The 72,089-nt window shown below is 23.3% G+C and overlaps 7 protein-coding genes across 9 annotated transcripts; 3 read left to right on the top strand and 4 right to left on the bottom strand.

The window, feature by feature from the left end:
- Positions 1–12,319: 12,319 nt before the first annotated feature.
- LOC105367888 (Phosphatidic Acid Phospholipase A1) lies at positions 12,320–20,391 on the bottom strand. Of its 3 annotated transcripts, none has more exons than XM_011506728.1 (10): positions 20,031–20,391; positions 18,437–19,608; positions 17,310–17,609; positions 16,687–16,892; positions 16,254–16,533; positions 15,356–15,536; positions 14,431–14,864; positions 13,629–13,992; positions 13,066–13,396; positions 12,320–12,585 (listed from the first exon to the last, which is right to left on the bottom strand). In XM_011506728.1, the coding sequence occupies exons 3-10, from the start codon at positions 17,373–17,375 to the stop codon at positions 12,360–12,362; spliced, it is 2,088 nt and encodes a 695-aa protein (XP_011505030.1). In that variant the 5' UTR covers positions 17,376–17,609; positions 18,437–19,608; positions 20,031–20,391; the 3' UTR covers positions 12,320–12,359. The 3 variants fall into 3 exon arrangements, with proteins under 3 accessions (XP_011505030.1, XP_011505031.1, XP_011505032.1); XM_011506729.1 differs by having other exon boundaries at positions 14,431–14,861; XM_011506730.1 differs by having other exon boundaries at positions 15,356–15,506.
- LOC105368377 (transcription factor SPT20 homolog) lies at positions 17,741–21,601 on the bottom strand. Its single transcript, XM_011507384.1, has 4 exons — positions 21,589–21,601; positions 20,031–20,558; positions 18,437–19,608; positions 17,741–17,752 (listed from the first exon to the last, which is right to left on the bottom strand). The coding sequence occupies exons 1-4, from the start codon at positions 21,599–21,601 to the stop codon at positions 17,741–17,743; spliced, it is 1,725 nt and encodes a 574-aa protein (XP_011505686.1).
- A 1,011-nt stretch (positions 21,602–22,612) lies between these two features.
- On the top strand, positions 22,613–33,087 carry LOC105368376 (uncharacterized). Its single transcript, XM_011507383.1, has 12 exons — positions 22,613–22,856; positions 22,928–23,013; positions 24,226–24,326; positions 24,990–25,139; positions 25,278–25,407; positions 27,671–27,903; positions 29,844–29,984; positions 30,796–31,136; positions 31,485–31,644; positions 31,731–31,857; positions 31,941–32,114; positions 32,892–33,087. Exons 1-12 carry the CDS (start codon positions 22,627–22,629, stop codon positions 33,065–33,067), a joined length of 2,049 nt encoding a protein of 682 aa, XP_011505685.1. The 5' UTR covers positions 22,613–22,626; the 3' UTR covers positions 33,068–33,087.
- A 4,028-nt stretch (positions 33,088–37,115) lies between these two features.
- Pglym78 (phosphoglyceromutase 78) lies at positions 37,116–38,750 on the bottom strand. The gene is made up of 3 exons (XM_011506727.1): positions 38,416–38,750; positions 37,558–38,055; positions 37,116–37,471 (listed from the first exon to the last, which is right to left on the bottom strand). The coding sequence occupies exons 1-3, from the start codon at positions 38,513–38,515 to the stop codon at positions 37,305–37,307; spliced, it is 765 nt and encodes a 254-aa protein (XP_011505029.1). The 5' UTR covers positions 38,516–38,750; the 3' UTR covers positions 37,116–37,304.
- A 2,825-nt stretch (positions 38,751–41,575) lies between these two features.
- Positions 41,576–43,107, top strand: LOC105367885 (uncharacterized). The gene is made up of 3 exons (XM_011506725.1): positions 41,576–41,787; positions 42,111–42,384; positions 42,550–43,107. Exons 1-3 carry the CDS (start codon positions 41,636–41,638, stop codon positions 43,060–43,062), a joined length of 939 nt encoding a protein of 312 aa, XP_011505027.1. The 5' UTR covers positions 41,576–41,635; the 3' UTR covers positions 43,063–43,107.
- Positions 43,108–43,354: 247 nt separating this feature from the next.
- Slbp (Stem-loop binding protein) lies at positions 43,355–45,414 on the bottom strand (the record flags this gene model as incomplete). Its single annotated transcript, XM_011507382.1, has 2 exons — positions 44,352–45,414; positions 43,355–43,490 (listed from the first exon to the last, which is right to left on the bottom strand). Coding segments are annotated over exons 1-2 (801 nt in total), but the record flags the coding sequence as incomplete, so codon positions are not given.
- A 135-nt stretch (positions 45,415–45,549) lies between these two features.
- Positions 45,550–47,945, top strand: Tfb4 (transcription factor B4). The gene is made up of 7 exons (XM_011506726.1): positions 45,550–45,618; positions 45,707–45,809; positions 46,548–47,035; positions 47,202–47,342; positions 47,414–47,549; positions 47,651–47,687; positions 47,786–47,945. Exons 2-7 carry the CDS (start codon positions 45,800–45,802, stop codon positions 47,859–47,861), a joined length of 888 nt encoding a protein of 295 aa, XP_011505028.1. The 5' UTR covers positions 45,550–45,618; positions 45,707–45,799; the 3' UTR covers positions 47,862–47,945.
- The last annotated feature ends 24,144 nt before the right edge of the window (positions 47,946–72,089 follow it).

Below are 72,089 nucleotides of genomic sequence, written 5' to 3'. Positions count from 1 at the left end.
TAGAATCCATTTAAAAAGTAGAAAAGCAAAATTGTTTTGGATGTTTAGTTAAAAATTTAATTAAAAAACATAGTTTCTCTAAAATATTTAATTATTTTTATATTACAAAAATCAAATGAAAACTTTTTGCTTCGTTACTCTTAATTATACCCGAATTATCTTCTAAACCATATATCAAACTGGATTAATAGTAAAAATTGAAAGTAGAAAAGATTGAAAAAATTAATTTTATTAATGGTCCATTTCTAGTTTACAACTGTCCAGGAATTATAGAATACCACCATCTTCCCGATTCCATTTTCTCTTAGACTTTTTATAACGATTCTACCACAAAATAGATATTCAGTTCTCTATAACTGAGGAAGTTTGAAAGCTCTCGTTGATTTCCTAATATACTTCTTGGTATTTAGTAACATGATAACATTTTTTTATTGTAATTGATGTATTTCTACAACTGTAATTTCAGATTGACTTTTTAACTACTAGAAATCACTCGAATACACTAAAAAGAACTTATCCCCAAAAACACATGAACCTATAATATTTTATTATACATTTATTTTAAACAAAGTATGCTATATATGAACTTACTAACGAATTAAATTCAAATTGACATCAAATTAACTCACCGAATTAAATTTATTAATTATTAATTATGAAATATTGTTTTAGTTAATTAATTTGTATTAACTAAATACGTATAAAAACAAACTATATAATATATATTAAAGCTACTATGAATTTATTATCATACTACTAAATCATAATCTGTGACTATAAGAATAATTTCTTAATACATTTTAAAAAATATTTAATCGATATAAAGTCGTTGAATATTTTTGTGACTTATTCTATAAGTGTATGCATTATTAATAAAATCGAAAATACGATCATATTAAACTGCAAATTGAATATTTACAATATTTCGAGGTCTTAAACTTAAAAATTCTCTAGTACTTAAAATTATTATATATTTACCCTTTACATTTCCATGATTACCTGAATAATGTAATATATAAACATTTATTAAATAGTATAAATTCACATGTAACCCAATAATTTCTTAAAGTATTCTCATCATTAAAATAATGTTCCTAAATAATCAATTATATCCATTAAGCACTTGTATAAAGTTTTCATTCCCTATCAAGAATTAATAAAATATAACTAAATAAATTCACTTTTTTCACAGTACTTTCATAGCTAACCTAATACTTGAATAAATAAAAATAATTACACTGAATTCGGAAAAAATCTACACTTTCGTACTATTGTTGATTCATCAGCTTAGAATTTTAAAAAGATAATGTCAAAATTATATTATAAATAATTCAATGTTTTTTCACTTCTTATTATTCATTTAATTGAAAACCTCATGTATGTTACTTCTATAACTGAATTTTTACTATCTTGCATCTTATCATCTTAAAAATTATTAAATACAAGTAAAACGGAAATAGTTTTACAAAATCCCGTATTAAAATATAAACAATAGATTATCGACTGTATATACTTATCACATACTTAAATTATAAATTATATAATTAATTACTACAATGCGTCTACGTTTAAATGCATATAATATATATAAAATTAGAATTAATGAATATTACTCATTAATTTTGTTATTGATTTATTAAATTAATTTTGTAATTTTAATTTTTTAATTACATCTTTCATAGAATTTCATATTTTCATAGAATGGAATGAAAAATAAATTATTTAAATAAGATTTTGTATTATTTTTCGACTATGTTAGAATTTAAGAAAGTCATTTTAATTGTAGACATTAATATATAAATGTAAAGTGTAACACTTTGCTTTATGATAATAAAAATAATATAATAGAAAAATTTGTTTAAAGTAATTTTAATTTCCATAAACTTTTATAGCAGATTTTACTATAAAATAAACTTAATGAGACCGCTATTTTTATTAAATTTTATTTAAATTATACTTACAGATTGCAAGTATTATAATTATAATCTAATAAAGTTAAGTTATTATAACAGAGTATAATTGCTTAAAAATTTTTTCATGTGCTATAAAATATGAAAATAATTATGAATATAATTATATGCAAGTAAAACATTTAATGCAACTTTAATTAGATGACTTGTTAGTAATTACCTATATATATTATATCTATCTATCTATATATATATATATATATATATATATATATATACCTACACAAACACAAAATTTGTACAAATGTATTTTCACATTCTAGAAACTATAATAACTTAAATAATTATATTTCAATCGATAAATGAACACTTTATCAACTAAAATAATATTATATAAAATTAAATTTATATTATTATTATTAATTTATATAATTTATAATTATCATTATATATATTATCGATTTTCTGATTATTTGTATTTCCTTCTGCTCATTTATAATAATTTTTCATATATTAAATTCATAAATAAATTAATTTCTATACTAATTATTTTATTTATTTTATATAAATATTAAATTTATAATAAATTTATGTATTAAAGCCATTCAAAGACTTCCTGAGCCGGATAATTTAATATATACATGAATACTTTTTTTAATAAGTTATTGGACTAATTTATAAAAATACACCCTAACTGCAAAATTTGCGAAAACTTTCCATACGCTAAAAGTCGATTCGTGTAAGCATACGCGCACTTTCTCGAAAGTTTAATGTAAAACATTGGCAGCGTTGTTTTGGCATCGGACGTCATTCAAGGTCAAAAACACCTGACACGCATTTTTTTTCTCTTTCTCTTTCTCTCGTACTTTCGAAGAGCAAAATTCCACTTGGGGTCAATTGAGCTCATCTTTCTTGTGAAAGTTGCTGATACTTAGTGCACCTCCAAAAAAACCGGTATTTTCATACTTTCGAGGAGAGATTTGAAGACGTTTCGACATTCATTCCAAACGACTGTCCTCTTTTTTTAATCCATTTGAGTTAAACTTCCTGGATTGCTTGATTAATGTTGAAGTTTTGTCATTATTTAATACTATGAGGAATTTTTTTGCATTTCTGAAAACAAGTTTTGTTAGAATGAAATGTTTTCTTAGAATGAAATTAGAATATTTTACTATAAATCATTTTAAAAAATATTTTAAACTAATATAACAAAGAAATTGTAATAATTTTTTAAGATTATACAAATTATAAACAGATTTACCAAAATTTAAATATTTTACAACTTTTATTTAACTAACGGAAACAGAAAATAAAAAGCAAAACAAATATACGGATGAACTTTAACTAAAACTAAAAATAATCTTTGAAGTTTATTGAACATTCATACCTTTCTTTATGATAAATTTGTCACATAAAAAATATTTGATTATACTAAAAAAAAATGTATTGTAGTTAAGAGATTAAATTTGAATTAAGTTTTATCCAAGCATTGAAATACATATTTAAGCGTAAATCTCAGTTCTTTGAAATTTACAAAACAAATAAAAATAAAAATAAAGTTTCTAATTATATTATAGGCTAAATTTTCTACCGAATATATTGATTAATTATTGAGCAACGAATACCTAAAACTACTTTAAAAATTTATCGTCATATATGAAATTTTTCGAAAGAAATCTATCTATAATATTAAATACTACTTACCATATTATAAGATTCATATTACAATATTTTACACATACATGAATATATATTACAATAGACTCACACCTGCGTACATCCATAATATTTTTGTATGTTGATTTTATAATAATTATTTTCATGCAAGTTTACAGTTACAACAAGTAAGATATTTTTTAACTACGGTTTCTAAATTTATTATTTTTATTTAAAAAATTTATTTTTTTTAATATGTGTTCTAAAATCCCAAATGGCACTAAAATACTTTATTCGTTGACAAAATTATAATGAATTGATATAAATTTAAGAAATTACATTTACATAAACATATAATTTACACGAAAAGTAATACATACATTTTACTGATATAATATAAAATCAAATTATATATTTCAAAAAGAGACAATAGCGAAACAAAAAATAGAAGTTTTAGGGGCGAATACGCCAATCCAAAAGGGTCTTTTGCGACGTTTATTTATGAAATATGTCTGAAGGTTCGATTTTGGAGGCGAATGTGAAACTGTAAGTACTGGAACAAAGACTAGCAACAGTTGGTTAAAAAAACAAGGGAGAAAAAATAAAATTTTCTGAGGCGAATAATACAATAGTAATAAACTAACATTGTATCGACGAAACAAAAAAAAAAACGAACCTTAAAAAAAATTTTACTGTCTATTCTTAACGTTGACTATCCATTTTCGACCTTCTGTGATACCTTATGATGTATGTTCCTTAACATTATTTTGAAAAACTTTAAATAGCAAATTGAAATTAAAATATTGAAAATCACTTTATTTGTTTAATTCTTGATTAAATATTAATTTATAACATATATAGAAAATATTATAGATTACGTTTATAATTTTTTTTAATTAAATTAAAAATAATGATCATATTGCAATAAAAGGATTATCATCAGAATTATTATTTATATTATTATTTATATATTTATATATATTATATATATATATATATATATATATATATATTTATATGTAATAGTATATATAAATATACTATTACAGTTACATATGTATAAACATTACTATAATTATATTGTTTTCATTTTTTTTTAATAATTCCCACAGACAGTCTTTATGTATTAAATTGAAAATCATAGATCTTTTTATTAACAAGCATGAATAATTTAAACAGTAAATATTAAATAGTTGTTATTAGTGTAAAATTCAATTCTATTAATTTAGTCAAACTAATAAGCTGAGCCAAGAAGATCTATTGAATATATTGAAAACAATTTTAATATTACACGTATTTACTATACCATCATCGCAATATTTGTATTCTTCATTCTACTCTTTAACGTATAATATATATTTATTGGATGAAACTTATTTGTCATTATATAATGACATTCGTTTAAACGAATTAATTTATAGTTATAACAAATATTACAATACATATATAAAATTGCAAAAATTGCATCATAATTCATATAATCAGTATATAAAATTGTTTATAATTATCACAAATATTGATCTGTCGACTCAAAATCACATGCAATTTATCTCGTGATTTTTATCAATAGCAATAGCCAGCTCTAAATTAGTAGTTTCAGTAATCTTCAAATAGTTCAGTAGCATCTATCATTCGTGAAAATAGTTGAAATACCCATGAGGCACTTCTTAATGGAGATTCTAACACAGTAACGAGTTAACCATCGGAGTCTGGCTACATAACTATGACACTGTTCTCGTGTCACAATTACATGGGCACTTCTGCCGGTCCGCTCATATATCTTTGTAATAAACTCCGTCGGGATTACGTTCGCTTTAACCCCTTCGGAAGTGGAAGGGAAATCATGCCAACATTAATTACCGAACAATTGCCGTGAAAGCGAAAATTTCGAAGATCATCGAGATGTTTAATATACTCATTGTACAATAGTTGATTGATATGGTAAAAAATAAATATATGTAAATATGGGAGGCCGTTCATAAATTTTTATAAAATATATTTGTTTTAATCTAATTTTACATAAAAATTTTTCCTTACATTGCTTGAGAATTTTTAAATGCATAATATAATCTTAAACAATCCAATAGTAATTAAGTTTATAATAATTTATTCAACGTAATTGATGTAATGATAAAAGAAATATTAAATCACTAATATGTAATAAAAGTATGCAATGAAATATTTAAGCAGTAGAATAAATGAATGCAATATTTCATTTTTTTTTTATAGATATTTTATTATAATACTTTAAACATTAAATCGTGTATTTTAGTCCTATTCTAGTGTTTAGAAGGTAATATTTTTGGTTATATTAATTTATATTATTTGTGTTCTATATATAAAAATCTTTAAAAAAATCATTTCCTTCTATTGTTTATTGGAATTCTTAACATAATTCGGAGGTATATTCATTGGTAGGTTTCTCGTTAAAGTATTAAGAGACACTTTTGTATTCACAAAATAAATACAAAAAACATAATTATATTGAATTGACTATAAACATACTCTTATAATGAAAATGCATCTAAGTTCAATGAGTTTTATAAATTTTCATTTTAATGAATGAGACCACAGAATAGTGCTATTAATTTCCATTTACTTATCAGCTTAATAATACACGTGAAAAAAGTGTCAATACATATATGCAAATATATATAATATATAAAAACTTGCAAAAACATTTTATGCTAAAAAATTATATTTTTATGATTAAAAATTAATTTTATTCGGGTTAATGTTAAACTTAGTAATAAATTTAATAAATTAAAATATATTAAATTTATTTTTCGGATTTATCCATTAATTATATTATGTTTTATTATAAAATATTGCGTATTAATAAAAAGTATAAATTTAAACGTTTTCGAAACTAAGAACGTATAAGTATGCCTATAATGTATAAATTATTTTTCAGATTCAAATGTATAGTATATTCTTATTTTAAATTTACGTTGAAATATTGATGACTCAAATTGTTGCAAATATACATTTAAATGATAATGCTAAAATATCGGGACCTAGTAAATACGTATAGACATAATTATTAAAAAAGACAATGTACGAAAAAAATTATTTTTCAAATTTTTAATTTTTAAAATAATTGCATAAAAAATACGGATTTATTAAGTAATTTGTAATAAAAATGAAAAGTTTTATAATCAAAATTGCCACAATACTTGGACATTAATATTTTTATCTCTCAGTACAGAAAATTATTTAAGTATATATTAACTGTGACACAAAAACAAAATAAAAAAAAAAGGTTGAAATAAGGATTAATGTTAATGGTTGTAAATTTCAAAATTATAGTATACATGGAATTTGAAATCAATAAATGAATAATATTTATATATAATTTTAAATTCTTGTTCATTGTTTTAGTAAACGATGGATATATATATGTATATCAAAATTTTTTTACTTATTAACGAAATATATAAATTAAAATTATAAATTATCTACTTCTTCGCATTGTTTTCGTTAAACTATCACTAACATAAATAAACACAAGAATAATTTAATTTAAAAATTCTTCTTACTATAATTAAATGCTACTTGTAGCTCTTTTTGTTAGCTTTCAGTAGATTGTTGAATTCTTTACGGCACTATATTTCACAAGAATTACATTTTATTACATTGTTGCTTGTTAATTTCAAACATTGTAACAAATTTTAGTTATAATTTAATAATATCATTAATAAATCAGATATAACTGTACAAATAAATGTTGAATATTCAACAGTTTTTTAAAAGTTGTTTATTGCAATACATTGCGTATATAAAGCTTCTATAAGTCCAGTGATAATAAATGAATTATATATTCCGTAATTTTTTTTTAGTAATAATAATATAGTAATAGTAATTCGGTAATAGTCTTCTAACTAATATAATTTAATGAACAGTATTTAATCGAAATATTCATCATGTTCTGTTTCAAAATTAAGATTATTTAATTTAAAAACTTTATACAAATGAAGCTAATTTAAAGAAATAAGTCATAAAAAGAAATCCATGTTCAAAATTTTAGAAAAGATTTTAGATAAGAAGAGTGACATAAATCAACAAGAACATAAATAGTAAACGTACTTGATGATTTTCGCTGATAATTTTCGTGCAATAGTCTCTTCTAAATGGGTTGGATGATTTTCGTATTACTTGCATAATTTTCAATTGCAATCACACATAGACAATTACTAAAAAAATTAATTTACAAATCCAATTACACAAAAAATAAAAACAATCAGAATTCTAGTATGTAATATTAATTTTTACTACTATAAGTTTTTTTTACTATTATGCCAACGTTTATTTGTTGTATATTTATAATTTCTCATACTTTAACATTTTCTCGAATACCAAACGATATTATTGAAATTCATTTTTAATTTACATTAAAACAATAGATATGAACATTTGCAATATTGCATTTAAATGCATTATTTGTCTCTAAAATTGATTTAATAATCTTTGTATTTTCTCCCATTTAATCAATATATTTTCTCATAACATATAATTTATTATGTATTATCTTTTAATTTTCGCCTCTCTATGTGTATATATAATATAAAAGTATTATAAATAGAAACGTGCGAATGCGAGGCGCGTAATAAGAAAATATAATATACGCTGAACGAACGCGGACAGTAATTAGTGTCAAGAGTACGCTAATTACGAGGGAGGGGCAGACAGCCCCAAACTATCAAGTTCTTCGACACGAGAAGGAATGGATTCCAGGTCCACTGACACTAGAGGAAGGGAAGTCTTGAATCCCCACCTGCACGACCATTGTGTGTGCCACGAAGTGCGAACAATTTGTTTAATTTCATTGCCTTATATGTTTACTTAATTTTATATTGTCTGTAATTCGAATTTATTATAAAAGAAATATTTAATTATCTATTGGATTCTAATACTTTATGACTAATGTTTATAATAGAAGAGAAACATTCCAGCTACAAAAAGATAATATACTTAAATTAGATTAAATAATTTTAAAATGAGCGAGAAATTTAGAAGATCAACGACAAATGGAAAAATACACACAAATTGTAAAGTGTTTATAAACAAATATATTAAAAATATACGTACGTAGTGTTTCAATTCATTTTAAGAATTGAATTGCGACTTTAATTTTCATTGAATGACACGTGCAAGGCAAGAATTAATTAAATACGAGAAATTGTGTGAAATATTAATGAAAATAATATTGTCAAAGAATTAAAAGTAACGAAGACTAACGAAAGTAGAAAAAATTTTAAAAAATTTAAAAAAAAATATTAATGTATATTTTTGCAGAATTTTACATTAAAAAAATTAAATTAAAAATTATAATAAAACAAATTTTTTAAGCATAAAATGCATAGAAAAATGTTTCAAGTGAGCATTCGGATCGTTTTGATTTATGCTCATAATTGAATTTCGAAATGTATTAAATTAATAATTGGTAACGTATCAACGTAACTTGAAGTCATAGGAGTAAAAATAAAATCATTGAACACTCTTATAAAACTGGAATGTTGCCAATTACAGATGGATGCAATGCGCTTTTACAGTCTAGCTATTGTATCTAGCAGGTACTTAAATTCTATTACAGGTACTCGTATGACTAGAAGCGCATACTTAACACGTACACAAACGGAGAAATTCGCTGAAACAATGAAATACATATATATTGCCATCAAGTATGCCTACTATAATTTCCTAGTTATTCTTCTCTGCATAACCTAATGATAGAAACCTTTCTAAAATTTTCAATGTGTATCCGTTTTTACCTATTTTTCTCTTCCTTTATATAACTTTTAAAAGGGAGCGTGGCTTCGAACAACATAAAAATAATACCCGAGCAATAATCACAACTTCAGTTGCTAGTCATAAAATGTATAGGAAATGTTGATCGTCAACATTTGTATAAATGCACGGATAAAAAGATTCGTATTGATATACTCGATTTACCATAAAAAAAGGGTATTGGAAACAAACATATTCTCAACAGAATCGATTATTTATAATAAACTTCTTTTATAATTCTTGCCAAGATTTGCATAAAATTACTGTGTATATTTGTGTTAATTATATTATTACCCTTGAAAATAAACACAACTTAACTTACTATATTTATTAATTAATGAAAAAATCAATTAATAAAAAGATTTTTTTTTTGGGGAAGCGAACATGATCGAAACATTATAAAATAAAGTAATGAATCGCGAAAATAAAATATATTTTATTATTTAAATAAAGCTAAAATTAAAAGTATGCATACAAACTTTAATAATCATCAGGCATATTATATTATTGTAAGGAATAAATATTGACATAGCTAAACTGTCATGGTATCGTCCCATTTTGTTAATATGCGGCTTTAACATGCGTAGTAACTAAAATATAGAAAAATTCACGCTGAAACACTAATAATGTGTCGAGAATTCATTTGAATATATGTAATTAAAACTGCGCACAAATTTGAAGAATAATTCGAGCAGAAAGAAATCGTGTATTTAAAAAAATACTATATTTGTTATCAATTTCATTAAATTAATAAATAGTCGAAAAGTCTAAGATGAAATAACTAATATATATTATATATTACTGATCCATACTAAAGATCGCTGTACATTTCCGTAAAAGTGCTGACTTTACATTTCTTTTGAATTAAACAGTTAGAAGCTGATTATTGCAGTAATTCATAACACTTAAAATTTTTTTATAATATTTATTTCCATTATGCACATGTAAAAATAAAGAAAAAATTTCTAAACCACAACCATTAAAATATTTGCCAACAATTACAATTATTACTTGATCAATAAATAATACGTATAACATTATGGTTAAAATAATATTTAAAATTTGCTATAGTATATTTAAAAATCAGATTACTAATAGAAAATATTTTCTAAATAGGACGTACTATTCCTAGCACCATATTATTATTGAATCTGGGTAAAGTTCTTTACAGGTTAATATCGTTACACATTAATAATCCATTGTAACACATATTGATTAATTTATATATGTAAATTATTTAAAATGGTTGTATTTAAATTCAACTAGTATTATCTTGTATAAGAATATATATTTTATTGAATATCTATTTATAGTATTAAATTAAATAGACAAGAAGGTTTTTTTTATTAAATATGACTATACATTAATAAAAAATGTAATCGCTCATTTAATAGTTTCTCGCAAATTTTTACAAATGTTCAATTTTTATTTAATTGATGTAGCCATATCATTTACAATATTTACGCATACAATCTCAAGTAACAAAACTTTCTGCTCTATTTAAAATGATCTAATAGTTAAATTGACTAATAACAACATAATAATAAAAAATTACATACAATAATTAAAAATGCATTAAACAAAATTAATATATTCATTTGCACAATTATTAATATTCAATAATTTATTTTACTAATTTTATTAATTAACAATTGTAAAAAATGAATGTACAATTATAACAATCTGATGAAATTTGGACTTCATCAGTAACAATGTTAACAAATTCTGATGCCAGCATCAATTTAATCAATTAAAACACTGATGAACGCGTCTTATAACAGTCATTAAATCTAATTACAAAGTGAAATAATAATGTTAAAATAAAACATTTACTATTCACTATTATTAAAAGATCAAAAAATAAGCGAAATATATGTTAACAATGAATTAGCCCATTTGTAACTTTACATTTAAAAAATGTAAATACTTTTTTATTTTGTAGTACCAAAATGGATAATTTGAATAATAAAATGAATTACAATTTATAATTTAAAATAAAATAACGAAATTAAAAACAATTGTTAAAAATTAAAAAAAATAATATATTTTTTATGAAAATTAAAGTTTATCAAATGGTTTATCTTAGTTTATTATTAATATTAAATCTAACTGCTTTCAAATATTAATTACATATTTGCATTTTCGAAATAATTATAAAGTAAATTTACTTTTAAATATGATTAATTAGGAAATATGTATTGACTTTTGACAGCATATACAAATTTGATTGATTTTCTAATTGATTTTTATTTATTGATTTGTGTTTCTTTTCTTTTTTATTATTTAACATTTTTTCAAGCAGATTATCTGCGTATACGTAATTTCTTTATACCGTTGATTGTAATTAATTGCAATTACAATTTTCATATCTATACATAGATACTATACAATATAAAAAGTATATTTTCTGAAAAAATATAATTATATATAAATAGTTTCTTGTATGAAATAACGCTTAGAATATAATCCAGTAATAAGATATAAAATATATGAAGATAATTTGGTAGTATTTATGAAAAATATTATGTTATTGTACAAATATATTTAAATACATAATTGGATATATTTTGCTAAAATGCAAAATAACAGTATTCGTAATGGTATCCGTGTAAGATAAAACTAGCAATATATATTACCCAAATTATAAATTTTTCTTGAAATTCATTAACATAGATGAATGTATAAAAACATCGTTTTTATTTTTTAATTAGCCCTTTTCAAGAAATATATCATATTATTTATTATACCCATGTATAATCACGAAATAAGTGAAAATCAATTAACTACTATATTAAATTAAAAAAGAAAACATTGTTAAATACAATACATTTCTAATATACTACCATAGTTCTATTGCATATTGCTCCTAAGGTAGTAAATCTTAGCTTATAAACTAATGATACTATTGATTTTTATTTCCACTTTTCGATCTAATAAAGTTTCTTATTATTTTACTTTTACTTACTACTGCCATCACAATAAATTATTGTGCAAAGTCATCTAGGATCAAGAATTTTTTATAAAACTAGTAGTAGGCAGAGATGTTACAGATTGTGCTGCAATTTGCTCCATTGAATCTAATGAGAATGTTCCTGTAGGTGGAATAATGTTACTCGGAGAACCCGATACTCTCTCAATCGATAAAGTTTGTTGTGGCAATTGAGCATCAGTTTGAATACCCATAGAGCCATAAATTTCCTTCAACATCATTAGCATGGTGTCTTCCGATTGCCTATAAAAATATGTATTGTTGTTGTTTTTTTTTTTTTTACAAACAAAGTTAAAAAAAAGTTCTAACAACAAATAAAATATTCAGATTTAAAATTCTAATTAAAATTAGAGATGTATAATATTCAATTAATCCCTATTTACGTTGTTTCCGTAATGTTTAAAGAATTATTAAAATAAATTAAAAATGATGACAATTATTGTTTTAGTTCAGTCTACAGAAGAATTTTAATAAACTTGAATCAATTATTTGAACAATGAGACAGCCATATTTTAATTGCGATTCTCGTCGTTCTTTGCAACTATTTATTATTAGTAAGTGAGAAATTTATATTCTTGTATTATGAGACATATGTTAAAAGAATTCATATTATAAGATTTTAAATAAAATCGGCAGTTTTGGGTGTAAATTATATAACAAATATTAAATACAATAATTTTTTATAATGTATTAGACCATTAATTAAATTTATTATATACTAACCAATAACAGACGTGGCTCGTCAAAATGAAGAGATACTCATTAATATACTCAAAGGGTGCTTCTTGTAGCACATAATCAACCCTTCTACCTCCATTAAGTTTGCCAATTTTTAAATCAAATCCAGCATCATCAGTCGCTGTTGCTTCCACATTCTCGGATGGAGAATTAATCATTTGTTCCTCAACAACCTTTTCTATTTCTTCTTGCAGAGCTTTATTATCTTGTCGATTGAAAATACCCAACTGATAAACGGAGTTCCAAGTACTTTTCACGGATTCCAATAATTTTTGTTTTAGATCCGCTCCGACTCTTGCCATAGTTTCCTTCAGTTCTGAATAAATAATTATTATAATAATTTACACGATAATACCATATGAATGTTCAATTATCATTATAATGGCAATAATATTCGACAAAACATATTTATACATAATAATTAATGGCATTTATTTATGTTAATGTTTTTAAAATTATACAATAAAATATATATTTGAAGGACTTTCGAATATTTTTAACATTTATATATTTCTTTTAAAATTCTTAATAATGTTATATCGTTATACCTAAATGCATTCGTTTTCTCCCCTTATGGTGAGGAATTAGCATAGGTCTATATTTATATGCATCGGGATTTATAAGAGATTCGATGCGATAAGCCACAGGATCAAACGGATGGAAAATGTTGAAAAATGCCGGACATGTTGGAAGAACAAAGTCTTCACCAAGGGTATCAATACCTCGCACTGTTACAAACATTCCAATGGGACTTCCAAGAGCGAAAAAAGCACTTGGATTGAATACCAACTGTGGATAATTAATGTACGGCTGACCGGTGCCTGCAGTCCCCATTACATAGCTCACTTGTTTACTGAGTTTGCGTTTCAAAACTGGACCAATCGGAATGTCCTGAGAATTGATGACTTTATTCTGAAATAATAATTAACAATTACATACTCTAATGATAATGGTTAATAATTCAATATTAAATATAAGCTTTAGTAAAATATTTAGTTAAAAGTGGACTTTAAAATGGAATTTAAAATTAATTGGCACTTGAAATATCAATATACATATAAGATCTGGTCTTTAAAAATATTTTATAATTATAATAATTTATGATTTTCATTTTACTGATTTTACTCTCCTCAGCAGTCATTTCAGTTCTATATTATCGAAAAATTTGTCAATCATACGTGCTTTTATAATATAACTTTTATTTGAATGTTTTTAAAAAATTTCTAACACATACAGTATGCGCATAATTTAGATTTAATCATTTAATTTTAAATAAATTAAATTTAATGCATATAAATATTTGTATCTTAAAAGCTTGAAATCTTTTAATTAAGCAAACCAATCACTTACATCCGCATCCTTGTTATCTTCAGTCTTTCTGCTTATTTCTTCCGTTACGGGAGGTTTTTGATGACAAAGTAAATCAAACACAATTAAACTTCCTAACGAATGTCCTCCTAAATACACATTACCTTGAAAATTAGGATTTCTTTCATTGAATAGAGCGTAAAGTTGATTAAGTTGATTTCCAACGGTCTGCATTATAGTTTCACAATAAGTTGGACTCGTATAGAATAATATATCCAGAAGAGTATCATTAGTGAAATGACGCAGCTTGGGAATACTCCCGAGTGTGATAACCTGCAGTTTCTTATCGATACCAGAATGTAGAGCAGCATGCCAGGATATGGGCAATACCTCGATCCGATTTACAATTCCTCGCTCACTTGAGTTTCGGTAATGAGATTGCACTAACTGTAGCGATATGCTACGAAATTCATCTACTACAAAAACGATTTTTATATATTACAATGTTTTTCTTTTATATATTAGATTGTTCATTCATACATCATACATTAAAGAATTTGAAATTTAAGCCTTTTAAAAGAAGTTAATTATCAAATAAATATTTATATAGTGTATAATTACAGGACAACATTTATAACACGTAATTATATTATCATTAATATAAGAAGTCTAAGCATACATAATATTGTCTGATTTAACATGGATAAGAAATTTATCACACAAGTATATTATTTGAGAGATTATTGATTAGATTAAATATTAAACATTTTCAACTTCTTACATATGCATTGATTATTATTATAAAGTAAATTTATATATATATATATATATATATTCTCGAAGGCATATTAGATAACAATTTAATTTTTTGATTAATAGAAAGCGATGAATAATCATTGCAATACATTGAACTAAATGTTAATTAGATAGTAACTGTGATTATTATAAAGAGAAAGTTTTAACTTACCGACTTCCTCAACGGTGCGAAATTTAAGGTCACATACGGAGCCAATTCCGTGCACCAAAAAAAGGAGATGATCAACCTTCTCGGGCTCGCCATCATCTATATTAAACTCATCCATGCCACGTTTGACAACACGTGGTCTACTTGTTGCACCCTGCAAATACGCATTGTCCTCTGAACCCTGCTACATTTCAGGATTTCAAAAGAACCATGCGTGTTCATTGATTTTGATTATGAAGTGCCAAGAAAAAAAAAATAAAAGGTGGACTATTTGGAATAATTTGATTATGACCTTAATGATTAACAAAAATAATAATATGAATTACCGAATAATATGCAGTGGTCTATAAACTAATTAATTACAGTACATACACTACACTACTTATCCTTCTATAAAAGTTGATAAATATTTTAATGTTAAATAAAACATTAATAATAAATTTCATTAAGATTGATAATTTTATTATAATATATATATATATATATATATATATATATATATATATTATTATAATTTATTAATGATCATTATATTCTAGCTTTATCGTAAAATAATACATTAAAAAAATCACTAATTAAATAATAATGATTAAATAAGAATTGTAAATTTCTGTATATTAAACTTATATTATTCTGGTCAATGAACTATTATTTAGAATTTTATATTTTTAAATATATAAAAAAAAATACATGAAATTTAGAACGGTATTAAATGATAATTTCTAAAACAATAGTATTAATTTATGTATTTATTCGCTATTTATAGAGAATCAGAAATAATAAATAAATATATATTAACGAACAATAGTTTATAATAAATTTCATACACTCTAATTGTAATACTTTCATCTACAAAAATCATGCAACTTTACCAAATATCTGCTGCTTAAAGAAAGCTTACCGAATTATTTCCCCAAGACGCTGCAAGTTCTGGTGTCGTGGCTTGCAGATAATGCACTTGCACATTAGCGCTGTGAAAAACAATGTACTCGCCATTGTTAAGATCGACCCGCCTATTCCAGTTGTTACTTAAGCAGGCCTGTTTAAATTCTTCCTCTAATCTAGCGGCTATGCTTTCATCATAAGGGGTGTAACGAGATTCGGCTGGACCTTTATAGAACCAGGAGCAGCGACGTACTTCGGATACCGGACTGGACCAATACACAGAAGCACGTTGCCGTCTTGAAGTAACAATAACGGAAATTAGTTTTAACGAGAATGATCATTGCGACAACATAATTGCAAAATTCCTAATAATTTAGAAGAATAATTACGAAATATGCCTAAACGATCGAAGCGATTGATGAATTCATTTCATGTCTAATTGAAATTACCTTAAAATTTCTACATCGTATCGGCCTCCATCGGTAGCTACTTTTGTATCTGGACTGATCTCATTGGAATTGTGGACTTCTTCCAGATTTAGACTGTCGTGCATAGAAAATGGAAGCCATAATATTTTAGCTTCCACCTCACGGCAGAAAAACCAATGATGATATACCGCTCGGTACTGCATTTGTTTTTCCGTTAGACCTGACGCCTAAAACAATTATTATATAACACTAATTTAATATAAATTTTTATAAATACGCACATAAATGTATATATATATATATATATATATTATGTTATTATACTATCTCGTAAAATCTGAACTTATTAGGCATCTGAAAAATATTTTATCCTTTTTGAATAAACAATGCCGATGCCGTTTTAATTGGGTGAAATTTTAATTATTCTAGTTTTCGCGTTATTCATACAGTAGGTCAATTTGATATTTTATGATATTATTGATTTTATTCTGCAGTTAGCACAATTTATAATATGACAATAAAATTTAATGCAAAAAATTTTGGATTTATGAATTTTGTAAAAATATATTTTTAAAAATGAATAAAGAATTTTCCAATTATAAAAAACAAAGTTCTGTTTTTTATTACAATTCTGAAATACTCACTAAGTTTTGTAAACTTGGGGGAACAGTTTCGTAAGAGGCACGATTACTTAAAGGATTAACGGACATTTGTACAGGACTGAGAGTCGCCGATCCTGTAGGTTCAGGCACGGCATTGAAATTCTTTTGTGTCGATACTGGAAAATGACAATTTAAATTATTGTCGTTGTATGCCGTAGGATAAGAACCCGAAGTAATTGGTGGAAAAAAATGCGTAGAGTCTTCAAATTGCTTCGGATTAAAGAAAGTTGGTGCTAACTGTACTGGCGCTTCGTATACTGAATTTTGAATAGTCAAATTCTCCTAAAAATTAATGAAATACATTATATTTTATAAAATAAATCAAATTATATTGTGTTCCTTAAAAAAAAAAAAAAAAAAAAAAAATTATTAATAACTCAGAGTATTTAAATTTCAATATATTAATGAAATATTTATTTCATTATCTAGAAATTTATAAGTCGCAATTAAGAATAACTAATGAACGTTTGTGGATTAAATAATATTTTCAATATAAATGAAAAAATGAAATCATTCATTTTTACTTATCATTGAAATAATAATAGAAATTTTATCAACACAATTAGCTAAATGATAACTTCAATACAATATTCATACATCATTAACGAATATTTTGATAAAACTTTCATATTAATATAATTTTTTATAATTTTTTAGTGTTTTATTAGAATAATTTAAAAAAATAATTTATTTATTGCTTATATTCAAGTATTGAATTAATATATTATAATTTCAAAATGAAGCTTTTGTATGCACTTTATAGGAATAGATTTATTTGATCGTGATTCTATTTTTTAAATAAGTAATTTTTCTTAATTATAATTAATAATTTCTAATTTTTAATAAATATATATTAAATAAGTTCATATATCGATAGTTAACATTATAAATGATAATTTATTAAGAAAAAATGTGAAAAATTGATTGCAAAGAAAATGTTAATTGAAAACTTTAATAAAAGATTAATTTAATAATAAATAAAAAATTACTCCTTATAAAATTCTTTTCGATTACATTATTAAAAATTTATTTTCTAATGGTATATATTTAATTACAAAATATATTTATAAATATATAATAAGAGTATTGGTTACGGAATTGTTTATTACCTCTATTTGATCTGATTGCCATACGGATTTCGAAGATAAATCGGCATTTCCAGTATATTCTAACCCTTTAGATAATTCAACTTCTGAACTATTTATATTTTGATTTAAAATTTGTGTGCTGTCAATAAATTGTTCGGGCGAATTTATTATATCGTTTGGAAATTTTATTAAATCGGGTGTGGCTGACGATTGAGCAAATGAAAACGGATCTTTTACAGGCTCTTTAGTTTGAAATATCGAATTATAAAATGTTGGTACACTTTGATTATTAGTTGAAGAATTTTCGAAGAAATTTGTTGTTAATGGCGCCGCAAAAGCGTCTAAACTTTGTGGATTAATTAAATTTTCCGACAAAATATTAAAATTAACTTCACTATTTTGATGTAAACTATCCTTAATAAGACTATTATTTAAGTTAATTTCCGTGAATTCTTCAATAGATTTCTGATTTTCAATTATCTTTTCAGATGCTGATATATTTTCTGTTATTTTAGCAACTTCAGCTGATAATTCCGATTTTATAGATAAATTATCATCATTCTGTTCAGCGATAAAATTTTCAAGCTTCTCGGTAACCCTAGCAGCGGATACAGTAGTAAAGGTATTAATGGGATTTTTATTAGTTTCCTGTATGGCGTTTAATTGGCCACTAGATTGAATGATTGAGTTCTTTGATGTTTCATAAGGAATCTGCTGTTGTCTATAAGAATTGAAACCAGAAAAGGCAATGTCTGCTGGGGTGTTTTGAGGAGTCGCAGGTTCTGGATACCTTGCCGGTATAGCTTGAGGTGCTGTAGCGAATGTATTTGCTTGATAATTAGTAGATGCACTACTAATATTAAAATTAGGTGATGAGGCAGGATAAATATTCGAAGGAGTCACTACGGGACTATTTTTATAAGAACCATGCAGTACGTATTCCTGATTGTATAAAGTTTCAGCTAGATTCGGTGTCGAAGATGTGCTTTGTTGATCAACCTGAGAGTTGATTGGAGTAAGAGTTTGTGTATTTGGATTGAAAATAGTAGGAGGTATAGTAGAATCCGATTGATTCGGAAAAGACGGTAAAGAAACTGGCTGATAAGACGGCTTAGAGGAATTTAATATTTGCTCTGGGAGATGTGAATGTTTAAGACGACGTTGATTACCCAGTCGATATGACCCAGCAACCACTGAAATATGAAATTATTATTATTATTAAAAGTATTGCAATTAAATAGTATCATATAATTGTTATCATATCACAGAATTGTTAAACTAGTGCTACTATGTAAATAAAATCTTTTTCAGTTGAGTGAAATGCAACATTAATATATTATGATATTTAAGTTGGCGCAATAAATTTAATATTGGCTTTAAATTTGTATTTACATTCTCTATGGATTCTATTTTACATTTAGAAATTATATATTTGTTACTAATATATTCTGTTTAAAAATCGATTAAAAATTATAAAAAAATTTTTTTTTCTACATTATAAAAATTTATTAAAAATTAATGTACGAATATAATTCGACTGAACAAGTTATATTCAAAATAAATATATAAATTCTTCTATGGATAAAGTATTATTAATTTAAAATTTTGTCATTACCTCCACCAATTGCAATGGGTGGCGGCTGCAGTGGTTGTTGCGGCGGTTGTTGTTGATTTTGTATAATCGGTGAATTTGCCTTATTAGTATTGAAGTCACTTATTTGAGAGTAGTGACTATGATCACTATTATGCTCGTATACATTCGATGAAATTTCAGTAGATCGGGGAATCTGACCTTGCGCCGATCCATGTACAGGATTTAGCGGTGTAAATGCATTAGAGCTTTGATTTTGTTGTTTATTTTGTGGCGACTTTGAGTTTTCACCAGTTATCGATGAAAGCGAAAGATGTGGTAGAGACGATAATATAGATGTGAAATAACCTTGCTTTGATGTCTGCTGTTGTTGTTGTTCTTGTTGTTGTTGTTCTTGCTGTTGCGGTGGCAGTTGTTGTTGTTGCTGCTGCTGTTGCTGCTGAGTTATTAAATTCTGACCCGGTAATGAAGATGAACTGGATTGATAAGGAACATTATGCTCAGAAAATGTTGTCTTGAATAGTGAATGATTTTCGTTGCCAGTCTGATTTACTGTAAATAAAAGTAGGCATATAAATATCAACTTTAAAATAAAATAATACATATATATGAAATATTGATAACTATAAACAATGAAGAATATTAATTTAATTTTATTTTCTATATTTTTATAAAAAAAAATCGTTTTGTAAATTTTAATTTTTTTATTTAATAAGGTTTTCAGTAATTCAATATAAAAATGTTTGAAATTTATATATTAACTTTATGCGTACAGTTGAAACAAATTGATGGAGATAAAAAAAGAAAGATCATAGATACATTTATTTCATTCATAAATAAATATCAATTTATACACAGTTTGTGTTAAAATATCTATCTATTATAGTAAATAATATATTTAAATTAATTATATTTATGGAATGATATATAATATAAAAATTTTAAAATTTTGTAAACAATATATAAAATATATAAAGTTTATGAAAAATAATTTTATAATATATTTAAACTAAGATGCTGAAAAATAATATAAAAAAAATTACAAACATAATGAAAATTTGTGAATAAAACGGTATGTAAAATGTTATATAAAGTAAAACATTATGCTTATAATAAATTTTTATCGGCATTTAAAAATAATTTTGTTATATTACAAAAATTATTTACATTTTTTTTCAGCACATATGTCATCATGTATTAGCGATTTAAAAACACATCATTTTTCAATATTTAACAATATAATCAATAATATAAAAATTAGATTATATTTCAAGAATCAAATATATTTCCACGTTTAAGAATTTAATAATTGTTCATATGCCGAAAATATAACAAAACATTTGTAAACGAAAAGAATTAAGTATTAATTTCATAAGTTTTTGGTGCTCATTGCATTTCAAATATTAATCATAAATTAATTAACTATAAGATAAATCTATTAAATATTTATAATTTATATATGTTCATTATAATAAAGCAACAGTTGATAGATCTTTGGTAAACCAATTAGTGAATTATTATATACTATTATAGGAATAAGTCGATAATATTTAAGTTTTGATAATGGCTTATTTAATATTACCCGTCCCATTCATTTCTGTATCTTTTTATCTTATAAAATTGAAAATTTTCTCAGAAATTGCTTTCGTCGTGTATCGCAAAGTCATAGCTGATAATTCATGCAAAATCAATATTTAACAGGATACTACTTTTCTACAAAGATCTTAACGATTATAAGATAACGATTACAAGATGCTCAATGATAAATTTGTACATATAGTTCATATCTTATTTCCAAAAATGAGTCTTTAGATTTAGAAATATTTGTATTAGTACTTTATCGGTGATTTATAAAAATAAATTATGAAAGTCGCATTCTCATATTATTTCCAAAAATGATTACAAAGAATTATTTAGCCTATATTCATCCAAATTAAATAAATATGAGAATATATAATGTATTAATTAGTATTGATTAATGTATTTTCAACTTATGTATGTTCCCTTTGTTTAATAGGTGAATAATCACTAAGCGAAGATTATACATTTCCTTATATTTATGCGTATGTTAATAAAATTTATTTACATATTTTGTGTGTTTTACTGGTTACACTAAAAATTTAAAATATTGTTTTATGTAGTATGAATTGCTCTTCCCAAATCATTAGACTTCGATACTTACAAGATAAATAAAATCTCTCATTATATGCATTAAATGCAACGGCTTAAAAATTTTTTATTCTTTAAATAGTTAAAAAAAATTATAAAGTATTTAGTATTACTCATACACCTATCATGAAAACAATAGTCAAATTAAACACAAAAATTTAAACTTATCTCATTTCAAAATACATTTATTGAAAAGAGACAAAAAGCAAGTACAACAGGATGGGATAGGATTCATACTTGACACTTGAGTTCATACAGATTATGAGTAAAAACCCATCATTGTGTAATGGCACTTCTCTAGTGTCTACACCTCAGTTTATTCTTACGCAGTTTCGATAATAAATGACGTATGTTCCGTACCTTCCATGAAATAACGAGATTATAAATAAAAGGTTTAGTGGGCACTTTTTGTCAGTCGCTATCATTTACGAGTACGACAAATTAAACCATTATGGAATATAGAAATTCTACATACGTTTTATTAGTAAATATCGGAGTGTTTATTTTTATTATGAATTTTCATGGTGTTACATCAAAATATGATGTGCAGTTTTTAAATAATTACGTGACAGTTAATCCTATACAACTCTGGAGATTTTTAGATACAAAGGAAGAAGAGATTACTGAAAGATTTTCCGAAACTATTCAGGAATTAACCGTTGATAGAATTAAATGTTTGAGGTGAATTTTCTCTGTGATTCTTGGTTTAAAATAAAAGTGTACGTTACAATAAAATAGTATTTTTTTTCTAGATATTGTATTGGCAGTAACACAATGATGAATCAAAGGCCTCGTACTCTTGATTTAAATTGGAATTTGGAAGAAAAAAAGAGATTTGGTAATAATGTATAGATTTTTGACGGAATTGATAATATGTTGGTGATAGTAAATTGAATATTCTTTTAATTGAATTTGAGCTTGAAAAGCTATATAGTAACAATTCGTTTTTTAATTTAATTCAATTAAATAGCACAACAATTAAGTAGTAATTTATCAAATCAAATTTGATAAAAAATTAATAATTTAATTATCTCTTATAATTTAACCAATACTTCATGCAATTCAAATAATAATAAAATCAAAATTTTAAATTATAATGGCACGTCTAAGTATAAAATAACATTTAAAAGAAATCGTAAATATTAATAATATATTGAACGGAGCAGTAATTCAATAAATGATATTATTCTCAAAACAAATATTTTTGCAATTTCTATGTAAATTATTTGAACAACGTATGATCATTATACGGATTTTATATGTTATAATAAAATTAAAATATATAAAAATTAATGTACATTTTAATAATGATTTTTGAATAAATTTTAATTAATTAATATACACTTTTAAATTATACTCGTAAAATTAAAAAAAGTAATAGTAAAGTACGATTAAAATTATTAAGAGAATATTCATTTATATGTCTAGCAAATAATACTATTGTTGTATTACATATTTCACTTTCCAACGTGCGATCAAAATTTTCATAATCACTAAATGCATTAAATAGTCGTTGAATAAAATTTTATCAAAAAATTTCTTTATACTAGTAATTATTTTTCAGATTTTGTTCAATATTAAAAATAAAATAAACAAAACAATTTGTTTTAATTACCTATTTATTTGAATAATAATGTGACAATTTAAAAAAATTTCTATGATTTCCGTCATATTAACAATATTTTTTATTATACTTTTCTAATTTAATCTTTCTTCTAAAATAATATATTGGATTTGGTTATATTATAAAATTTGAAAGAATTTGCAGAGATTTTTTTTTTTTACAAATCCCAATATAAATATATTAATATTAAAATACTGAATATAAAATAATAATTATGGAGTAGTATAATAACATTCAATATTTGTAACATTAAAATTTACCGTGAAACATTTATAATAACAAGTCGAAGATCAAGGATAATATATTACATTGACGTATGCAAATAAACTATATCAGTATACACGATAGCCTTAAGAGCAATAAAAATTAGTTAGTGATTAACAAGATCCAACGGACGTACATGTATTAAAATTTTATTATTTATAGATATCGGGTCAACTTCGATCTTTGATAAAGAATCCAGTGAAATTCATCAAGGAAAATTGTTTAAATCAAATAATTCCCAGAATCTACAAAATGAATGTATGGTAATGATGCGTAAATACTATTTTTATGCTTAATGTCAGAGAAAATGCTACTCAAAAATATGAAGTCATATTAATGTAATAATCATAACATAAAAAATAATTAAAACACTGATGATTATTTATAATAACTGAATCAACCATGTAATTATATGTTCGGAAGTATTATCAAATATTTTTATTTTCAAATTAATCATGAATCCACACCACGATACCTGCATTAAAAGTTTCCATTAAAATCTTTAAAAATATCAATTTTCATAATCCTTTATATTACAATAATATTTTATATCAATAATGGTTGAAAAAATTTATCAAAGGATATTAATCCATTCAATTTTAATAATTTACAAACTAATAAAGGCATAATAGATACTTTATTAAAATTATTTATTTTAAAACATAATTTTTTTATAAAGATTTATAATTATTATATTACTTATAACCATAATGCTGCACCGATATAATCAGAAGTTTATATTTATACAAAATCTCTTAAACTGTTTAATTAGCAGAGGAGTGTCTATTTATTTTACGCAAGACCATAATACATTGTATACATATAATCTTATTCTAATAGAGAAATGTTTATTCTACAAGTATATTAATTGTTATTCATATTCAATATTTATTAATCTTACCGCTGATCACTGTGTTTCGTTTTAGTTTTCAATCATTGCTAAGTGCGAAATTCCGCATGGACTTGCAGATAATGTTAGTAATATAGAAAAAAACTTTATAAATAGCTTGCAGCCTAATTTCGATATTTTCAAAGACTCTGATGACAATGGTCGTTCATCACTAAACTATGTAAATGTAAGTAAGATACTTTATATACTTTTACTTACACGATGAGGAAACATTACTTAGAGGATGAAAAGAAAAATAATTGAAAAATGATCTATTTACATATATATATATATATATATATATATATATATATATATATATTAGGAAAAGCTTGTCGACAAAACTAACCTCATGAATGAAACTGAAATAGATTTTCATGTTCAACGACATCAGGTGGAAATAAATGCCGTTGTTCTTGGAAATATTTCCAAGATTGATTTGAAAATGCCTTTCGGTAAGTGAAAAGTATATATTAATATACATTGAAAAAAATAAAAATTAATCGAGAACATATCCAAATTTAACATAATCTATATTTAATATTTGTAATATATTTTATACTTATATTAATCAACGTTATTACGAAAGTTTATTATTATTATTATTATTATTATTATTATTATTATTATTATTATTATTATTATTATTATTATGAATTAAATAAGTAGGCCGCATTGCAAATATTACGTTTTGTAAAATATAATAATTGTTTGAGATTAACATCATCTGCTAATTATAAATATTTGAAAAGAAAGCCTGATAAAGGGGAAAATATTGACAATAAATTTTCAATTAAATATTACAAACAATACCTATGAATATTTCAAAATTCACAAAATCAACACAAGTCTATATAAATAAACTATAGTTTTAAAATATACTTATATCAATTTATAACGATTAAACAAAACAAAAAATTTCGTTTTTTTTCATTGAAATATAATTTTTGTACCCTTCCATAATCAAGATATATTTAATTTATTCATAAGTTTATATATAAAGCATATAATCATAATTAGTTCATTTAATAAATAAATGAAATTAAAGACATTACACGGGTAGCGTCTCAAATACAAGCATTACCTCAATTTATATTAATTACATATACGTAGAAAAGCATCTCATCGACCGCGACGCAAGTAGATAGTTTAAAAGTGTATCTTTAGTACAAATACATTAAGAAATAGAGCGAAGGCCATGTGTTACAACTAGAAACTTTTATTCAAGGTATTATGATGAATGTACCTGTGCATTATATATATATATATATATATATATATATATATATATATTAGCCTAAAATTAACGTCGCAAATATTAAACATAAAGGGAAGATTATGTTATATTATTTGTGTCATAGTATCTTAAAATACTATGAATGCTATGAATGTTATATAAACATTATAAAATATATCATTAAAATTACATTCATTTTTTAATTATTTAAAGTGATAATAATGAGTTTAGTTAGTAATTACAAATACTTCATTCAATTGTAATTGAGAAAATTAATTGCGTGTTTGAATTGTAATCGATAACTTTTAAAATATATACTCTAACTTTGTATGTAATATTAAACAAATAAGTGTATTACCAATAAGTAAATAAATGACTTAAATTTAACATTTGTTTGAATTTTATTATGAAAATCAACGTGAGAATTAAATATTATAATTTAAGCAATTGTATTAGTACAATAATACAATATGAAATTTAAATGAAGAATAAAAACCATGAATTTATTTTGTGATATTCATAAATGGAAACTTTGTAAAATGGAAAATTCCTACATTTTTTTTCTTTTCTTGGAATAGTTTATATTTTCTTTTCTTAACTATCTCTAGATTACACAATATTTGAAACATAAATATGTTACTGTGCTATCTTCAACACGTACCACGATAATTCAATAAAACATGCATGGGCGTACTTTTTGATATTGTTTGAATACATTTGCTTGTAATTCAAAGAAGAAATTTTATTGCAACAAACCTTTATATTACAAGTCTTTACAAACAAAACAAAAATACGTTATTACAATAAATACGATATATTACAGTTGAATTTATTTATATAATTAATAATAAATATATAATTATATTTACTTTTTAATGGTTTAGAATATTTTATCATCTATTTTCATATTTATTCGTATTAGTTAAAATGATTTAATAATATGACAGTCATTGTTTAGAATAGATTAAGTAAACAAATTCACAACGTACATTGTTTGTAATATGCACATCACTTATCATAATCATAATTTATTCTTCATTAAAAAAATTAATAATAACTTGAATTTAAGATAAATTGAGTTTGATTATTTCTAAATAATAGACCCGTAATTGTTTTTTTTTTTTTAATAATTTTACCAATCAAATATTGATCGCTATAAAAATTTTAATTCAAACGATATTATTTCTGTTTTCAAAACAATTTCAACTGTTATGTCTATTATTAAATTATTTATATTATTTTAACGTGTCTTGTGGATTATTTACATTCAGAAAATAAACTCAATACCTGATTCAAATAACAGCGACCCATATTTGAACGTGATTTTGCATTTTATCATTATTAATGTATGAAAAAGAAATTTTGTACCAGGTAAATACTCTAGACCAATATTGCACAATACACTGAATTAACCGGCTACACTTTACATCACCTATGTATTATTACATTTTTTCTTACTAAAGTTTCATCTTTTGGTTCAGCTACGACGCAAAAGCCACCACAACTGACACTTGCGACAACGCGCATGCCCGACGGAGTTTCTGGATTGCAATTAAAAGTTCTCAACCCTCCGTTCGGTGGGTGGCGTATTGGATTGTTTGGGGCAAGCAATGAGACTTACCGAGTTGTTGTGACATCATTTAAAAATGCTGAATTTTCTGAGTCGGAGCAACAAGATTACTTCAAGGGTGATGACATGTTTATGCATATTTTTTATAAATAATTCGTTATAACGTTTACGGTATAATTTTTTTTTTTTTTTTTTTTTTTTGTCGAACAAACATCTAATTGAATTTATGAATTATGTTATATTTAATTATATCGAAATGCCATTTATTCTTATTTTATTAAAAATATAACATCGAATTAGTTTAATTTAATTGAAGATACATAAACCCGTTGCGAATTAATCAAAGTCATGGAATTTATAGTTAGATGCCATTTATGTAATTTTAAAACAATAGAAGAGAACATTTTTTTTTTTAATGTCTATAAACGTCAAAATACACCATTTCAAAATCTTGTAAGTACTTGTAAGTTTATGCAATAAATTTGTGATTTAATGTAGTTTGTAGTATTAACCCTTCTGTTTAAAGACGAAAAATTGTTGTTTACTAAAGTATACTAAATTTATTAAATATATTCTTTAGTAAGGGAAATACTCAACAATTTTTTCAAAAAATCAATTCTGTTAGCGAAATATAAATTTATATTTTATATAAATCAAACGATCAAATAGCAAATATAATTATAATATATCAATATAATTTATAATATCACTTTAAAATAATATAATTCAAATAAATCATTTTTGTTATAATTTTTTAAAAAGTTCCATATAAACAAAAGATATTTAAAAATAGATATCACCTATTCCAAATAAGGTTACATTTTAAAGAAAATTTCTCTTAGTAAAATCTAAAATATTATTGTTATTATTTAGGATTTTAATAAGATAATTAATAAATAGTAAACTAAATAAACATATTATCATATATTTATCAATTGTATTACTTGCTACTAAAGAACATTTTATAAAACATTAATAAAAAGAGTTATATTTTCAAAAAGATAAATTAAATTATTTAAACTATTAAATAAAATAATACATTCAATATTTTTATTATATTTTATAATTTAAATTGTTGAATACGAAATAAAATTTTAGCAGAGAATTGAATTTTATTTATTGTCCTAATTTAAGATTTTAATAGCTATATATCTTAACATCTTTCTTGTCACGTGTTAAATAATGATTTCTACACAATTTTCACAAGACAAAAAGTCGGTAAAATAGAATAACGCAACACAACTCACTTTAACTCAATTTAACTCGCCGGAGACTAAAATAACGAATCATCCGTTACGCGTACACCAAACGAGCATACACTTGTAATGAATGTTGGATCACTCTTGCATGTAATTTTCTTTCCTGTATGACTTTTTTAACGTTGTTTAAACAAATTTTCGCGATTTGCCTTTCCGGATAGCACAAAGATCAACTAGTGACTGGTGAATCGTTGGGTTGTAGCCAGAAGCGCGAGATTTCATATTGTGCAATGTTACAGGCGAGAAGTTGCCCTTTGGCCAAGCGCATAATTGAGCTTTTAAACATTATATAGAGATTTGTTATTTGCGTAAATAAATAAGTAGGCACGTCTATATTTACGCGTAAGTAGATTAACAATTTATAGATAACTCATAGATTAAAAAAAGAAAAGAAAGAAAATTATTGATGATACATGAGTCATTGTTTTATACATTGAATAAAGCCTAATGCGCAACGACTTTATCAATCTATTTAAATATATTTTAAGCGATTTGTAACTGTCATACATAATATCTTTTATGTATACGGGTGTAAATAGATGGAAACATTAATATTATAAATGATAAGTGGTCAAATAATATTTTTTTTCAGTAAATAATTGTGATTTTAATAAATACAATTACACGATTAAAAAAATTCTCTAACACACACATACATATATGTACATATTATATATATTTCTATATATATATAATTATAAATATTTTTCAACAGGTAAAGATGTCAAAACAAATGATTTGCAGGTAAAATAATAAGCAATCGTAAAGAGTCATAATCAATCTATTCATAAGTTGAATTATTTAACTAACTCAACTATATTTTAGAAAGTAGACGACACAAATTTAATTTCTCAACAGATAGAATCCTTTAATAAAAATAACAAAAGAATCAATTGGTTTAATAACAGAATCATAAACCGCAAATTTGCATCCAAAAGATCAGATGAATATATATTAGATGATCAGGTAAATATTTTTATTAAATTTTATTTTATGTAAAAAGCATATAAAATTATCCATGTTATTAATTAAATTACAATAGTCCTTATTTATCCGAACTTATTCTATTACGAATTTTATATTGAAAAAAAATAGTGAAAAAAGAATCGTCTTAGATTAATAAAACTTAGAAAATCTATTTTAATAAATATTAAGGATTTATAATGTTATTTAATCAATATTTAATTTAGTCTAGAATTTCAAAAAATATCGATATGTAATAATATATTAAATAATCTTAAGTAATTATAAATGCTCTAATGGCTATTATAAATTAAATTGGATTCTATATAGAATTAAAAAATCTTTTAATGTTACTGCAAGACATGGGATGAAAACGCCATTTGCAAAGAAAGCTCCATTTTCATAATAATTAATTAATTCGTTAATTAAATGATATGATTATTTACTTACCATATAAATTAGAATTTTGCAATTATTAAATAAGATTTATTTAATTTTCACTTACGATTTGAAATTTAATTTAGTAAAATATAATTTTTCGAAAAATAACGATTAAATGTTTAAGAACGATCAATACTATTTAAAAATAATAAATGAATATTAATCAATAATACAATATATAATATTTTTATAGAAAAATGATTTGTTCAATATTTAATAAGAATATATTTTTTAATTTTTTTAATGGTATTATAATATATGTTTTATATTATATAGGAATTTTATTTATCTTTTTAACGTAATTTAATCATTAAATTAACTATTTGATTATTGATAATTTACATTTTATTGCAACTGTTATACTTAATTATAGATTGAACCAATATCATTTAAGTTTCCTGAAACAAATGATGATAAAATTATGAATATCAGTAATGGAACTATGCAATTCAATACAGCTCATACGGAAAACAGAATGATAGATAGAGGATCTTTTGAAATTGATGATTTGAACAGATCTTCCAATGACGAATTACCCATAAAGAAACACCTTATTATAGACATAAATCCGAATACAAATCTTATTGCTAGTCCAGGAACAAATCATTTAGTAACTTTTGATATAACAAATAATCATGTTTTGACAGTTAGACATTATTTTACACCACGGAGCTCTCCTTTAAGAATCGTAGCTACCATACCACCATATAGATTGTAAGTTGAATTTACTTATAAGAATAAAAATAAGAATAATCTATTTCAAAACTCTGTACGTAGTAAATATTGATAATTAAATGACGTACATTTTTACATTCATATAAATTAATTAACCCAAACTCTTTTGATTCAAATAAATTGGTTTTTCAAATAATTTCATTGAAATAAACGAAAAATAAAAACAAATTGTATACACATAAATATATACATATTTTTTTTTTAATTAAAATAAATTATAATAATGAATTATAAATTGTGATTTGTTTTGAATGTATTATACCTTAAGTTACATGTAAATGATACAAATCCTATACTAATGTAAGAATTAAAAACTATTCACAATAGTGTAGAAATAGGTCCAAGTCAAACAATCAGTGTGGTGGTGGTGGTTCAAATACCACCCACTATTACAGATTCTGTGTTGAATACAGTAACATTACAAGTTCAAGGCATAGAAAATCTAGAAAAATCTGCTGAACTTCATGTTAGAACATCAGGAAGTAGGGTAAATTAATTCTTGTATATTTAGAAATCTATATATGTAACAATCTAACATAATGTAATATAATTATATGGTTTATTGTAATTTAGTTATTTGATGATATGAGGCCAACGATATATTACTATTTTAATAATAATTGTGCAGGTAGAAATAGTGCAGAAAAGTGTTTAAAAAGTTACTGGAGTATGGATATTACAATTCAAGATTCCGATTCAGGTTACAGAGTTAATTTGTTTCATTTTACATTTTGTAAATAATTAGCATTTCGAAATCACAGAAGTATTTTTTCAACTTTTCAGGGTTAAAAAATGTTATGTCAGTTCCTAAAGGCATTTATCCACGATATCAATATGTCAGTGGTACTTCCAATCCTGTCCAATTTTATTATTCAAATAATTGTTGTAATCGTGCAGTAGAAATAACGGCTACAGATTTAGCAGGAAATGTCTTCTCAAAAAAAATTGATGTCAATGGTACGTACGTACAACTCATTTATTTGTTACTATTGTAGAGAAACAGGTAAAAAATTTACGAAATTATTTTTATAATAGCATATAATTTGCTTATTACTGACATATACAGAAAGATTAAAATTTATTTATGGATCAAGATGAGCATCCTATATGAAATAAGAGAAATTCATAAAAGAATTTGGGTAATTTTTAGAATATTTTGTAATTTAAATATGATTTTGTATATTAATCATTCAATTTTGAAAATTTTATAGAATATATTTATAATATTTACATAAGAAGATATATTATCTTATATGTAAAAACTATACTAAAATTTTAATAAGAAATTATGAAAGACTTTAGGGTAAAAAATCATTTCGTAAGGTAATTAAATTGCAAAATCTAATTAGATTTGTATCTACATAATAATGAAGAATATTTATACTTCATTTAAAATTATAATTTTGTAATTGAAATAACTATTATTCAATGCTTCTATTCAATTTAGAAAATGTATTAATTCTACAATCCTAAGATACTTAAATTATAAATCTGATAACAAAAATATATAAATAATTGTGGAATTATAATGGTTTTTTTCTAAATTTGCACATGATATTCCTTAAATCTTAGAAATTATCTACGTTTGTTAAGGTACTCATTTAATTTAAAATACTGTAGATACTAATTAGAATGCAATTATTTTAAAAGTAAATAGTTTTAAAATTATAACTTAATTATTAAAAATAACTTCATTTCTCGACATAATATCTAATAAATAATTTTCACTTTTAGAATGGAACAATCTTATGGACGGTGAGATTGCAGCAATTACCGTGGGAGTATTGTTTGTCATTCTATTAACTATTTTACTTATTTTATTAATTTTATATTGTTCTTATCAAAGAAAAAGTCACGATTTAACATACAGTCAACGCTATGGATCAAGAACTGCACCACGTAGCGAATAAAATAAAATTATACAAAAATATATTTCGCTTATGTATTCTTTATTTGGTATGAATTATGAAAAATAAGTTTGTTACATTTTTAGAATATTGATAATTTTGAAAATAATTTTATATATCACTCATGAATTATTTAATACTGTATAATATGTATTAATCAAGATTCAATCTTATTCATATAATCTGTAGGTATGTTATACATTTTATTAAAATATTGAAATTACTCAAAAACCATAATATATAATAGATATTAGTATGTATATAAAAAAATTAATTAAATAATTATATTTAGTACGAATAATAAATTCATTTATTAAAAAAATATTCAATCTCTATTACATACATAAGGGAGAATTATACTACTGAAAATAAGTAAACATTTTTGATGCGATAAAAACCTTTTTTCTATATAAGTAGTAATTAGTATCATGATTGTATTTTTTTAATAATTGGCTTATATTTATATTAGTTCTAATAAAAATTTTGATTACTTTCTTTTATTAATAGATTAAAATTACTTAAAAAAGATATATTCATCAAACAATAGCATCTGATGATGAAAACAGAAAGTATCAAATTTAAAATTCATCCATTTTCCACTTTTTCCAAGAAGTTCACATTTATTAGACATTATTAATATTTTATTATATTTAATATTTATAGTTATTTTATATAATAATAATACAATAATATAATAATAATATTTTATACAATATACAATAAAATAAGAAATTTTGTTGGTTTAAGTTGTATCATAATATAAAGAAGTTTATATTCAATTATTTGCAATTTTAATAAATTGTTAATTTATATAACCTTGCCAATAATCTTTTTTTGACAATACATTTAATAAGATTCACATAATGCTGTAAGAAAATTGACAGTTTACTTTGGAACAAAATTGTAAAAGTTTCTAAAATAAAATTGAATATATTATTTAAGTTTATTATAACGTTATTCCATTAAAAAAAAAATTAACAATTATCATAATATACAGTATTGCTGTAACAAACTATTTATTTCTAAAGTTATTATGAAAGATAAAATATAAATGTAATAGTATTAATATGTTGTTATTACTTATTATTTCACATTTGATTAATTTAATTATCCAATATATAAATATATTTTAACATGTAATTTACATGTTTTAAGAAAAACAATTAAATATTTCAACGTATAACTTTATCTTCTAAATCTGTGTATAGTAAGTTATACAAAAAAAGCAGGAAAATATTATATTTATTATAAACTGTAGAAATATGAATAGGTGTCGAACATATTTACTTAATCGTGATAAGAATTATCATGAACTTCCGTATGGTAATATTTTGTCAAGCATCTACGAAATTTCGAAGCCCAAGAATTCATAAATTTTTAGGTTAATATCAAAGCCTAATAAAAAAAGAAAAATGCAAACTAATTTGATATATATTAATACTTACCCTCTTGAAATACGGCAGGAGTTTCGGGTGTGACAGGCATAAGTACGACATTCTTGGTATAGTCATCAAAAGGAAAATTTTCTCCCGCAACAGAAAGTAAAGGATTTCTTAATTTGTTCCTTGCAACTAAGGAACTATCATCCGGATGGGGTTGCATCACGTCAATATGCTGTAATTGTTTATTTACATGAAGCATTGCACTACTAACCAAGATGCAGCCATTACACGACTATTCTTACGCGTGAAATCATACATAACTGAAAGCTGAAAGATAAAGAGACATGAATTCTACGTGGACAAGACGTGACATAAATCTGAACTCCTAGCCTTAAAGATAGACGATAACGCTTATATTTGACAACGAACGACCTTGTTCACATATGTACAGAATCGAGTTGTTTGATATCCAACATGAACACGTAAATTATAAATTTTATTATGTAAATATATATTACCTATATTCACATTATTAAACAATAGCATATATATAAAATAAGAAACAAAATATAGACTTTTGTGTTAATTGTGACCGTCAAAGTTACCTTCATAATTGCAAGTTGGAGGCGCAATAATTTAAAATATTTAGAAGTCGAGAAGATTCTTATCTGCATTATGACTTTATGTTCATATAAAGATTTAGGAAAATTTCATGAAAAATATATTGCTAAATAAAGCATAATACTACAATTATATTTAAATATATTTTTACAAAATACCTTTTAATCAATACATTGTGCTTTGTATTCGATTTATCATATTTTCATCAGAAAAAGTTTCATCGCATATATTTAATATATGTATTAAGTTATTTTTATTATTGTCTCAGTATAATTTCTAAATTAACATTACATTAGTGTTAAAAGAAAATAGTTATATATAAATTTTCAAAAAAATAAAAAAATGTAAAATTTATTTTTAAATACGTTTGTACGGATTAAAAACAAGTTGAAAAGCGGAATACAAAAGTGGGAGAGTTATGAGCGCGCGATTCTGTTATTTAAAAAAACAATAGCCAACGAACCTTTGAGGCTATGCCCTATTGACGTCACGATTAATATCGTAATAGAAACAACACCGGTGTTTAAAGCCTAGCGCGATAATATTTATGGACTACGCTTCGTGTGCAGCAGTCAGTCTCTACCTCAGTCTAGTAACAATTGAACAGTCATTATAACAAGCGCACTATTCATCTTCAAGTTTCTTTCTACATTTATCACTCACTGTAGCGGTATACATACGTAGTAATCAACTAAGTAAACAATCTAACAAAGAAATAGTGACGCTATATTATCAAATCCGTTAACTAAACTTCAACTAATAACGCGCTAGTGCTAACATAAAACAAGACATAAAACATTGAAAACATCAAAATCATACTACACATATTAACGGATTACACCAACGCATAATGCAACAGCGGCGGCTCTAACGCATATTACATTAGCGCGGCTCTAACGCATACTACAATAGCATCGACTCCTCGTACCACGGAAAGGATATACACTCCTCAACACGTAACATAATAGAAGAAACTTCCTGTATTTTATTCAATCGCACCTTCATTCATTTACTTCATATACTTATGATGTACTCATAATTCATTTTACTTACATTACCTTACTTTAACATAACTTACATTACAACTTACATTAACATTAGAAAATAATAAGTTAGTAGTAGAGATTGAAAAGACTAGCAATGAACCATTCACTTGCAGACACACTGTTTGTTCCTGTAACTTCTCTTACTGTGAACCGACTATTATACCAGGTCACCCAAATAGCTGGATTATCACCGCTAGTCGGTCCAATTAATGGTTTAAGAGATTTTCAATAACAGCGGACGAAATAGATACTATGCTATTAGACAAAATATTTGACAGAGCAGGAATTCCTGTATTGGAGACGATACACCTGTTTAATCAATGTCACAATGAAATATTCAATACCAATTATAAATGCGAATGGGATAGGACAAAAAAAATCTAACAAGTCACCTTCATAAAGAGGAGTTCAATGTATTGCCAGTCATTGCATCAGAACCAAATGAAGAATATGCAGGCCAACAATTTGACTTTGCACAATGTTCTACATTTTTATTAATCGCAATCTACATATATTTGTATATTATAAAGGATAGTCGAAGATTATGTCCAATCTTTCCTATAATCAGATTACTAAGTGTAGATATTTAGAATGTAAATATATATAAATTATTTTTTTCTAAATTTTCTTAATAAATTTTCATAAAAATGTCGTAAATATACAAGAATTTAAATATAATAATCTGACTCAAAGAAATTTTAAATTTAACTCTATACTTTCTAATTAGGGAAATGAATCGATGGAAAATATATTAAAAATTGACAATTTATTTTTCATAGGAAATTTATGAATTTATATGTTATATTTTCTTATCTTCATAATAAATTATATTTAGTATGTTTTAAAAATATAAATGGTTATTTGTAAAATAATTTATTGAATATGTTACATTGCTATTATTAATACTAATTTATTACTGACTGTTATAATTTATTCAATTTTGTACAATATAAAATAACAATATTTACTTTGGTAATTTTATTTAAAAAATAATTCAATAGGTAGCATTGATATTTTGTGTTATTATACAGTACAATTATTGATACATAAAAATATATAATGGAATTTATAATAAAATACTTGTATTAATTGTTAGTCAACTAATAACAAGACTAGAAATATACAATTTGATAATTTAAATATTTCATTAGATTAGTAAAATGACAAAGTATTATATTTTAATATATGCATTCACTTTGCTTTTCCTTGCGCAGCAACAGATGCAATAGCTGCTTTCACAGTTTCCTCATCGCCAAGAAATTTCATAGAAATAACCGGTTTAAAATTTTCATCCAATTCGTAAACAAAAGGAATACCAGTCGGAAGATTAAGACCCATAATTTCATCATTACTTAATTCTGTGAAGAATGATTACATTTTACAGATAAATATATATCTTTAATATCTTTATTTTTTATATGAGTATAAAATAAACAATACTCACGGTCAAGATGCTTAACAATTCCTCTTAAACTATTTCCATGAGCCACGATAATAATATTTTTTCCTTCTTTCAATTGTGGAATAATAGTTCCATTCCAATATGGTAGGGTTCTATCAATGGTCAACTTCAACGATTCAAACTTTGGGAACTCCTCTGGTTTAGGCTCATCAGCATACCTTGCATCGTTTACTATCTCATTATAATACTTATGGTCAGCCTCCATTGGTGGTGGAGGTGTATCAAAAGATCGTCTCCAAATTTGTACTTGTTCTTCTCCATATTTTTTAGCGGTTTCAGTTTTGTTCATTCCTGTTAAATTACCGTAATGCCGTTCGTTCAAACGCCATGTCTTAGAAATAGAAATATTTTCCTGTTGAATCTCTTTCAAAATCTTTTGAAGAGTTGTTTGCGCTCTTGTTAGCATTGAAGTATGTGCAAGATCAAAAGTATAACCAGCTTGTTTTAATGCTTTTCCAGCTGCAACAGCTTCAGTTTCACCTAAATAATAAAAAATAAAACTTACAGCAATTATCATATATTCATATCATTCATAACAATGCGATACAAAAGGAAATTCAGTGATAAACGTTTAATGTATATAAAATAAATTAATTATTTTTCAATCAACTAATATCTCAACTGATTTTAAAAGCAAATTATTTATTATTTAAAATAATTTGACACGATCATTAACTTATGTTTCTTCATACAACATCAAAATATTGTTGCCGAAAATACGAAAAAATAAGACAAACACAATTTTTTAAATTAAGTATATTCAATGAAACATGACCTTTTAACCTTGAAACTCTACAAAGCACATTTAGGTTACTTAAAAAATCATTCGTTGGTTCTCACCTTTTTCTGATAAACCAGCATCATACCATCCACAGAATAAATTTAACTTATTCCATTCGCTTTCGCCATGGCGTACCATAACAATACGATATTTTGACATTTTTTTGCTTAATTATCAATCTTATTTGATTAACCGAATATATATTTGCCGGTTTAGCACATTGACTCTGTGAAGTTATTACAGTCAAGAACCGGCGTTTCACAAATGTATAAAATTGTAAGAGAAGCTCCAAATTTCATTGGTACTTACAAGAATTACAAGACACGAAAATAAATAATTAAATAGTTGAGAGTAGAACCAATAACTATTAATTGATATAACGTTCATAAGATTCGGATGAGTTGCACATCTAAATATAACTTGTAATTCAGCGTATTCGCACAAGGATTCAAAGTAATCCTTTAGAATTTAATTGTATGAATTCGTATGTCATGAAATATCTGTTAACATATAAACAATACTTATATAAATTAACCATATTTGCTTATCCGGGACTGTGAAAATTAAATATTAATCATCCGGCCAGTTACTACCGATTAATTCATAATGAATTGTTGATCAAAATTAATCCGATAAAATGATTCTAATTGACTTAAAACTCACTTCTTCTATAATTTCATTATCTACAATTTTAAATACAAAACATGAATAAAAAATGTATTTATAAGTAAATATTTCAATAAACATTAAATATAAACAAAAAATAATAGTATTATTCAAATATCCTACATGTTTCCTATAAATTTCGTGTATTGTAAATGTGTATTAAATTGTACATACTGAAATAATAGATTTCAATGTATATTTAATAAGCTAAAATATGCCACTTTTATCATCGCTTTATATGAATAAAATTTTATAAACTTTTATGTTTTTTACTAGGAAAAGTAGACTTTTATGAATACTTTGTACAAAAACTAATAGAAAAGGCAATTTTCAATGAAAGGTGTATTTTTAAATGAGAAACGACGTATATTGTTGATAAAATTAAACAATAAAAAAAGAAACATTCTTTTTCATGGCCATAGCAATTTATTAATATTCCGTTTCATAATAACAAGGTTTGTGGCTATGATATTCACCTACATATCACGTAAAGGTCTTATAATATTTTAAATCATCATACAATGAATTTTCACACCGAAATCGTTATATATGTAATTTTAATATATTACAATTGAGTAGTATTAAATTATTATTTTATAATAATTCATATATTATATACCTTAAATTAATTTTTTACGATATATAGTACATTTATTTTAAATACATGTATTATATTAATCATTTTATGTATACTAAATGAAATATATAAAGAAAACTTCATAATAATATTGTAGTAGTATCGAATTATGAAAATTTTGTGATTGAATAAATTAATTTACTCGTCCATTGAAATAAATAAAATTATTTATAAATATGTAAGTTAAGAACTGCGAAATTATTTCTAGTCATGCTGTTTCTGCTGACAAATACTTATGCTGATATTTATTTACATATATACAAGATCTGACATAACAGGGAATTTCATGATGACGTGTTTTATTTAAACTAGAACAAATTATGTCTATTTCATAAATTTTTCAGTCATTCTTTATAACTTTTATGGAATTAAGATAATAAAAAAATAGAAAATTGATATCGGACACCTGTAATCAAACTTTCATTAATAAATTTTTTTAATAAACTATATAGTTATATATTAAAAATTCGATGTAACATAATGTTTTAATTCATTACTATTAAAAATAAATTAAAATTAAATTATAAATGGCAGTCAATATTTAAAAATTAAAAAGTATTAATTTTTTTATATATAATTTGTATGTTTAGCGGCTGTTAAGATAAGATCAATTGGATCATTATATCGAAGTCCTGTATTTCTTGTCTATATTTAAACGAAGTGGTTCGTATTTAGTTGTAAGAATTGTAAATAAAGCCGAAATAGATTATTCCAGTGCCGGCCGGACAAAAAGAAATAATGTATTGTAGATCTTCAGAGAATGAAACCATTCAAAGTAAATAACAAAAAAAAAAACACTCAAAGAATTTCTGTCTTGTTGAATAGTTGAAAGTGAAATTTCCAAAAAAAAAAAACAGTTTATGGATCTCTTAAAATTCTACTTTGGCATAAAGTGTTTTGATTAATAGGTTATTTAGTCATTTGACGGCTATTTTATCCACTATTTAGTTATATTATTTGTAACTTCAATTAATTAATAGCTAAATGCATTTAATTGAGAAATGAATTATTTCTATCAAATATAAGTCTTAAAGAATCTCAATTAATTACACCAACTACATAATTTTTCTTCTTTATACACTACATAGGCTGCATAATTTTCCTTGTAGAAAATAGTTATGAATTTGTATTTTAAGATTGTAACACACCTTTTTAATATTTGTGAATATTATAGATGCCTAATACACCGTTTTAGAGAAGATTATTTGGATTGCTAAGCTTGAGAAACCTCTGACTGATTGATTTATTTATCCATTTATTATAATTTATAGTAACACAATTGTAACATGAAAGTTTTTATATTTATTTTGTATAGCATTTTGATGTAATCAATTATCACTGTAATTAACAATGTATATTAATTTAAAATTACCTAATTTGAAAATTATTATTATTCCCGGTCCAAAATAGATTTACGGAACACTAAAGGTATTCGTTACCTATAGTAGCGAAACGTATAACCTTACTGAAAATGTATTAATTTACAGAAACATAAGTTATTCATTGTAGTATTGGTTATAAAACTTGTTAGATGAATGTTGAATTTTGTTAATAGTGATCTAAATTATTTAAAAGTAAATTAAAAAAAAAAAACATGTGTATCAATTACCAAAAATAGCGTGTATAATGTAAATAAAAATATCGATATAATGTGAAAACGAAATTCAAATATAGTTTAGAACAATATGAATTTTTTTATTTAAATTCTTTAGAAGTATTTAATTTGATAATTTTTAATTTTAATTTTTGCTAAACTTAATGAAATTATGTTATTTAATTGAACACTTGTAAATTAGATAAATTGAATATATCTATACGAATATTTTGAATTGTGATTTAACTTCAGTAACACAGTATAAAAATTTAAATTACTTTGATTTTAAATTTAATATCGTTAAAATGATATAACGCTATAATATAACTTGCAAATGAATATTACAAAGTATTTTTTTAATATTTTATTTATTTAAAATATCATGGAATTAGAATGCAGTGAATCAAAACAAAATAGTTCAACCACAAAATATGAAAGTTCTTTTATAATTACATCGTCTAACTGGGAAATCAATAATAATAAGTGTTTTGATGACTGCATATCAACAGTATCCATTTTACAAGCACCAGATAGGTATTGATTTCAATATTATTTAATATATTTTTTCAAATTTATATGTTTAATAATGATTATTATAAAAAAATTATCAATTTTTTTTTAACATACTTTTAAATCTTATGTTTTGTTTATATTTAAATTATATTAAATGTTATATATATATATATATATATATATATATATATACATATATAATTTATTTTATAATTATGAAAATAATACCTTGTATCATTTAGTATTTGACTTTTGTTATTTAAATATATTTTTTAATTACATTGGCTTTGACTGCTGGTATTATCAAATATTAAATTAACATAGATATAATTAATTTTATTTAGAATAAGCCTTGAGGATATAGTGTCTTTAGATACTTGTGTGGCTTTAAAATCATGCTCTTCTGAAGAATCATGCAAATTAGAATTCAAAATTATAAATCAACAAAAAATAGCTAGAATAGCATTAGCTTCGGAAGCATCAGTTTTAGAATTTTTCAAACAATCTGGTGAATATGCAACCACTATTTTTGCTGAGTTCATTGATGAATTTCAAGATCATTCGGTATATTTAGCTGAAGCAGTCATTGAACCACCATCCACAGAAGCCAGCATAAAAGTAAATCCTAATAAAAAATACATTAAAAACTAATTTTGTAGTTTTTGAGTGAAACTATATTGGGAATACAATTTTTGTCACTCAAATATTACATAAGAAATAATTTAGAAGTACAATATTGAACTTATTGTTATTGTTACATTAAATTAAATAAACTAATTTCAGTTCACACGTAGAAAAAATAAAGGTACAACTATGTGGATCTATGGGATAAGACTTATTCTTACCGAATCAATATTAGATAGTTCCAAAAACATGTTTGATTTAGATGTAATAAATAATTTATTAATTAATACTAATCAACCAAATTATGACAAAATTGAGATGGCAAGGAAAGTTTTAGAATCTTATGCTTCTAGTGAAAATAATTCATACGAAGGTGATATGGCTAAACACCTGCAAAAAATAGCAACAATCAATCATAAAACTGACAATTTTCTAACGAACCATAAAAGTGCTGAAAACATTCAACAAAATATTATTAAAAAAATTGAAAGTACACAGCACAATAATGATTCTGCATCTCAAGATTATTTTGATTTAAAAACATACATAGATAATAAATTTTCTAGTTTGGAGAAAAAATTGACTGAACAAATTGAGCTTATGGATCAAAACACAAACAAAAAACTTGATAGAATTTCAAACTACTTAGAACTAATTATAAAGAGTAAATAATATAATAATTATATTTTATTTAAATATATAATTTTTAATAATTGAAAGGAGAAAATAAAAATAATTTTTTGCAAATTTCAACATATTTTGTAATTTTTTAAATATATAAAAATAGGCCCGTTGGATGTTATATAATTTGTTATAATAGATTAACTTTGCAATTTCCATGAAAAATATTTTAAAATGTGGAAATAATTTATTAGAAAAAATTAACAGATAGATTTCAATCTTATTAAATATCTTAAATCTATGCATAATTATTTTTTATATTAATATGCTAACATTTAGTAATTTCATCTTTTTTTTCTTCCTTTGGATCCCAAAAATGAAGTTGTTTACGCCATAATTTTACCATCCCATCCCAACCTCTTCTACTATACTTAGTATACATTGGAGGTGTTCTGGGATGATCTTTTGTTCGTTGATCCCTAAAATAAATATAGATTATAGTATTAGAGAGTCACAGAGTATCATAGAATTAAAAAGATTAATCTATATCTTTGATATAAAATTGAAATTAATACTGTGATTCTAATTAATATTCATATAATGAAATCTTTTTATTTCATTATATTTAAATATTTTATTTCTGCATAAAAAATTTATATCAAGAACTAATATCAATGAAGATCCGTAAGAGTATCAAGTCTTTTAAATACTGTAAAATTTATATTAAAATAATTATTTATAAAAGTATGCTTACATTATAATAATTTATTATACATAATTATCAATTTTAATATTGAGCATATTAACAATAATATAGTACAAAATCCAAAAAACTTAAAAAATATATTTCAAAATAATTCATAAATATATAAAATATATTTCTAAATTGAAAAAAACTACATGGTATTATTTTATTCAATAATAACGAGAATTGCCAAAGCTTTATTTAATAAGCATAATTTTAATTTATATGGTATCCTATCAAGAATATATTTTATGGTAATGTTAATAAAAGTATTATAATAATATTAGGTATTGACTGTTCTATAATTTTAAATGTAAATTTATATTTACTTCTTTGTTGATATCATATCAACTAAATAATAATTCCGTAAAGTTATTAAAAATATATATAACATAGATATCAATTATGTAAAATTTCAAATGAATTGAAAAGTTATAAATTAATTTAAAAAAAATTTTGTAATAATCCATAAATATGGTAAATAAAAATTGAATTTGTAATTTTAGGGTATAAAACTTTTGCCAAGATTTTAATATATAAATCAAGTTTAATCAATATACCTCTTTAATATGATATTTTTAATTCTTATACTTACTTTGGAATTTCTTGAGTATATTTATCATATCCTACAGTATTCTTTCCATAATCAATATCCTTTTGTCTACGAGCTAATATAGTAGGATCAGTCTCATATTCTAAACTCTTTTTACTATTACTAGACATTGTACTAGAGCTTGAATTGCTGTTAAGTCTATTTCTAGAAACTTTTAATTCCTCATCATTATCCTCTCCTTCTCTCACTCTTTTGCGCACAGGTGAAATATTTTCTGTATTATTTGTATCCATTACTCTTTCCATTTCTTTTGTAGTTATTTTACTTTGTGTACTTTTAAATTCTAGTTTTGAATTTGCATGGTCTTTTAATGACTTATTATTTTCAAATTTTCCATTACATATCGATAAGTCAATTTTTTCACCTGATGAAGATAAATCAATTTTCCCATTTGATGTAGATAAATCAGAAATAGTGGTATCTGAATCCATATCACACCATGGAATATTTGATTTTTGTTTTTCTTGTTTTTCATTTTTCTTCTGTTTAATATTCGAATCCTTTTTCAATATATCATTATCATCCTCATCATCATCAGTTTTTATTTCTAAATTTCTACTACAGCAAATAGCTTCATTCAATAGTGCATCCTCTTCATCATCTAAACACGCATAAGAATTTTTCTCTTCCTTAATCAAAATGGCCATAATTAGTTATATTTTAAACAAACAATAATTTTAATAAAGTGCTTATCTAATGCAATCAATTTGTATGACTTTCATCAAAGTAATAGAATTGTAGTTAGAATTTCAATTCATACATGAAGCTTTTATTGAAGTGATCAATAAGCCAGATAATGTCGTACTTTATATTAATTTTATTTAGGAAAAAATAAATCTATACATGGCGTCATAACCTATAATCACTCACTCTTCATACAAAAGACTAATTTTTATGCAAATATAACGCAATGGTTTAAAATTATTAATATTAATTAATCATTCGTTTATTTATATATCCAAGTGCATCTTAAGAAACGAAATCTCCATGCGTATGGATGACACTGTTAAAATTAAACAAATTTATTTGAAAACTACCTATACCACTCGTCTATATACTCTACCTCTACATATGTCGCGCGCTTTTGCATCAATTGAAGAGTAAACCGCGCCTTTTCTAATCTATACAATTTTCAGTTTAACAAGCATAAGAGATGAAGTATTTTATATATTAATGTAGCCGATAGAGTGGAAAATGTTGAATTAACTGATATGACTCTATGGTTTTAATATTTGATTACATTAATTAAGTTATTATCGATTAACATTTAAATAAAACATTTCAATAAGATTTTCTTAATCTATTCAAATAATAATCTGTTTCTGCGTCCTCTTCAGGTACAAATTAGAAACTGCGCTGGCTCAGAACGTAAACAAATTTCTTGATGAAGAAACAAATTGCTGTTTCATTTTTGTAAATAAACAATCACAATGGCAACAGGTGAATATTAAAATAATATTTATAATAAATAAGATTGTTAAGAAAATACCTAAGATGAACGTATATCATTACGTAAAATTAATCAGTAATTATTGACCATGTGATTTATTTTTTAAAGTAACCTTTCCAGCTCCATGCAAGTGTTTAATATTGACAATAAAATGTATATAATAAGATAATTGAATTAATCATAATTGCATTTTATATTACGCTTAAATGACAATATAATTTATATATATATTTTTTTTTAATATCAATTATCAATTAATATCAAATAATTGTTTTAATGCTTGTGAATGTTAAGAAATACTATTTAATATAATTAGGGTTACTGACAATATAAGATATTTTTTATTTAAAAATTCGTTTTTGACATCATATTAAACTTAGCATATAAATTAAAAATTTATATTATATTGAAGTTAAAATAAAATTTTCTTAATAACATGTTATTGTCATAATATTGATATATTGTGACTGAATTGTAAAGCCATTATTTTTCAAATATTGCTAATTAATTAATATGATCATATAATCATTAATTATATTAATTAAATGAGATTTGGTAATAATAGAAATATATATATATATATATAATATTTAAATTAATTTGAACTTATTGTTTTAGAATATAGGGAAAAAAAATTTTTTTTTCTTTTATTAAATAATAAATAATAAATTATTTACAATTTTCAGGCATAAGAATATTAATTATACTTTTTGCAATTCAAATTTCAGAAATTGAAAAAAGTCTTCTGGTAATAGTTTTGGATGTAAATCCCATGCAAAAGCTGGTCAAACAAGTTTTAACACAATGTTTAGATTCCACTATTGTTTTCTCGAATGCACATCTAATGCAAACATCGAATAATCATTTGGCAATAATGGCCTGTCACAGTCAAGGTGCTCAGTTTCTTTATCCTCAAGAAAAAATGCCGGAAGTGAGACAATTTGATGGCCAGTATGAAAAGTTTACGCAACTTGAACGAACTATTCGTCAACAAGTACATAAAATGATTGGTGAAATGTCTTTAGATAGAAAATGTAATGAAGAAAGTTTAATTTCTGGTGCCTTATCAATGGGCTTATGTTACATAGCCAGACAGGAGAGAGAAAAGTTTGCAGGTGAAAAATTACACTCCAGAATATTAGTTATTACCGCTAGTCATGATTCAGCCACACAATATATGAATTACATGAATATATTTTTCACTGCTCAGAAAATGGTTTGTATACAATATTTAAGAAATAAACTATCGAATGTTTAATTTACATTATGTTTATAAATTCTAATTATCGTTAATATTAAACGATAATTTATAGTAAAGAACTAATTGAATTTTTTACTGTGAAAATTATATATTGATTATTATTTATTTTATATTTTTATAGGGAATAATGTTGGATGTCTGTAGTTTAGATCATGAATTAACTCTTCTTCAACAAGGTTGTGATTTAACTGGTGGTAACTATCTTAAAATACCACAACAAAATGGACAACCACCATTAGCTGGATTACTTCAGTATTTATTGGTATTTATATTAAGATTAACATTAATGTTAGTACTTAGCATATCTACTTCTAAATTATGTATCTTTTTTAGTGGGTCTTTTTACCAGATCCTGTCGTAAGGTCAAAATTAGTATTACCACCACCTGTGAAAGTAGATTATCGTGCTGCATGTTTTTGTCATCAAGAATTGGTTGATACAGGTTTTGTTTGCTCAGTATGTCTCTCAAGTGAGTTTTTAGCGCATTAAGTAATTCTACATTTAATCGAGTAATTAAATGTCATATAAGAATGAATTTATAACTGTAACATTTAATTGCAATTTTTTCAGTTTTCTGCAAATTCAGTCCCATTTGCACTACTTGTCAGTAAGTATTCTTTCGCGAATTGATTAACGATTAATTAAATATAAAAATTTAACTATTTTCAAAAATAAAATTAATCAATTAAATTACGTTTGTTACAGTACGGTCTTCAAAAATCCTGCTCCAATTCCAATAAAGTTGAAAAAAAAAAAGAAAAACATGGATCTTGCACATTAAACCTGTTTTACGTTTTATATATTAGATAAATAAGTAAATTGTAAATTAGGAGAAATGCACATTTCAGTCACATAATTTTTGTTTATTAGTTTAAGATGTACATATAATACAGAAATTTATTGTATAAATAACAAAAATTATTATATAATTGATTGAATAAAATTATTTTTTATAATTTTTTTTAATTTTTTCATTGACGAAAATTTTCTACTCTAAATACTTGCCAATAGCAATATTATTGTAGCTGCATAAAAAAAAACAGTTGATATAAATAATTGAAAATTATTTAAAACAATATATAAGTATTTGATTTTAATGATAAATATTTTTATTCTATTTGATTTCATCATAATATTCTTTAATAATATAATAATAGATTTTTTTTTAACAAAAAAAAAAAAACAAAATGATATAATTATGAATAATATATATAAATAAATATTAAGCTAGACCATAAATTAATATTAATATACAAAAAATACTTTTTCAATTTGTTTAATTTGATTAATGTTAATTAATTTAATTTAATGTTAATTTAATCCTTTTCTCATTTTAGTATTTTATGTTAACTTTGTTTATACTTTAATATTTCGTCTTCGATATTCATCAATTCTATATCATTCATTGTGCATGTAAATTTTTCAAATATCTCATTAATTCATAAAATTCTATCAATACTTGTGAAAGTTTATAGAAGGAGTGAACAAGCACTTAATTAATCTCATTACTCTTCTAGATTTTATAATTTTATATATTTAGACACTCAATTATTTATATAAAAAAAAATTTTTAAGAATTAGATACCGTTTATAAATTACGTTACATTTATTAAAATTTCAATAAAATTTAAGAAATTTTATTATTCACTACAATATATATATAAGTATTGTTTTCCTCTTTGTTCAAAATGAAACAAATAGACTAAAATTTTGTATTTATTATAAATATGTAATTTTTATTAAATATATTACGAATATATGAACAATAACTATTGTTAATAATAAATGAGTAAAAAAATAATTTGAAGAATAAATATTTTAAAATTTATATATAAAGTTTACTAACTTATCATGTAAGAAATCAATCGAAGTTGAATTACGTTTCATGATTGAATTTCGACAGTTCATTAAAAAATTCTCATTTATAAATCATTATAAATGTTCTACTATGGTAAAATTGAATAGTAATTTAGGTAATAAATTATTTTTTATAAATTTATAAAGATTGATAAGCTTTTTTATAAATACTGTTGAACTTCATATGATATTCCTATACTCTGAATTATAAAAAAAATGTACGAACGTAAAAATTAAATTTAAATTTAATTAAATATGAATGGTATCGTTTTCAATTTCTAATATAATCTAAATATAAGATATAAATATATGATGTTATTAAAATGTAACCAGAAGTACTTTATTTATAATACTTAAAAGAAAGTAATAGAAATAAAATTTATAAAATATTAATGAATCTTTTAACTATAAAATCATAATACATTGAGAATCTCAATTAGTACATAGCATTAATATAAACATATAATTATTCAATTTATATACACAATAATATTAAAAAATATTAAGTTTCTAAAATACTATTTCAGATATTATTTATATGCTTCTTAAATATAATACAATTTATTAATAAGAACAATCTGTATAGTAATATAATCTGTGATAAAATTGACGGATTTAATAATAAAATACAATCGATAGAAAATCTTATATTAATAAGTAATCAAGTAAGCCAAAATATATATATACTTTTCCAAATTAATAACATTAATTAGTTTTTACATTATCTTTTTAATTTTACAGAATTCAGTATTTGAACAAAGTTTACAATACTCGAATCAAATATAAGAAATAATGAACGACTTAATTGATAGTTATTCACTCATAAGTCATATACATAAAATTTATCGTAACATATCCTATAATAAAAGAATAATCTCATTTATGTTTAAACAGTTTCAATGTCGGAAATAATATTTATTCTCTAAACAGATAGTCGATTATTTATTTAGGTTAAGGTATGTTATATTCTTAAAGTACTAAGCCACCCACTTAATTGAAAGGTGGAGATGTTGGAAAGGGCGTGCACACTGCTGCCCTATAAGTGCTTTCGTTGGCGAGAAGAAAATTGATCTGATAGGTATACGAACTCGAGAGAAGGGTTAAAACGATAGGAAGTAAGATCTTCAGGTTTCAGTAACATCGAAAATTCTGTTGGCTTGTTTCATTATCTCATGGATGAAAGTGTAAGTCTCTCTCTCTCTCTTTCTCACCGTCTCTCATTCCAAAAAATGGTTATAATCATGAAGTAATTTATTTGCAAGCGTATATTGAACAACTGATATGCATAACTATATATAATATCGAAGAATCTATGTGGATTATAAACAAATATTTTATATTACTTAATAATGTAATGATTCATATGCTTAAGAAATTATTTTATATTTGAGCAGGATTCAGCAAAAAACCGGAAAACGTATCCATCAATTCAATGAAATTTATAGATGATGTTATTTTGAGTATATACATATTATATTACACAATAAACATTATTGTTACAACTACTCATTAACAAAAAAACCACTACTTAGAATTGAATTTTACAAAAATATATAATTATTTTCAGAAACATAAAATATTAAAATAAGAATGTTTTCTTTTATATGTTAACAAAATACTGTAAAAAAGATAATTGTAGAACTTAAAGATTGTAATAATTGTATAATTTTATAATCAATGTATAATTTATATTTAGTTTTTATAATAATAAAACAAAAATTTTACTTTTTAGTCTTTCCTAATTACTGAATCCTTCTTTCTTAATTGAAAATTTCCTTGAAATTGCAGTTAAAAAATGAATGAATTTACGAAAATGTTATTTATGATTAATTTATTATTTGTTATTTATTTATCTTAATATCGCGATAAATTCTTTTAGAAATTTATTTCATAAATCTAATATGAGATGTAATCATCACTAAATTCGCTCAATTTCCTGCAAGATGAATTATACCCATGAACGTGATTGTTGCCGTCATTTCTATAAGAGATAGGAAAATAATTTACTGCGAACTACAAACCTTAGTCTTTGCTCAAACTTTGCCACTTTATCTTTATAACTAACGACCATGGCGACAATATACAAATATATTTTCCTTAACTTTTAGAAAGGTAACTTTGAAATTATAGATGCCTACTAATGGTTAATTATTTCCTAACTAAATTCAAACTTCTAAATACATTCAAACTGTAGATATCTGAATATATTGTTATAAAGTAAACGTACATAATCAAAATTATATATTTGTATAGCATTTATTAATGTTTATTAATTATGACGTTTACTTAGTAAAGGGCATGTTTTTTTATTGATAATGAGTCGGTAAAAAAAAACACTGAATTATAAAGATTAATAAAAATTTAAAATAACAAATCATAAAATAGTATTTATTATCTATTCTCTTAGTCTTATATATTCTCTTAGTCTTTTTAAAAAACACAAAATAAATAAATAATTAATAACGATGTTTAATTTATGCGTTATATTTAGAGTAATTAGCATTAAATATTATCATTAAATAATATAGGGTAATTAGTTAGATTAGTATTTGCTTCGGTTAAAAAACAATTAAATGAATTTGGTATGTCGGTATAATAGATAAATAATTCAATATTAAATTATAATTCCAAATTATATAGGCAATTGAGTTATGGACTATATTGATCTATGATTAAGGAAAAACTTTAGCGGTAATTTGCTAGTTAGACACAGAACTCCTACTTGAAACAGCATCGTTATGCTGGTCACTTAGTCCATGATGTAATAACCCTTTCCTATTGAACAGCGACCATAGCGAGTGTCTATCACTCTGGTGGAGTGGGACGTCAGTTGAATTACAAAGTAAAATACGTTAAATAGTGTTAACTTACTTAAACTCTAATGCGCAATATACAGAGTCGTTCTATCGTTTTCCATTGTACGACGACATTAATAGACAAGAGCGATTACAGCAACGGTCGTAGGGATATTTAATCGTATAAGATGCAGTATTTTTAAGAACCATAATCATCTTTAATTACTGCCGTTTTTATCTACCATTCATTTTATTTATCTAATGTACAAATTCTATTATATAGCTAAAAGGGAAGATGGCAAATGATCAGATAAGATTATCGGAAAATATTTAAATGATAGTTTGAATAACTGTTTTAATACCAAAATATTCAACGTCGTTCCGGGGGGATCATAAAATTTATAATTCTTTTCTTTGCGTATTACATTTAATCATATCAATTGTGCTTGAACAGAAGTATGTGCTCATTTCACTGCTTGCACTTGCAATAAAGGCCAACAGATAGTTGCTCCCTAATTAGTAAATTTCATAAGCGATGGGTATAGTATATTAGTTTATAGGCTGAATCCCCCGACCTTCCCAATATATAAGACGGATTGCATCTCTCACAGTCTCATTGATAACTTAATAGACTAGTAAAACATATAATCGATATCAAAAGATAACTTTCTTTTATGGAAGGTGGTTGCTAACTTCTTTATAACCGGGATAATATTATTATTAAAATTCAGTCATTTCTGTTTGAGTATTTTGCTTGATTTTATCTACTAATTTTTCAAAATGAAAAATTTTCCTTATCTTGGTTGCTGTGCTAATGTTATCAATAATATTTGTCATCATTATCGGGAGAAATCGTAGTTAAATGGAAAAGTAATAATATACGATTTTTAAAGAAGAATTTTAAAGAAATTTCGGAATGAGAAGCATTAGATTGTAAAATTACAATTTTATTGCAAACTTATATAAAATTAATTAATTACTTACATTTACAAAAAAAAAATTAGAAAATATATCACAAATTTTATATTAAAAATATGTAGTTACATATATATATTTGCACGTGCATTGTAATGATTGTAATGTACACATTTTTTTTTTTACATTAATTTTTTTACTTAACTTTAAAATAAAATTTCAAATAAAATTCACTTCATTTTAACTATTAAATTATTACTTAATTATAAAACTATTAATAAGACATTGGACATTTTTATTACATTATTAAATTATATAAAAAATATAAATTATGGCTAAATTTAACATTTACAGCAGTAATTTCATTTTTATAATAATCTAGTAAGTTCAAATATATATTGTATTTAATGATTAAATGGTAGGTGTCAATGGTTATTATTTACTATAGTTAAAACAAATGAATACATTTAAATAAATTGAATAATTTTAATATAACTTTAGAATCATTTAATATTATTTCTAAAAATCGTATAATTAAAATAAAAATGATGTTATTTTGTAACACATATGGGTTTTTAATACATACGAACATTACAGACCATCCACATAGAATGTAACATACAAGGTTTATTTCCCTAGGTATACTTTAGAGAAAAATGCTCTCATATATCGACATAATACGTGAGATACTTTGGCACACAATAAAAGAAAATACAAGCAATTTTCAGGCGTGTTATAACGCCACAGTGTATGCTAATAAAAAAAACAAAGGTAAGGGGTTAGAAAGTCCAATGAATATGATGAGCCACAAGGGAAAGCTAGAAAGATAATTTACGGCTCTGCGCATGGGTGTGCGTGTATATAACTGTGTGCATGCGTGTATGCGTGCGTGTGCGTGTGTGCGCGCAAGCGCGTGTGTGTTCATATGTACACACGCAAAAATAATAAAACAATAAGTGGGGAGTTACTTAGATAACTGAGCATTCCAACATACTATATAATAGAATTGTAAAAATATATATTCAATTTTAACAATTTATAAACAATTTTAGCAATTTATTGTTATTTAGCCAGTGTCCATAAAATTATGAAAAAATGACTTCAGAACTATAAAAATTTAATAATATCTGAAATATTATTTTTACAAGAAATATTTCTAGAAGTTTCAAAATTTGGGTAAATTTTATATATTTATTATCAATATGTCATTATATTTGTATGTTTATAGACGTATATTAAATGATAAAAAAATAGTAATATTTTGTCATTGATTCTGTACATTTGATGAAACTAAATTTAATATATTATGATTTAATAAATAAATAATAATGATGATGATGATGGTAATTAATATATATTGCAACATTATTTTATCAAATCGAAGACAATTATATACTGCCTCTTACAAAATAATGATTACTAGAAATATTTAGTCTTATTGCTCGCTCATAATTTTCGATCTCATAAACCATTTCACAAAGTCTAAAAAGAAACATAAAGAAACATAATAATCCGTATTTCAAAGCATAAAGTTGCAACTAAACTATTTACAATCCATTCTTCTCAAGATGCATTTTGGCGATTTATTGATGATCGGCTCAAATTGCCGCAAATTTCACATGACATACGTACAAATCGAATTTGATATTCTTTCGTTGCTGATGTAACAAACTTTATTTCAAGATCTTACAATAATTTAGATAATATAATGTATTTATTAACTTTGAATATTGTATTCAAATTATTATATACTTTATAACAAGATTATTAAAAAAGTATTTATTGTGCATATTAATTTTGATTCTTACATTAATATTGCTATCAGCATTATAAAAAAATCAAAGAATATATAATGAGGGGATGTATGTGTGTATAAATAACAATATATAAGATATTGTATTTAAATTTTTAACAATTCGTCGTTCGTTGCAAGAAGGTTGTAAAGTAACTTTAACAAATACGAATACTTCTATAAAGTTGAAAATTGTTTACTTTCCATGATATGCATTAAGATAAGCATGAAATCAGAATTACTCTCCGGTAATTTATTTGAAATGTTATTATGAAGATGAAACCGGCAACTGGCGCCTTTACATCTTCCTTTAGAACTCTATCGATTTTTAGCAAAATTGTAAGTAGTATCGTTAATCAGTTTTTGATTTTATCATATTTTATTGCTATTTTGAATTACGTATAGTAGCATCGGCTTTCTATAATAATGATTTGCTTATTGATGGTAGGCCATTATTCTCACACGTTAAACTGATAATTTACATAAGCTCTTAGAATAATTGGAACTCAAATTGGTGACCTCGATCGGTAGTTATATGTAAGAACACATAGAAGCGGGAAATCCGTATTTAGACAAGTGCCTCCTCCGCAATTTTAGTCTCAATATCAACAATAGAATGGTTTCGAACCGTCGAGGAAATCGATCAATGCAGATAAGTATATATCCGAATCCCTACAAAGACGATAATGATTCAACGATATTTACATGTATTATTAAATCTATCGCTCCTCTCTCTATCTATCAAAAATTTACTTATTAAGCTCTCGTTATTATTGATAGATAGCATTCAATGTCACACCGTAACTCGTCAATTTTTATTTATCGACAATCTCTATTTATTCATGGTAAAAAATATTTGGCTAGTAATCAATTTTTCTGTTGCCTTACTTTCTTGGTGAGAAATACCATGGAACAAATTGAAATTAAATCAATATAACTAGAAAAAGGACGATAGAAAAAAAACGCTGCGTAGAATGTTTATTCAATTTTTCATTAAATATTATAAATTTATATTAATTTTTTTATGCCATATTGTACTGATATATCGACACTTAAGTCAATATATTAGATTTATTACTTGATTTCCATCCTAGTAATCATAATCGTTATATTTTTAAATTAATCCTTTTTTTCGGCTTCATTCTGTACAATAGGTAATTCATTTTACTTAATTTCCATTATCATATCGTTTATGTGTTTTATTTAATAAGGTCATCTATAAAAGTTTATAAAATTGAGGTTTATAGATTATATATTATTTCAATTAATCACTTCGATTGTCTTTATATTTTACTAAAAGTAGGCGATATTACTTTTAAGCCTCATCAGCTTTGGCGATTCAACTCTGGATTTAATCTTGTCGCTATTCTAATTGTGATTAACTTGCAAATTTACGCAGCTTTAAATTTATTGCAAAAATTTCGTCGAATTAACAATTAATTTTTTATTTTTCGTATCTACAAGTAGAATGAAGTAGTTTAATATCCTAGTTATAACAATAGGACAAAAAAACATTATTTCTTCTTTTACTACGTTTTATTAACTAACTTTTCAGTTCCATGTGAACACAATGTCATGTGATTTAGAATTCTCTATGAATGCATTAATTTTTTATATATATTTAAGTGCAATTGATTTTTATACGATAAATGATCGATTTTGTATCTTTTTATACCGATACTGTCAAAATTACTAAATATTTTTGTTATTTTTAGGCAAACGGCAAAAATTACACAAACGAACAAAATTTTGGCTGTTCGACGTTAATCAAGGCAATCGCTACTGTGGAAATCCATTATTTACATTACTTAAGTTTTAATAAGTATGTTAATTATTTTGCAATAAACTTTATTTATAAATATAAACTGAAATTCGTGAGCTTACTTATGAATTGCATATATTTATTAGAAAGTTTCTAGGTCGGATCGTAATTTATGCTGCCATATTTACCTGTCATTCGAGGTTCCATGACGATCCCATGAAAAGAATACATTCTTTCTCCAACTTATAGATAAAACATTGTTCCTTTTGTAAAAGAAATGATATTTAATTATTATTCTTTACGATTATATATAGTGTATTGTCACTATCGGATCAATATATCAGTGACAATGGAAAAGACAACTCATTGGATCCCCGAAAAATACTATATATTTTCGGAAATTTTCACGTTATAGTAGACAAAATTAGGAATAATTATTAAAAAATTATTGTGTATAATACATATATTATACTTCTAAAGTCATTTAATATAACGAATTAAAATTATCAAAACTAATTATGAATAACCTTCTTTAAACCGATAAATTCAGCTCTATTGCCATATTATGTTTTTTATATATTTTTAAATATAATGTAAAAATTTTTTAAATTATCGTTATTAAATTGCTTCATGTCTAGTAAAAATATACATTTGAATTATCTTGTATGATGAACGAACTATCGTGCATTCATTGATGTTTTCATATTTTATTTGAACATTCTATATAATGAATATAGATTTTTAAAAAATTGTCTAAATTTCAACACTCGCTAAATTATAAAATATGTGATATTTTTTTTAGACTATATTTATAATTAAAAATCTATTCATTCTTCTTTCTACTTAAAATGAAATATGCATTTGTATGTATGTACAAAATATGAATATGAATATAAATATTTAAATATATATAATATTTTAATTAAAATGTATATATAAATTCAGTACAACCATCATTTTCTACAAAAAATAATAATAACTTCTCATGTTAAATAACTAATTTAAAATAGAGTAAAAAATGTCATTACTTCCTTATTAATGAAGAATTGTATATAGTACTATGACATAATTCTTAAATTAAGCACAAGAATTGTGAAAATGTGAAAGAAAACAAAATAATAATATGATAGAGTTATTTTTAACAGAAATGTACAAATAAAACTTTTCTATAGGTGCCAATAACGATACTAAACAAAGAAACGAAACAAAAAAAGATTTCTTGAAATTTTCTATACATGTCACTTGTTATTTCAATAATGAAGAAAATTAAATTACAACTTAAAATTAAGTTATATCCACTTTCTCTCTCTCTCTCTCTCTCTGTCTGTCTGTCTGTCTCTCTCTCTCTCTCTCTCTCTCTGTCTCTCTCCCATTCGTTCATAACAAGTAAAAATAAAATGTGGTTACTGACAAAATTTAATTTTCCAAAACTTTCCATATTTTATTTTACACAATGTCTCTTAATTAATAGAGTTATAAGTGCGTAAAAAAAAGAAAGAGAGATAATATAAAAAAGGGAAAAAAGAGAGAGAACAGAAAAATAACATAAATGAGATGAATATCATATAAACAAATTTCAAATCTTATCTTTACTAAATATCTAATGTTTTTTCCTCAAAAAACTTATTATTTAATAAAATTTACTTCTTCGATCATTTCTAAACATCTTTTCTTATTGTGTGCCCTTGTTTTTTGTCTCCTACAATTCGTATTTCTAAAGTCATCGATTTTCTTATTCATTTTCTTCTTCTGCTATACAGTGAAAATTCACACGAAAATTAAATTTGAAAAGTCTGAAAGAAAAATAGTCGTTTCGTAAAGAAGTAAGTCAATTTAGTGCCCTCTGTCTATATTACTTTTCATTCTATTTCTCCACCTCACATTCTTTCTTTTCTTTATAAGGATTTTTAATAATTCTTCTTACTGAATATTTTATAAAAATATTTTTATCTATTATTATTTGTTTTTCATAATATATATTTCAATTAATATTTGTTTTACACAATATGAACAGTAATAAATTTTTAAAAAATCTAAAATTACAATAACGTAAATGAAAATAGAATTTTGAAATCAGGATATGATATTGATTTTGATCAAGTACACGTAATCGTTACACTTATCTGGGTCATAATTTTTTTATATTTATGCAAAGTTAAAAGTTATGTTTCGTCGACATTTTTTCAATTTTCGTAATCTCACTTATTTTCATATGATGATTTGCCAGTATGATATCAATTTTATTAAAAAAATCCTTGAAAAATAGGTTCTTTCAGATTAAAAAAAAATTCAATATCATTTATACTATCACGTCTTTGAAGAAAGAAACTAATTTAGTAAACAATTTGTAACAATTTTATGTAATGAGACAGTCTTTGTATGGCAATTGTAATAAAACATTTCCCTTCCTTAAATAGATTTTCGATGCAAAAAGTTCTTTTTAGATTATTCTACATATTTGGACAACCGCTGATTTGCAAAATTTTAAATGTTATAAAAACTTTACAGATTAATAGATTTACGTCGATTCATTGCGCAAATGTTAAAAAACAGGTAAAAGAACATTTATAATTATACTATTATTATTTGCGATGAATTATTAATCCAATTCTTATGTATATATCAAATCTTTCAATAATTCATATTAAACTATTATCAAATACAGTTACTTTAAATAAAAATATACAATAATTGTTAGTAATTTAAAATTACATTTTCGATTCCATAATCTAAGTATATTCCATATATCATTAAAATTAAAATGATCTAAATTATCAATTAATATAAATTCTTCATAATTTTCTAATTTTCATAAATTTGCGAAAAACTATTCAGTTTAGGATAGAAAAACATAAAGAAATATCATTAAAAGTAGATTTATAAAATTTCTTCATACTAAAATAAGTTATCATTATAAAATGAGTTTTTTTTTCAAATTTTGTATTTTGAAATCTATAAATTGTATAAAACTCACATAATACTTATTGTAATGTTAGTAAAATTAGTGTAAAAAAAAAAAAAAAAAAAACTGAATCTTTTTCAAAGTATGATAAATCAGTATATATTTATGATTATACACACTGTATATTTCAATGCACTTCAATTCAGAATTCATTAAATATCCTGAAATACTTTTATGCGTATCAGTGTCTTCGATTAAGCTGGTTTTTCCCGCGGACATTGGCCTTGTATAGAGTGTTAGTATATTTCTAAAGTATTGGTGGCTACGCCCCGCAATTTATCTTTTCTAAGCTACTGACGCATGCGCTACGCGGATTGTAAGGAAAGATTTTTTTAAACAAAGCAAACAAGCGTACGTCAAGTTTTTTTAAAAAAATTGTGGAGCCACAAGTATTTCTGTCTATAGCTCCTCGATTGCTTTATATTTATATGATTTGCAACTTGTTTCCTCCATTGGGTAACTTAAATGTTATCAGTTATAATTACAAATTATACCGATTAATTTAAGGATTTATAATATCATTTGTCGTCATATCATTTTAATTTTATGAGTTTACAATAAGGAAAATGAATATCGAAGTTAAAGGACTTTTATACGAAGAAAAATTAAATATTTGTCATTACAAGCAAAGGGTACTAAGTAAGTATAAATTTACAAATTTATAGACACATTGAATTAAATATGGCTAAACTGTTATAAAAGTATGGTCTTCGATATAACGGAATCAGATAGGGCTAATACATAATTCACACTAAATAATTTTTAAAATAAAAAATTTCATTTATATGTTACTAGCCTGCAATTCAAAATTAATTGAGTTTTTTTGTCTTAATTCAGTTTATCAGAATCTGAAAAATTGAGTTTATCCGAAAATATCTTATTTTCAATATTAATGATTGAAAACTTTTATATAACATACACATATTATTAAAAATTGAGAAGCTTTATTTGTACGAAAACAAAGTATTTCCTTCATTTCGTAAGATAATTTACCCTACTATTATTAATTATTATCAAGAATAGCTATTAGTAATTGTAAAATTATTTTTGTAATTATTTTTTATTAAATATTACTTTTATAAATAATGTCGCTTATGATGATTATACTTGCTATTTCGCACGTATTTCAAATATAACATCTATTGCTGCATAAAAAAGTGCAATAATGGGGAATAAAGAAGATTATAAAAGGAACAATGAGTAACGGGAGATGTTTGCAAAGGGGGAATTGTCAATGGGAATTTCACTCAACGATAGGGACATTCAAAGTTTATTTTGTACATAAATACAATATAGAATAATTGATAATATATTGTTTTGTTTGAATTATTTTATTTTCATTGATATTTGATATAACTCCATTACCGCGAACAAAGAATCTGCTTAATATATGTAACAATTTATTTGCATGGGAACTCGTAGCAGAATAATTTTTATTTGAAAAGCAATGATTAAAAGAAAATCAAATTCAATAATAAGTTTTGTTTGTCTTTCTATAAAAAAGGAACTCACGGTGAAATTGAATTGATAAGTCTTTAATTTCATTGATACTTCTTCCACGACAAGACTCTCTTCATTAAATATCCCTTTTATATATTTGTTATAACTTTATATTTCTTTATTTCAACTATCGCGTCTTTTTTTTTTTTTTTTTTTTTTTTTTTTTTTAAACGCAACATTAAACATATTATTATACGAGATTTAGTTATATTTATGAAAAAAACTTCTTTTCTATATAATAATATTTATTACAAAAGTGCATGTAATGTAATTCAATTCTTTTGATAATAAACGTTTATATAGCGTTAACATTAAATATATTTATTCATTACTTATATCATCTTACTTCTATCTTTTTCCAACATTATAAGCTTTTCGTCATTAAATTCGTACTTATCATGGTACATTTTCAGCTTCCTTTTATTGTCTTTTAAACGTAACAAAAAAATTTTGGTATTGACAAAAATTTTGTCCTCGTTTTTATTTGATCTATTTAGAATTTAAATGTAAGATCCCATCAAATATTGACATATATTGGTTTGCATAAATTCTGCAAATGTTAACTCAAAAACAAACAAATAAGATTTAATACAAGAAGGAATATGTTGCCAATTTATCGTGAAAAATGTCAACAACATCGAGCAAAGTCGAAAAGAGTAAATGTCAAGACACATGTGTAAAAGCAATATCCAATAATGCACATACCAAATGTCATTTCAAATTTGTCAAACCGTCTGTCAATTTATTTACGAAATATTATGCATTAAAAATATTAGATCATATTATCAATTAGATTTGATATTCCTTACACTTTTTTTTACACAACTAATGAAAAATTGGTAATTGCCAATAATATTTGACAATAAGATATTGAACAGAAATAGTTCTTACGAGTTAAAGAAATAACGCCTTAATAACGTTCTTAATATTTACATTTTCAATTATTATAGTAATGACATTTTGAATTATTAGTATATTTCTGAAAATATGTTACAGAAGCCTCAAGTTTTTAACAAAAATAATATCTTCTATTCATTCATAAGTTACTTTTCGATCATTTAAAGTTTTATATATATATATATAAGTATATTTCTCATGAAACCAAAATTAAATTACAAATTTAAAAAATTGTACCTAAAAATAACATTAAATCTATAAGTAGACGATGAAAATATTTTTTTAATCGTTTATTTTTAAATTGTTCTTTGATGTTGTAAAGAAAAATATAAAAAAAAATTAAAAAATATGTTTAAACGTTATGCTCAAACGTACAATTTTTTAATTTTTCACAAAAAAAATTCATAATAGATCAAGGATATATAAAAAATGAAATTTCAAGAAGAAATTATGGTATATCAAGGTGGACATTTAATAATTACTTTTTAGAAAATAAAATTATTCTCGTATTTCCATTCTCATAATTATAACGCACTAAATTATTTACTATCGATGCATTAATTTAATAAATATTCATTTATTAAATTGCATATTTATTTCAAATAGATCTGATATTTAAGTTATCTAAAAATTTTTAGTCGTGTTGAAAGAGGAATATCATATAGTAAAAATACATTAGCCTTAAATGTACATAATAATTATTTAAAATGACGTATTAATTTATGTACAATAATTCGTTATTTCTACAAATTGGAAATTTTTAACAAAATAGTTATAAAATATAAATTTATTTTATTAAATATTAATTATTAATTTCATAATAGTGAAAAAAGACATTTAAAATTATTTTTTAGAAAATAGCTTAGAAGTTTATGTATAAATGAATTGCTTTGGAGATATTTATTCTTCTAATAAATTTCTTGCCCAGATAAATTACTATACAAATATTAGCATTTCATTTTTTAATTTCATCGATAATATATGCATAATATAAAGAAAATTTAACATTATATAATAAATTAATAAATTTTACTGAATTAAACACTACATAAATTTGTATTTCAAATTTTTTATGCAAAAACTAATTGAGTAAAAAAAAATTCATGAAATCACCATTATTACATATATTAACATATTTTTTTCATCTACGTTTAACAATAGATAAATAAACAACCTAAAAAGAAAAAAATAAATATCATAACTTCACTGCGTTCGGAATTTAACGAAGAATCTTCTATTTTCGGGATGAAAGCTCTTTTCAATTAAGATACCAATATCTGCGCTATCGATTCTCTTTTGTGTACTGGATACCTTCGGTTGCATTCATGTATGTGACTGTATCAAAATATTCTTTTGATTTGCAATTATTGCGATTTATAGATATTATTATTAAATCAATTTGTTAAATATATGAAACAACTTGTATCATTCTCTGTTATGGAATTAAAGCATGTTTTCTTCATAAAGAAATTTATGAAAATCTTTTGAATATTTATTCAATATCATAATTAGATTTCAGTTATTAGCACAAATTTTTTAACTTAATGTATTAAATTTTTATTTTGATTAATTAGTATTATTAATATTTCTCATATAACACTAGTTTATGCATAATTTATTTATTCTTAAATTTATTAATTCTTAAGTTATTTTATATACTATTTAATTTTTTTTTTTTTATCACAAAATCGTTTTTAATTAATATCTTAGCAAGTTAATAAAATTTTACTAGGATTATTCGTCCCGATTGAAAAAACGAAATTAAGGTAGAGCATAAGAAATAATAATCAACATTCAAATTTAATATATGTTTTGTTATTAATAATAGAAACTTTATTTTACTATTTTATAACATTTTAATTGTATTATTTTGCATTCCAATATGCTTGAATCTAAATATTAGAATAAAGAAAATTTTATTTCAATTTATTAAGTACTTTTAAGAATTTATGAATTTATTTTTGGTATTTATTAATTAAGAAACTTTGTGAATATATAGAGAATTTGTTGGATTTTCATGAACTATAACTACTATTATTATTGCGTCAATTTCTAAATAGGTCAGTGGGTTATTGTATTTTCTTGCACGGCTAGAATTTCTTTTCTTTTTCATGTCATTATTGTTTTTATAATTTTTCTAAATTTCTTCACGTTGAATTACATTTCATTGAATTTATCATGCCTTATTTTGTCTCTATGATTAAATTTATTTTATACGATTTGTAGAATATTTAATCTTTTTTTGTTCTATTTTGTTATAACTACGTATTATTCAAATGTGCGTCCAGAATCCACAGAATTGAGAAAGTTGACCGACTGTGGGCAATTTCACAGATATATTACTGAATATGATGATTATTCCATATTTGCTACAAAAAAATCTTACCCATTTACGTCATTAATTAATTATTTATATAAACTTTTAGGAGAACATTTTTCTTTAATTTTACTTTTATTTATTCCAATAACATACAATTAGTTGATACATCTAACATGCATCTCATAATTGTAAGTAAGAAATATACCCAAATTAAAATATAATGTTTTGCGGATCGATTTATTTAATAATCGTCAATGAAAGAATTTTAAGATAATCCTAGATAATATTATTATCTTAATATTATATCTAATATTATATCTTAATGTTACATGTACACTCTTAATATTATACCTTATAGTGGATTTAAGACCCAATTGATAAACTGGTGTTTGTAAGCATTTAAAGTTGACAAAATAATATATGTTTAATGTTTATCTAGAAAGATTCTTTTTAATTTGAAAACCAATTCAATATTGAATTGAAATTGTAGACTGCCATAGGAAATAATAATTTTTTAACAAATAATTACACAATTTTATGATTCAGTCATATAAAATACAAATATATTTGTACTATGGGAATTATGAAAATATCGGTTCTCCCTTCAATACGCTAAATCTGCTAATAGTATAAGAAAATAATAGCATTTATTTTTCTCCTTCAAGGTAACCTCTAGAACAGTGTACTTAAATGACGTATTAACACACTTTTAGAAAGTATAAATTAGTTAAATAATAATCAAAATAAAATAAAATATCAAAGCAAAATCATAATAAAAATTTTATTGTGATTATATTTTAAGAGTGTTCGAAGGCAACTACAAATTTTGAAATATTGCTCAGAGTATTGTATTATAGTACAACTTCTGCAGGCATTTACCTTTATAGCTAAGACTTATGTTTTCCAAATAACATATAATTAACCTTAAAATAATAAATTGCCATATAATTTTATAGATAGGTTTTATTATTTCAGACAATAAATGAATATTATATTTGACGCTAAACATACTTGCGTCTATTAACTTACCTTACTAATTACCTGTAATATACATTTTTGTTTATTTTTTTTTTTTCATTAACAAATTATTTAATAAAATTAATATTTCTAAAAATCTATATTTGAAAGTTAAATATAAGATTTAATATTTATACAAATACGGAAATTTATGTTTAAAATAGGACTACGAGCGCTAATACGAATGGTATAAAATATTTTGCTATTGGTTGCAAAACATTGATTTTTTATACAATTATCTAAATGTTTATAGAAACTATGTAGTAGGACAAAGTAGGACAAAGCATTTCAAAGTTAATTGATTAGTTGAATGATATTCGGAATACTCAAATATAATTAATTTTTTTTAATAACTTTTAATAATAGATAATGTAGTTGATGTATATTAAAGTTGAACTACCAAAATTCTTATGTAAAGACTAACACGTTAAGGGGAGACCAGTTTGCTTACTCACGAACATTATAATATAATCACTTTGGGCGCGAAGATCTATACATAAAATGAAAAAGGAGAAGACATACATCGCCGAAAGCATAAATTCATAGAGCTACTATATTGAAACAGAAATTATAAGTTTTAAAATTATCATACATAATCATGTTTCTCATTTAGATCGACAAAATATATGAAAAATTTTCAGTATATTTTTGTAAAAACAATTTTTACAAAATTTCTTATAGTTATTATTTAATGTATTTCAAATTCTCGTATTACATTCATAATAATGTACTTGAATGATATAATTTGAAAAGAAAATTTCGAGTCATTTCACATCAATTTTTACCTGACACCCTTTTAGATTTAAATATTTTTCCACTTTATAAAAAAGCTAATTTTACCACATCTTATTTATGTATTATTATGACTATTTTTATATATAGTAGATGTATATTTGTCTCAATTACTTTAGAAGAATATCATGCAATGTAAAACATAATATTACAGATGATAATTCGATAATCAAGCTCTCTTAAACATTTCTTTCTATATAATTTACGAATACAGAATACTATATACATTGATTGTAAAACTTAATATTATTATAAATAAAATAAATAAAATATTCATTTTCGCATACGGTTTTATAAATGTCTATCGAATATTTTATTTTCTCCTATAACAAATAATTTTATTATTCTTAATTTTTAATGTAAAATATGCTAAAACTTTATTAAATTATTAATGTCGCTGTCAAATTTCTTTTAATTCAATATAAATTAAATTGCTTATTGTTATTTTTGGAAAATAATTTAGATTTCATAAATTAGGCCACATTCTAATAAAGATTATTGAAATAATAGTATTCGAATACAATCCAATTACAAATAATTCGAAACTTATTAAAGAATTTCGACATAATAAGTCTACTTTACGTAGTATTGACTTTTCTTAGATTTGATTTATTATATTATGTTTCAAGTTGACAATAACTATCTTAGATATAGAAAATATTTTATACTATACTGATTATTGTTATAATTGTTAGAATGCTTTACTATACCATATACAAATAACAAGTGTGATTATGTTTTATATTTTAGCAATTAAATCTTGCTTTATTTGCTAGTAAAATAGAGAAAATAATGTGAATGTTGGAGTTGTAAGTTTTCCAATTGACTTTATAAATTGAGTAAAAATGAGACTATATTTTTGTCGAGGGATTTATATCATTATTTACATTACATTTTACAAATTGTATTTTTTAAAACAGTTGCCATTTTATTTTATTATTTTATATAACTACTATTCTATATTATGATTAACAATATTTTAATTACGAGAAAATTCTGAATAATGGAATAATTTATTGAATTAATACAGAGATTTATTTATTTTACTTACATTATTTCTTTTGTACATATTTTTTATTATACTTACAAAGCTCACTATTTGATATGTATACTTTCGTATTTGATTTTGAAAATGAAAACAATTACAATTATTATTGTTTTAAATGTAATATTTATACTTGCATTTTAATAGTCGAAAGATAAAATATAAATTTATTTCAAGTAATTAAACACCAGTTCATATCTCATAATTTAATCTGTTAAATTAACTTTCATAAATTATTTAATTCAGCACTATTAAATATTATTTATTATTCTTTAAATATAAAATAAAAAATTTTAATATAATGATTTTTTAATTTAAAAATAAAAAACTAACGTGCATTTAACAACCTCTAAATGCAATATTGAAATATTAGAAATTGAATTTTCAAAATTGTAATACATTTATGATGGCTAGTCTTTTTCATAAAATGTTTTTATGTAATTAAATAATAGATCACAAAGTTCTTATGATTATTTAATTTTACATTCCACAATTTCATTAAAAATTATCTATAAATTAAGAAAAAATTATAACTATATAAATTACAAAAAATACGTTGATTGTTATTATGTTTTGCTACTGCTTATTATATTAAATTTTTAATTTTCGGTTATAATTTGAGTTTTAATTTTCAGATGAATATGTTACTTATTTATTTTTAATTTCCCATTGCAACTCTTAATTATATACAAATCACATACTCAATATATTAATGATATCGGTCACATTCGAAAAAGTAATAATCTACAATATCGACTTATAGTTAAGCATTTTAATTGTATAAATATTTAACTTCAATAAGTTTATTTTCTTATAGTCTAGAATAAGTTATATACACATTCGAAGTTATGTAATATCCTATGTATAGTAATAACAAGTGGTATCATAATAAAAACATGCTGGCAGCAATATCCGAAAGGTCCTAGATATATTGAATATTTGATTCCAATAGTTGATGCAATATGCACAATTCGTCCTATATAATTGTTTAATACGACTTTGCATGAAATCTATTTATATTGTTGTTTGAACGGTTTTAATAATTTCTATATTATATATTATAGATAAAAAGTTAAGACTTTAATAGATCACGTAACTATAAATATATATGATGATTATATGTTTTCTGAAATTAAAAATATTAAAATTTTAATATCATTCATACAATTATTAATTATATTTATTATTAGTTAATTATTTTATATAAAAACTATCATTTTTATTCAATAAATTTCTTACGACTATACTGTATATGTACTTGATATATCTAACAAATATATTAAATTCTAATTAGCACTAAAAACAGTTAAACAATATTCAATAATTATTTTAAAATATAGTATTCCAATTTTTGAAATAGATAGAGTAGATAGTTCATGTAACATGGAAAAGAACATAATGTAAATAGAATATAAAACAATATAGATATAGAATAATCAATATCTTAGTATATAATAATGATCTGAAAAATTAATGTATTTGACACTTATTGTAATAGTACTAAAAACCTTGTTTTTATTAAAGTTTATTAAAAAAATTTTAAATATTCAAACTAGATCAATAATTTTGATACTATTCTTATAGAAAATATAAATAAAAAAATTTATTTAGTAGTCTAAACTTTATTGCCAAAAATAAAAAAAATAATAAACATTATTTTGTTAACATAAATAGAACTGTAGCATAAAAATAAAATAATAAAACGTTAATTTAAATTAAATGTAATTTCAAAAGTGTTTCAATTTATGAATTATACATTAGAGTTTTTGAAATTTAAATAGAGTAAACGGAAATTCATACATATGATGTAAATTTTATTGAAATTGTTATTTAAGCATTTGAAGAATTGATTTAAAAATTGTATTACAGTATTCAACTTATATTTTTTATTGTTTAATACAAAAATGATAAAAGAATAATCGTTTGTTTTGGATCTCGTTTTTAAAAATAAAATTTGTCTTATTCTAACTAATATTAAAAAGATTGCAAAGGTAAAATAATTAATTTTTAATGTTTTTCTAAATACGTATATTGTATAATGTTACATTTTATTTGCACATTTAATTTCACCTACAATATTATTCTCTGAATAAAGTCTGCACTGCAAACTATAATTTAAAAAAACAGCTATGTACATAGTTTTATTGCATATCATTAATTTTACTATATTTATACACATATATTTTGATACATTAAAATAATAATTCTATAAATACATGAAGATGTCACATATATTCGTTGTTCAAAATAATGCACCTTAATTTAACATATAAAAATTTTCTTGGTTTTAAGTTGTCTAATACAATGTTTCATACAATAATAGTGAAAACAACTTTATATTAATATCACTGCATGTTAAGTTACGCATTTTAAGATGAAGTTGTACAATATATTTCATACTAAACTTCATTTCAAAAATATTTTTATATTTCATGAATTTATACATAAGTATTTATGTTAATATCAAGTGAAATTTATGAGCATAAAATTTTTATTTGCATATGCATTTCAATAATGCACGTTTAGCTATAGTTAAATATTCAACTATTATACGTATTATACACATTATCGTATATTTTAAACAAGTAAAAATTAAGAAGAATTTGATGACATATTTTCATTATATATTAATATATAAATGATTAGTTAGCATCTTCCTATATATATTTATTTTTATATCATCATTTTCTTATTTTTTAATGTTTTACTTGTTATTCAAATGTTTTAATATTTTAACAATGCATTGCTTACGTAAAGTTTATTTATAAGTTTTTCAAGATACACATAGAGACTTTTATCTTAACATACTTTTATTTACTTAACCGTTAAAATTTACAATAATTTGTTATCTACCAGATTTGTTGCATCAAGTCTTGTAGAACATTAAAAAATGTATGACATTTATTATATAGAAGTAAATCTTCTTTTTTTAATATAAAAGAGGTTATGCATCCTGTATTTAAATAGATTTATTTTCGCATTAAATACCTGCAAACTTCCATTTTTTTAAACTTTATTATGATTAGCACCCGTTTCATGAACTTGTAGCTAAAACAAAATCAACAAAACATAAATAAACTGTCTAATACATATACGATCATTATCTCTTCAAAGGTGCTGATGATTAAAATGATTTGCATTCATTTTATCAAAGGTTTATGTAATTATGTGAATATTATGTACAATCATTTTAAAACTTTTAATTAAAATTGTCTTTATTTAATGTTTAGAATACTTATAATCAATTTTACAATACTTATATATACAAGACATGTAGAAGTATAGAAATTTCACTACTCTCATATTACAATTATACATCAATAGGATTTTAATATTTATTTGATCGTATAAAAATCGCGTTAGTTATGTATAGATATGAAAAATAACTTAATATGCCTTCATTTGTTTTTATAAATAAATTGTATTTAGAAATAAATGTAAATTTAAATATTGAGAAAATAATAGAAGTTTTTTGAAAATTGTAGAATAAAGAAATAATTGCCATAAATTAATCCTTCAATATAATCCTTTTTCATTTAATAATATTTGCTAATAGTTAATGAATATATGTAAATATAATAAAATATTTTATTAAACACATATTATAATCGAAACTCGTATATACATATTTCGAAAAACAATATATAATATTAAGGCAAATAAAATATATAACTCATAAAACGAATTATATTTGAATAAAATTGAAATTAATATTTTATTAAAATTTAAATAAATAAAATTAATAAGTATTTACTTAATACAATATAATATAATGTATATGTGTATGATAAAATTAAATTACTTTGAATTTACGTGCTATAACGTAAGTTTATAATGAACGATTTTGAATTCTAATTAGTCAAAAAAACTATTGTTTTAATAGTCTACGATATTTAGAATTTTGTAAACTACGAACTTATTCTATGTATATTTTGTAGCATTAATCTCTATGAAAAGATATTTATAATGTTTATAGTTCTGATTATATTATATTTTTAATAATAATCAAAATATAAACTAAATTAATTTTAATTTATAGACCAATTAAATTTAGACAATATTTACATATTTTGTCTTTATGTATTTTGTCAATTATAGAATGCGAATAATTGATTGAAAATTTTTTTTGATAGAATTGCCTGTAAAAAATTAATATTCTATTGAATTGAAAATAAATATTACTTTAATATTTGTCAATATACAAATATTTCATTTAATCACTTGCTTAACACATTACGAGAAACCCTCACAGACTTGTATTGTAATATCTATATTTAATATATTAAAACTGGAAATGCTTTTGCATAATTTGACTTTACAATTGACAATTAATATTATCTAACAATTAGTAAAATTTATAATAATATTTTTATTAAATATCATATAAAGTTATTTATCAAATAAATATAATATATAATATGTAATTTCAAGTGTACTATTCTAATTTCCCATAAATACGCGAATAAAATTTGTGACACATGCAATGTCTGTATTGGATGATAAATGAAAAAAATAGCAGCGTTGCTCCAATAAATAATTTAGACTCTTAAATATTCGCCGCTGAATATAAGCAGCTTTGTTTCAATTCAGGATCTGGCTATTTGACGTAAATACAAAATGAGATCATTAAAAAAAAATACAAAGCTTATGCCGTGTGTTATTATTTTTATATTGTAATTTTTAACTTATAAAAAAACCTAATATTTATTTTGTATAAATTGTATACTACGACATTTGCATATTTATTTTCAGTGCTTAGTAAGTACTATAATTTTTGTAATATACTTTTGTTGATAATTCATTCTATTTTATGGGACATTATAACAAAAATCTAAGTTCAAATGTAAAATAACTTTTACTTTATATCATGAACAATTATATAATAATATTAATTATATTAAAATTACATATATATCTTACATAGAGACAATGGATGTAATAAATATTTTTTAAATTATGTACACTAAAATAAATTCATAATTCCATAATTGAAAATAATTACTCATTTGTTCTTAATTTTATTTTAATACTGAATTGCTAGAATTCTAAAATTCACATCAGAATTTATGGAATCAAAATTTTAATTGGTCCCAAAAATTTTTACAGAGAAATATCAATTTATAAGTTAATATCATCATCATCATCATATTTTACAATGAAACAGTGATTACTGTAATATCTTATAAATACTTCGATTTAATAATTAACAATTAAGAATATTTTATTAACGGCTGATAAGTATTAATTCTTAACGTAGATATAATTAATACTTCCTATTCAATTTGTTTTATAATTTACAATAAAAGGCTGAATATATAAAAGCATGGGCAATGGTATTTCATTAATCATTTCACG

The sequence above is a fragment of the Ceratosolen solmsi genome, unplaced genomic scaffold, assembly GCF_000503995.2.
Source record: "Ceratosolen solmsi marchali unplaced genomic scaffold, CerSol_1.0 scaffold6, whole genome shotgun sequence".
Taxonomy (NCBI): domain Eukaryota; kingdom Metazoa; phylum Arthropoda; class Insecta; order Hymenoptera; family Agaonidae; genus Ceratosolen; species Ceratosolen solmsi.
Note: the sequence above shows the minus strand (reverse complement) of the source record. Positions and strands in the feature narration are given on the sequence as shown.

What these genes read in the sequence shown, in the direction of transcription:
- LOC105368376 (XM_011507383.1), top strand. Translation starts at nt 22,627, where the DNA reads ATGGAATATAGAAATTCTACATACGTTTTATTAGTAAATATCGGAGTG. An exon ending in AATATATATTAGATGATCAG is followed by an intron (nt 29,985 to 30,795) that starts GTAAATATTTTT and finishes ACTTAATTATAG; the next exon opens with ATTGAACCAATATCATTTAA. An exon ending in TTAGAACATCAGGAAGTAGG is followed by an intron (nt 31,645 to 31,730) that starts GTAAATTAATTC and finishes ATTGTAATTTAG; the next exon opens with TTATTTGATGATATGAGGCC.
- Tfb4 (XM_011506726.1), top strand. An exon ending in TTTTCACTGCTCAGAAAATG is followed by an intron (nt 47,036 to 47,201) that starts GTTTGTATACAA and finishes ATATTTTTATAG; the next exon opens with GGAATAATGTTGGATGTCTG. An exon ending in GATTACTTCAGTATTTATTG is followed by an intron (nt 47,343 to 47,413) that starts GTATTTATATTA and finishes TATCTTTTTTAG; the next exon opens with TGGGTCTTTTTACCAGATCC.
- LOC105367888 (XM_011506728.1), bottom strand. Translation starts at nt 17,375, where the DNA reads ATGTCCGTTAATCCTTTAAGTAATCGTGCCTCTTACGAAACTGTTCCC. An exon ending in CCCCAAGTTTACAAAACTTA is followed by an intron (nt 16,893 to 17,309) that starts GTGAGTATTTCA and finishes TAATTGTTTTAG; the next exon opens with GCGTCAGGTCTAACGGAAAA. An exon ending in TCGCACCGTTGAGGAAGTCG is followed by an intron (nt 14,865 to 15,355) that starts GTAAGTTAAAAC and finishes TCGTTTTTGTAG; the next exon opens with TAGATGAATTTCGTAGCATA.
- Pglym78 (XM_011506727.1), bottom strand. Translation starts at nt 38,515, where the DNA reads ATGTCAAAATATCGTATTGTTATGGTACGCCATGGCGAAAGCGAATGG. An exon ending in TGCTGGTTTATCAGAAAAAG is followed by an intron (nt 38,056 to 38,415) that starts GTGAGAACCAAC and finishes TTTATTATTTAG; the next exon opens with GTGAAACTGAAGCTGTTGCA. An exon ending in AATTGTTAAGCATCTTGACC is followed by an intron (nt 37,472 to 37,557) that starts GTGAGTATTGTT and finishes CATTCTTCACAG; the next exon opens with AATTAAGTAATGATGAAATT.
- LOC105368377 (XM_011507384.1), bottom strand. An exon ending in ACCCATTGCAATTGGTGGAG is followed by an intron (nt 19,609 to 20,030) that starts GTAATGACAAAA and finishes TTCATATTTCAG; the next exon opens with TGGTTGCTGGGTCATATCGA.
- LOC105367885 (XM_011506725.1), top strand. Translation starts at nt 41,636, where the DNA reads ATGGAATTAGAATGCAGTGAATCAAAACAAAATAGTTCAACCACAAAA. An exon ending in ATTTTACAAGCACCAGATAG is followed by an intron (nt 41,788 to 42,110) that starts GTATTGATTTCA and finishes AATTTTATTTAG; the next exon opens with AATAAGCCTTGAGGATATAG. An exon ending in CCACAGAAGCCAGCATAAAA is followed by an intron (nt 42,385 to 42,549) that starts GTAAATCCTAAT and finishes AACTAATTTCAG; the next exon opens with TTCACACGTAGAAAAAATAA.